A 72,089-nucleotide genomic window follows, 5' to 3' on the forward strand; every position below is an offset into this window, starting at 1 on the left:
AGCTATAGCCACTACTTCAAAGAAGGAAAAGCGCTCTAAAGCCTCTACCCCTTCACCTTATGCAAACTATGCTAAGAATCCTTAAATGAAGTGGACAAAAAGAATCAGCTACTCCCATCCACTGACCCAATCAAATTTCCCAACCTCTACTGTGAGCTTCGCTTCCTTAAATTCCGGAAGACGAACCTGAACATTGAAAAGAAGCTGGTCCTTCCCAATGATGTGAGACGCACCATAAACATCCGCATTCTGGAGTTGGAATTGGACTTTGTTGATAGAGATTTGGGGAGGATAAACACTTCATGGGTGAGGGAGTTCTACTGCAACTTCTTTCGTGCCACTTTTGATTCAGTCCAAGTGCGGGGTAGAGAGATTCTGATCACCGAGGCTGCTATTGGGGAGGCATTGCTTTGCCGACCTCGTACTGGTGACTCATGCGCCTGTCAGTAGGCAGAGTTAGCTATCCACTGCATAACTTTTGATTATGAGGAGCTTAAGCGCATGATTGCCACACCTGACGCCCCTTGGGTGATGGATTCTGGGAACAAGAAGCCCAAGGGGATACGTTTCACTTATCTGTCGAGAGAGGCTAAGACTTGGCAGCATATTTTCGCCCATTATGTCCTGCACACCACTCACTTCTCAGAGATTCCGATGGATATGCTGGTTCTGATTGGGTGTGTGATGGAGGGGAAGGAGGTAGATCTCCCCCGGCTGATCAGGCAGAGTATGTGGCGCACGCATATCTGTCGTCTTTTGCCATTCCCTACACTGGTCACCAGCATGATTGAGCTGGCTGATGTCCCATGGGAGGATGATGATGTGATACCACCACCCCCAGATGAGGATGAAAAGGAGGTTACTATTCCATGGGTGGGTGGGTGCACGAGAAGCCTCCACCCAGACGCCGTTCTCGAGCCAGAGTAGTGGAGGAGGCAGCTCAGCCCTCATCATCAGCAGCAGCCGCAGCAGGACCCCCCTCTACTTCAGCAGCCGCAACATCCTTACCACCACCACCTGCACCTGAGCCCACTTACCTGTTGGTACAGCGCCTATTTCGCTTTATGGAGCGCAGCGAGCGTCGTATCATGCGACGTCTCGATCACATAGACCAGGTGTTCGTATCATAGGGCATCGAGCTACCTCCACTCCCGGACTCTTCTGCCTATGACGAGCAGGATCAGAAGGAGGAGCATACTGAGGAGCTGATTCAGCAGGAGACACCACCAGAGATATAGGCCACCACTGAAGTCCAGCAACCTCCTGAGGATTCACAGCCTGAGCCAGTACCACGGCCATAGCCTGAGCCAGTACCACAACCACAGCCTGAGCCTGAGCCACAGCCTGGCATGATTGTTAACCCCCATCCCGAGCTTCAGCAATAGCATCGAGGATGATGCTTCATCCTAAAGTGTGGGGAGGTCACCGTTCTTGACCGGTGTATTGCATATTATGTGGTGAACTTTCAGACATCTATTTCTAGTTTCTGCTACTTTATTTTATTTTGCACTTTATCTTTGAGATCATTTTGGGATTATTGTACATATTTGTTATTGTGGATACCCTTATTTTGGTTGTTGCACACTTTTATTATTATATATATATGTTGCATTTTGGCTTTTGATTGTGATTAGAAAAATTTTGGATTGTTAAAACTTAGTTGACCCTTTTTGTATAAGAATTGTGTTTTGATTGAAAAGAGGGTAAACTAGGGAAAATTTTTAAAATTTTCTAAATCACAACATTGCATTAGAATAAGCTTAGTCAATATGATGAAAATTTCCAAGAAATCCATTTCTAAGGCACCACCCCAATTGGTTGAAATTTTTTTTTAGAACTTGCTTGATTAATACACTTTGTGGATCATGTTTTGAGTTTAAGAACACAAGCATGAGGGTTTTGAGCCTAATTGTGTGGTAACATCATATGACCACTTATTTTCTGAATTTTAGCATGAGGACATGCTTAGTTTAGGTGTGGGGAGATTTGATAAACCCCGATTTCATGATTTATCTTGTGCTTATTTTAGGGGATTTTATCACCTTTTTCCCACATTTATTCAATGAAATAGCATGGTTTTGTAATTCTCCCTTGAATTGTGCTTAAGTGTAAAAATATACTTTTTAGGCCCTAAAATTGGTGATTTCGATTCACTTTTATTCCATTCGATGCCTTGATGTGTTTGTTGAGTAATTTCAGGTTCATAAGGCAAGTATTGGATGGAAGAAATGAGGAGAAAAGCATAAAAAGTGGAGAATGCATGAAGAAACAAGAATTAGGAATTCATCGATGGGCACGCACGCGTACAAGGCGGGCACGCATACAAGGCGCGCACGCGCAGAAGTGATTTTACATAAGGACGCGCACGCGTACATGCCGCGTCCGCACAGATGAAGAAACAACCAATCGACGCGCACGCAAATATGGCGCATACGCGCCGATACCCTCACATGACCCACTTAAAAGCAAAATGCTGAGGGCGATTTCTGAGCTACCCAGGCCCAAATCCAACTTTTTCATAGTGTATTTCATGCAGAATTGAAGTCCAAGCAAAGGGAGAGCAATTAGTTAGTCAACATGAGCCTTTAGTTAGTTTTCTAGAGAGAGAAGCTCCCTCTTCTCTCTAAAATTAGGTTAGGATTAGGTTAAATTGTTATAGATCCATGTTTAATTCCTTGCTTTCATCTTGTTTCTTTTATAATTTCTCATGTCTATGTCTTGATCTCCTTAGTTGTAATGTTGGTTTCTCATTTTGTTCTCTTTTGTGATGATAAACTCATGATGGATTTGGTTTACAATTAATGCAATTTAATGTTGATGCTTGATGAGACGCAGAAGTTGGTGAATTAAAAATTATTAAAATGGTTACGTTGCAAGTATAGTTCTTAACTCACCGAAAATCTGCCTATCAATTTAGAAGTATGTCACAGAGAGTTTGAATTAAAAATTACTGGGAGTTTTAAGTCCCAGGTCGTCTCCCAACGAGTTGCAGAAAAGTGTGCTATCTTATTAATCAGATGTTCAAAGAAGTTGAGTTAAGTAAATTGGAATTTAAATTGAGGAAATTTAATTAATATGAGTAAAAGCCTTGACTGGGAGTTGATTGGTTGGAATTTCTACTATTGATGGAGTGATTGTAAGATTAATTTATAATTAATGGTTGTTCTGTTTGGTTATCCTTTACTAGGTAAGGGAAAGTCAAACAAGTTGGAATGCCAGATCTGTTCACAAGTTGCAACCCACTTAGTTCAAAGGGATTAGCGTTGGTGACAGGATAGCAATCCAACATTTAACCCAATTACAAATTTTTCCTTCAATCCTTCCAACTCAAGAGTTCCTTTTAATCAACTCCCCATCAAGTAAAGAAACTACTCATGCATTGTAAATAATAAATCCATAGCACATGAAAGGGAATTAAAAGAAGACATGATTATTGGAATTGAAATTGAATTAAAAAGAAATAATCCTTGCATTAATTAATCATAAAAGTATTCAAATAACAAAATTGAACAAAACAAAGAACATGGAAGAATGAAACCAAGTTAAGAAAACGAACTAGAATGACGAAGTCTTGATGATGAAATAACTCTTCTCAATGTTCCAATGCTAAGATCAATTGAAAATTAAAAATTCTAAAACCTAGAGAGAAAAACCTAAGAGAGTAAAACTAGATCTCAAACTGTCTCCGAATGAATGTGTTGTTTGTTTCTGCATATTCTCTGACTCTAGTCTGCTGTTCCGAGCCGAGAACTGGGTCGAAATAGGGTCCAAAATCGCCCCCAGCGAATTCTGCAGATTATGCAGATCGCACATGTCACGCGATCGCGTCATCTATGCGGACGCGTCACTTGCACTTTTCCTCGCCACGCGTTCGCGTCGTCTACGCTACCGCGTCGCTTGGGCTTTCCAATCCGCGCGGCCGCGTGAGCCATGCGGCCGCGTCGCTGCGATTTGCTCTCCTTCGCGCGGTCGCGTGAGCCATGCGATTGCGTCACTTCTCGCTAGTTATCTCCTCAAATTCTTGTGTTTCTTCCATTTTTTCTAGCTTCCTTCCCAATCTCCAACTCATTCATGCCCTATAAAATCTGAAACACTTAACACACAGATCACGGTATCGAATGGAATAAAGGAGAATTAAAATTAAATAATTAAATCTCTAGGAAGCAGTTTTCAAACATGTAATAAATTTCGGAAAGAAATCTAATATGCATGCTAATTTAATGAATAAGTGGGTAAGGATCATGATAAAACCACATAATTAAACACAATATAAACCATAAAATAGTGGTTTATCAACCTCCCCACACTTAAACATTAGCATGTCCTAATGCTTAATTGAAGGAGATAAGGAAATAAGTATGAACATGTAGAAACTCATGAAATGCAATGCAAACCTATATATATATAAATAAATGCAACTATATGGTTCTTGCCCACTTGATCAAAAGTAAATAAGCTCTTCAAAATAATTACAAATCAAATTCCACTAATTCTATCATTATACAATAAAAGGGATAAAAGTGCAAGAAGATAGCTCATAAAAGCAGGGAACATGAAAATTCAAGTATTGAACCCTCACTGATAATGTATGTACGCTCTAATCTCTAGTGTATAGGGTGATCACTCTATCCTTCTCTAATCATGTTTTCTAACTTTTGTTCTTCTCCTAACCAATCAACAACAGTTAATATACCAATGCAAACATCATGAGGTCTTTTCAAGGTTGTAATGGGGCTGAGGTAAAGGTAAGGATGTATATATATATATATATATATATAAGGCTAAGTGAGCTAACAAAGTGAATCTTTGATTAGTCTAAGATCTCACCTAACATATACATACTTTATACAAGTTTAAAATCATACCTAGCTACCCATAATTCCCACTTTTGTATGATTCCCATACTCATGTACCAAATTTTTCTTTTTAATTTATCACATGTGCATCGATTAACATTAATATTGGGGTAATTTTTGTCCCCTTATTTATTTTATATATATATATATATATATATATATATATAATTTTTTTAATTCATAAAAGCAAACATAACGTATCAATGCATATAGATTCTTCATTATTTTCTAATTTGGTTTTTCTTTTCATGAGTAGGTTCCCAAATTCCCAATATTCAAATAAATTAAATACATTCCCTTATTACCCAATGTTCCCACACTTTAGTTGATACACAATTTCTATCTTAAGCTAACCAAAGATTCACTTGGGATTTTTAATTTGTTTTTCTGCTTAAGGCTAGTAATGTGGTTATAGAACAAGAGAGGATTAAAAGCTCAAGGGGCTAACAAAGGTGATGTAAAAGGTAGGCTTATTTGGGATAAGTGAGTTAATAACAAATAATAGCCTCAATCATGTGCAAGCATGTGAATATAATAAATATTGGACATATAAGATAAAACAAAATATAGATTACAATCATAGAGAAGTAAACACACAAGAATGAAATAATTATGGTTAAATAATGTAACCATACATAAAGGCTCAAATCTTTTACAGGTTGTGTGTTCTTTAATTCAAATATCATGTTCCAAATATAACTCAAGCAAATTTATCATAAAAATTTTTGAAAAATTAGTGAAATTTTGTTCCAAAGATAGATTTTTAAAAGAAACTTATTGTCTTTTCAATCAAGTAGAACATGCATGCAACTATCCTAACCTACGCAATTTATTCTATTCTATAAAGGAAAGAAAATCTAACTAAAATATCCTAATTATTGGTGCTAGCGAAGAGAAATTACCTCCGGAAGTCAGGTACTGACCGACCTCCCCACACTTAAGGCTTTGCACCGTCCTCGGTGCCATCTGTCAGGAACAGGGGTGGGCTGGTAGCAGTATCTCCATCATCGGGACCGTCATGGCTCCCTGTGCTAGTAAAGGAAGTGGAATCCGGGGTATCTGAGTCTCTGAAGTGTCCCTTGAGTAGCTCCTTGAGGTGTTTGAATCGGCGCTCGTTACGGCGCTCTCTCATCTTTGCTTTCTGTTCTTGCCGATCCAACCGTTCGATTATCTGCTGGAGCAAATTCTCAGTTGTAGATGCTTGTGGTGTTGAAGAAGGATTATCTTCAACTGGAGCAGTAGGAAGGCTTGTAGTGGCTGCTGAGAGTCTGAGGTATTTTCCGTTAGGGACATACTGATAATCTCGTGGAAGCACGGCTTTGGTGTCCCCAGCTCTGTAGGAGACTCCGGCTACTGAGACAAGATCTGAGACCAAGGCGGGGAAAGGTAAGTTGCCCGCAATTTGTACGTGTTCCATAGCATTCCGGATATGTCTTGAGAGATTCAGAGGTTGGTCTGTAAGGATGCACCATAGTAGAACAGCCATGTCCGCAGTGAAGGAGGACTCATGAGTGCTCGGAAAGACGTAATGGGACATGATCTGTGCCCATACGCGAGCCTCCAAGGTAAGTGCTGAAGCCAAGATTCCCTTAGGGCGGGTACGGTGGTATCCGTAGATCCAACGGCTGCCAGGTGCTGCGATGATTCCGAGAACGGAGTCCCAGTCAAATTGGTATCTCTGGCGCTGAAGGGCGGCTTCTTGAAAAGTGTCCATTCCTGCTGAAATAGGGGGAAGACTCAGAGCTTGCTGAATGGCCTCTTCTGTGATGGGGACTTGCTTCTGCCAGACATAAATAGACTGCAGGGTCGTTATGTAGAAGTTGAAGTAGAACTCAACTACCCAAGAAAGATTATCATGATTCCATCTGGGTAGCAAGCAATCTGAATTCTCACTAAAGCGGCCAAACAACTTCCTAGACCCATTCAGTTGAGCTTTACACCAACCTTTGCATTTAAACTTAAAGCTTCCAACCATAATGAACCTTGCAGGACAATTCTTACCACTGATCATCTTCCTCTTACTCTTAATGTCACAAAGAGCTCTAAGTTGACTATCCGTCTCCAGTAGCCCATATTCAAGTGGGATTAAAAAGCTATAGGATATGAATTTTACCCACTTGAATGTTGTGAAGGATGATGGAAACTTAGGGGGAGGTATTTTTAATGAAATTGCAAGCTCCACTCCCTTGTGCTCTTCTCTGATAATTACCACCTCTTTGCAAGCTTCTTCAATTTCAACCTCTTCCTCTTGGCAGCTCTCTTCCAATTTAATCTCCTCTTCATTGCTTTCCAAGGGCATGGGAGGTTGTGCTTCTTCTTCTTGAATCTCCATCTCTTGATCAACCTCTTCCAAGTCTTCAACTATGATATACCTTGGAGGTTGTACACCCTCCTTAGCATCAATTTCAAACGTCTTGGAAGGGGGTTCTATGACTGGACTTTCCCATGGAGGTTCTGCATCTCCTAAGTCTTCAACCACTTCTTCTTCTTCTTGAACAATGACAGCGTCTTCTACTTGTTCTAGTACGAATTCATTCTCTGTCTTGTCCACTGGGGTTTCTGGTGTCTCCTTCATGCTACGCTCTTCACTAGACTGTCCACATGGAGCTGTGGCTGATCCTTGTATATTTGAGCGCCTAAAAGTCCATTGAATTAATGCTTGCCCCAGTTGTTGAGTGGTTACCTGAAATCGATCCACTGTTTCCTTGAAACGATCCTTTGTCTCTTGATGCACTCGGTTATCATAGGTAGGATCATAGTTCTTTGGATTGATGGATATGGAGATGGCAGATATTGAGGTGGTGGTGGGATGGGAAGATCATTCTGTGATTGAAAAGGAAGTGCACTAGAGCTTGAGGGTTGATTGTTAAAGGTGTTTGGTGGTCTGATTTGGGCGGCGAGAGCTCGTATAGTAGAGTTTAGATCAGTAAGTGCTCTCTCCATGGAGGTTTGGGGTGGATCTATGTATGGTTCATTTGGTTCATAAGGTGGTTGGTATGGTGGATGTGGGTTAGGGTCATATGGAGGTGAATGGTGGAAAGAGGCTTGTGAGTATGGCGGTCCCAAGTTGTGTTGAGGAGGTTCATAGGCATATGATGGTGGTTGTTGATAGTCCATTGGAGGTGGTTGTTGCCATGAGGGTTGATTAAATCCTTGTGGCTCCTCCCATCTTTGATTGTTCCAACCTTGATGCCTGTTCTCATTGTAATTTCTTCTTCCTGCAACATAATTGTAACCAGACTCATAACCAAAGGGGTGAGAGTTCATAGTAGCAAAATAAAAATTAAAAAATGAAAATAAATTTAAATTAAAAGGTTATCTAAATTTTGAATTTGAAAATTAAATTTTGAAATTTTTAAATTTTTGAAATTTGAATTTTTTGAAATTTGAAATTTGAATTTTGAAATTTGAAAATTTTTAAATTTAAAATATGAAAATTTTTTTCGAGAAAAAAATTAATTAAAAATATTTTTGAATTTAATGAGGAAAAAGAAAAACAATAAAATGACACCAAATTTCAAATTTTTAGATCAAAACGAAGAAAACAACTAAGAACAGCTTGAAGGTCAAGATGAACGCGAAGAACAACTTGAAGATGAAGATGAACACTAAGAACAAATTTTTGAAAATTTTTGTAATAACTAAATAAAAACCAATAACCTCTTAATTTATGAAAAAGAAAAAATAAAAACAAATAAACAAACAAAAAGCAAAAAATATTTACAATAACCAATAATAAGGCACACATTTGCAATTCCCCGACAACGGCGCCATTTTGACGTTAGGATTTTTGCCAGTAAAGAATGTCATAAAAACAGTCGCGTTGTAGATATAGTCTCTAAACCGACAAAAATCCCTTCGTACAAACGTTTTGTTTGTCACAAGTAACAAACCCCTTTAAAAATTGTTAACCGAGTATTCAAACCTCGGGTCGTCTTCTCAAGGAATTGCAGGGAGGTGTGTTCTTATTATTGGTTATGAAGATTGTAACTTGGGGTTTAGGAAGTAAGAAAGCAGTATGTTGAATGATAATAAAAATAAATAAATAACTATAAAATAAACTCTTGGCAAAGTATGAAGAACTGGAAATCCTATCCTAGTTATCCTTATCAATTGTGATGAGAATTGGATTCTTCCCCCACCTTATTAAACTCTAACTATGAAGGTAAATTAAGTGGACAAATTAATTCGAATCCTCAAGTCCTAGTCTTTCCTTGGGAAAGGCTAGAGTTATTGGAACTTGAATTAATGAAATGAAGAAATCTAATTTTCAATAAATAATGAGTTTGATAACTCAATTGTCTCCAATGACTCAACCAAAGTCAAAAGGGAAAAATTCAAATTATTTATATAATAAAAAGGAGCAATCATAAGTCTGAAATACCTCAAAATATATTAAATAGAAAATCAATCTAAACATAGAGAGTCATAAACAAAATTGAGAAAAGAAATAAAAGAACATTGAACCTGGGATTTGAGAGTCACTCTAAAACTAAGAGAAATCCTAAATCCTAATCCTAAGAGAGAGGAGAGAACCTCTCTCTCTAAAAACTACATCTACTCCTAAAATTATGAATTATTGAGAGCCTAGTCATAAATGGATGTATTCCTCCACTTTATAGCCTCTAATCTGTGTTTTATGGGCCGCAAACTGGGTCAAAAATAGTCCAGAATTCGCTGGTTTCGAATTTCGCCACGCTGAATTTCCGTCACAGCGACGCGACCGCATGGATCACGCGATCGCGTCACCTAGCATCAGGAGAACTATAGCATATTATATATCAAATTGAAGCCCCGGACTTTAGCTTTCTAACGCAACTGGAACCGTGTCGTTTGGACCTCTGTAGCTAAAGTTATAGCTGTTTGAGTGCAGAGAGGTCAGGCTGGACAGCTTAGCAATTTCTCCAACTTCTTGCATTCCTTCCACTTTTGCATGCTTTCTTCCCATCCTCCATGCCATTCCTGCCTTATAATATCTGAAATAGGGGGAAGACTCAGAGCTTGCTGAATGGCCTCTTCTGTGATGGGGACTTGCTTCTGCCGGACATAAACAGACTGCAGGGTCGGTATGTAGAAGTTGGAGTAGAACTCAACTACCCAAGAAAGATTATCATGATTCCATCCGGGTAGCAAGCAATCTGAATTCTCACTAAAGCGGCCAAACAACTTCCTAGACCCATTCAGTTGAGCTTTACACCAACCTTTGCGTTTAAACTTAAAGCTTCCAACCATAATGAACCTTGCAGGACAATTCTTACCACTGACCATCTTCCTCTTACTCTTAATGTCACAAAGAGCTCTAAGTTGACCATCCGTCTCCAGTAGCCCATATTCAAGTGGGATTAGAAAGCTATGGGATATGAATTTTACCCACTTGAATGTTGTGAAGGATGATGGCAACTTAGGGGGAGGTATTTTTAATGAAATTGCAAGCTCCACTCCCTTGTGCTCTTCTCTGATAATTACCACCTCTTTGCAAGCTTCTTCAATTTCAACCTCTTCCTCTTGGCAGCTCTCTTCCAATTTAATCTCCTCTTCATTGCTTTCCAAGGGCATGGGAGGTTGTGCTTCTTCTTCTTGAATCTCCATCTCTTGATCAACCTCTTCCAAGTCTTCAACTGTGATATGCCTTGGAGGTTGTACACCCTCCTTAGCATCAATTTCAAACGTCTTGGAAGGGGTTCTTTGACTGGACTTTCCCATGGAGGTTCTGCATCTCCTAAGTCTTCAACCACTTATTCTTCTTCTTGAACAATGACAGCGTCTTCTACTTGTTCTAGTACGAATTCATTCTCTGTCTTGTCCACTGGGGTTTCTGGTGTCTCCTTCATGCTACGCTCTTCACTAGACTGTCCACATGGAGCTGTGGCTGATCCTTGTATCTTTGAGCGCCTAGAAGCCCGTTGAATTAATGCTTGCCCCAGTTGTTGAGTGGTTGCCTAAAATCGATCCACTGTTTCCTTGAAATGATCCTTTGTCTCTTGATGCACTCGGTTATCATAGGTAGGATCATAGTGCTCTTGGATTGATGGATATTGAGATGGCAGATATTGAGGTGGTGGTGGGATGGGAAGATCATTCTGTGATTGAAAAGGAAGTGCACTAGAGCTTGAGGGTTGATTGTTAAAGGTGTTTGGTGGTCTGATTTGGGCGGCGAGAGCTCGTATAGTAGAGTTTAGATCAGTAAGTGCTCTCTCCATGGAGGTTTGGGGTGGATCTATGTATGGTTCATTTGGTTCATAAGGTGGTTGGTATGGTGGATGTGGGTTAGGGTCATATGGAGGTGAATGGTGGAAAGAGGCTTGTGAGTATGGTGGTCCCAAGTTGTGTTGAGGAGGTTCATAGGCATATGATGGTGGTTGTTGATAGTCCATTGGACGTGGTTGTTGCCATAAGGGTTGATTAAATCCTTGTGGCTCCTCCCATCTTTGATTGTTCCAACCTTGATGCCTGTTCTCATTGTAATTTCTTCTTCCTGCAACATAATTGTAACCAGACTCAAAGCCAAAGGGGTGAGAGTTCATAGTAGCAAAATAAAAATAAAAAAATGAAAATAAATTTAAATTAAAAGGTTATCTAAATTTTGAATTTAAAATTAAATTTTGAAATTTGAAATTTGAAAATTTGATATTTGAATTTTGAAATTTTGATTTTTGAAATAAGATAAGATAAGATCAAAAATTTAAAAATAAAAATATGAAATTTTTTTTCGAAAAAAAATTAATTAAAAATATTTTTGAATTTAATGAGGAAAGAGAAAAATAATAAAATGACACCAAATTTCAAATTTTTAGATCAAAACGAAGAAAACAACTAAGAACAACTTGAAGGTCAAGATGAACGCGAAGAACAACTTGAAGATCAAGATGAACACTAAGAACAAATTTTTGAAAATTTTTGTAACAACTAAATAAAAACCAATAACCTCTTAATTTATGAAAAAGCAAAAATAAAAACAAAAATAAAAACAAATAAACAAACAAAAAGCAAAAGATATTTACAATAACCAATAATAAGGCACACTTTTGCAATTCCCCGGCAACGGCGCCATTTTGACGTTAGGATTTTTGCCAGTAAAGAATGTCATAAAAATAGTCGCGTTGTAGATATAGTCTCTAAACCGACAAAAATTCCTTCGTACAAACATTTTGTTTGTCACAAGTAACAAACCCCTTTAAAAATTGTTAACCGAATATTCAAACCTCGGGTCGTCTTCTCAAGGAATTGCAGGGAGGTATGTTCTTATTATTGGTTATGAAGATTGTAACTTGGGGTTTAGGAAGTAAGAAAGCAATATGTTGAATGATAAAAAAAATAAATAAATAACTATAAAATAAACTCTTGGCAAAGTATGAAGAACTGGAAATCCTATCCTAGTTATCCTTATCAATTGTGATGAGAATTGGATTCTTCCCCCACTTTATTAACCTCTAACTATGAAGGTAAGTTAAGTGGACAAATTAATTCGAATCCTCAAGTCCTAGTCTTTCCTTGGGAAAGGCTAGAGTTATTGGAACTTGAATTAATGAAATGAAGAAATCCAATTTTCAATAAACAATGAGTTTGATAACTCAAGTGTCTCGAATGACTCAACCAAAGTCAAAAGGGAAAAATTCAAATTATTTATATAATAAAAAGGAGCAATCATAAGTCTGAAATACCTCAAAATATATTAAATAGAAAATCAATCTAAACATAGAGAGTCATAAACAAAATTGAGAAAAGAAATAAAAGAACATTGAACCTGGGATTTGAGAGTCACTCTAAAACTAAGAGAAATCCTAAATCCTAATCCTAAGAGAGAGGAGAGAACCTCTCTCTCTAAAAACTACATCTACTCCTAAAATTATGAATTATTGAGAGCCTAATCATAAATGGATGTATTCCCCCACTTTATAGCCTCTAATCTGTGTTTTCTGGGCCGCAAACTGGGTCAAAAATAGTCCAGAATTCGCTGGTTTCGAATTTTGCCACGCTGGATTTCTGTCACTGCAACGTGGCCGCATGGATCACGCGATCGCGTCGCCTAGCGTTAGGGGAACTATAGCGTATTATATATCAAATCGAAGCTCCGGACGTTAGCTTTCCAACACAACTAAAACCGCGTCGTTTGAACCTCTGTAGCTAAAGTTATAGCTGTTTGAGTGCAGAGAGGTCAGGCTGGACAGCTTAGCAATTTCTCCAACTTCTTGCATTCCTTCCACTTTTGCATGCTTTCTTCCCATCCTCCAAGTCATTCCTGCCTTATAATAACTGAAAACACTTAACACACATATCAAGGCATCTAATGGTAATAAGAGAGGATTAATAATAAGCAAATATAAGATCAAAGAAGCATGTTTTCAATCAAAGCACATAATTAGGAAGGAAATATAAAACCATGCAAATAGTATGAATAAGTGGGTAAAGAGTTAATAAAAACCACTCAATTGAGTACAAGATAAACCATGAAATAGTGGTTTATCAAATATGCAAGCAATCCCTTAAATAGGAGAAAAAAATAAATGTCAAACAATTTGCAATAATCCATAAGCATATAATGAGGGATGATGACTCCAAAAAGTTTCTAGCACCATGTAAAAAGGAAAAGAAGGAGAAGAAAAATAAAATAAAAAAAATTGAAAAGAAAAAGAAAAGAAAAGGAAATAATAATATATACATAAAATAATAAGAATGATAGAATAGAGAAGAAGGAAGAAGAAGGTAAAACCTTGTTAATGGTGGTGAGAGAGATAGAGAGTGAAAGGTGAGATAGAAAGGGGAAGGGGGAAGGAAGAAATAAGGAGGGAAAAGAAAAATTAGGATTGGGAGGAGGGGAAGATAAGGTATGTGGAGATTTTAGGTTGAGTTGTGCGGCGCATGCGACGCGGCAGCGTGGGGCACGCGTTCGCGTGGATGCGCTTCCAGGTAAGGGGGCGCGATAGCGTCGGTCACGCGGTCGCGTGACCCATGTTACGCTGCTGGCGCGAGTGCAGCCTCGCTCCAGCACAACTCTCTGTTCAATTTATTTTAGTTGCCAAAATTGGGTGACGCGATCGCGTGGGTCACGCGATCGTGTGAGTGTGCATTATAAATGGGTGACGTGATAAACCCCATTTTTAGGGATTATCTTGTATTGAATTTAGAGTATTTTGATGACCTTTTCTCGCATTTAACCTATGAATTAGTATGGTTTTGTTATCTCTCCCGTATTTGTGCTTAAGTGTAAAAACACGCTTTTTAGGCCTTATTTTGATGAATTTTGATTTCTTCTTGATTCCATAAGATGCCTTGATGTGTTTGCTAGTAATTCCAGGATTGAAATAGGTCAGGCATGGATCAAAGGAAGCAAGGAAGGAAGCATGCAAGTGGAGAGAAGCACAAAAGAACCAAAGAATTAATCACGGCCAAGCACGCGCATGCGCACAAGGCGCTCGCGCGCACATTGCGGAATCAGCCAGGGACAACGCGTCGATGTCTGCACATGACTTCATTAAGGCAACACATGCCTGGCGATTTTGAGGGGTTTCTGAACCCATTTTTTTGGCGCCAATTGCTGATAGAAAGGAATAAAAGGATCAAGGATTAAAGGGGAGAGACAATTAGATTAGAAGTTAGTGGTAGCTATAGTTTAGAGTAGTTTTAGAGGGAGAAGCTCTCACTTCTCTCTAGGATTAGGATTAGGTTAGGGTTAATCTCTCTTCTTAGATCTAGGTTTAATTCATGCCTTAATTTAATTCTTCTTTGCCAATTCTTAATCTTCTCCTCTTCCTCTCTCTAGTTATGTACTTTAATTCTTGTGATTCTTCACTTTGTTTTGGATAGATTGTTGTTTCTTTTATTCCCTTTCAATAATGCAATTTGAGGTAATTCATGATAATTGTGATTTCCTTGGTTGTTGTTGTTAATTCTTTGTATTCAATTGTAGTTAGAATTCATTCTTGTTGTGATTTGCTATACTTTTCTTTTGTGCCTTCCGAGTGTTTGATGAAATGCTTGGTTGGATTTTTGTATAGATTTTGTTTCTCTTGGCCTAGGTAGAATGATTAGTGACTCTTGAGTTATCTAATTCTTTTGTTGATTGATAATTAGAGATTGCTAATTGATTTGAATGCCTCTAAAGCTAGTCTTTCCTTTAGGAGTTGATTAGGTCTTGAGGAATCAAATTGATTCATCCACTTGACTTTCCTCCATGGTTAGAGGTTAACTAAGTGGGAGCAATGAACAATTCTCATCACAATTGAGGAGGATAACTAGGATAGGATTTCTAGTTCTCATATCTTGCTAAGAGCTTTGTCAATTGTTAGTTTATTTTCTTTGCCATTTATATTTCTTGCACAAAATCTTAAAACCCCAAAATAACTCACAACCAATAACAAACCACTTCATTGCAATTCCTAGGGAGAACGACCTGAGGTTCGAATACTTCGGTTTATAAATTTAGGGGTTTGTTTTAGTGACAAACAACTTTTTGCATGAAAGGATTCTTGATCGGTTTGGAAACTATACTTTACGACGAGACTTTATTAGCTAAATTCTAAACCATCAAGCATTCGTTCATCAAAATGGCGCCGTTGCCGGGGACTTGCAATGGTGTTGTGTTATTGATTATTGTACAAATGTGAATATTGTGAATAGGTTTATCTTTTGTTTGTTTCTTAATTTTTGTTAGTTTTATTTTGTTCTCTCATTATGAATTCTCACTTTGGCTTTGAGTTTGGTTCTAAGTGTGTTGTAGGAAATGTGGACTTTAATGGCAACATGTACCATGGATGGAACCAACAAAGATGGAAAGAGCCTCAAGGAATTGATCACTCCTATTGGCAACAACCTCCGGATACTTATAGGTATAATTTCCATCCTAATGCATGCCAATTTAACGGCTACGATGATTCTTTTTGTGACACTCAACAACCACCATCATATGCCTATGAATCTCATCCTCAACATGAACCTCAACCATTCTCACAAGCCTTTCATTACCAAACACCACCCTATGATCCATATCCATCATGTAACCAATCATCCATACCATATTTTTATGGCCATTATGAGCAAGAACCTCTAGAATCACCATAACCATATCAAGATTACCCCCAAGAACCACCTCAATACTCACCATCTCCATACCTTTACCAAGAAGAATCACCTCCCTACTATGAACCCTCTCTCCAAAATGGTGAACCTTCCTACTCACCCCAAGCCCCAATAGACGATCCTCTCACTTTGTTACTTCAAGAACAAGAAGTTATGAAGCAGGATACACTTGAGTTTGTGACCAATTTGACCAAGGTGATTCACACTTTATCCCACCAATGTTTGAATACTCGAGGTGCTTCCGTAGCCACATGTGGAACCGCAAAAGAAGAGCAAAGCATGAAGGAGAGATTGGAAACTCCAGTGGGGGATGAGAAATGCCATTTTGTATTGGAGCAACTAGAGGAAGCTACAATCATTGAAGAAAAGGAAGAAGTGGTTGAAGATTTAGGAGATGTTAAAAGTCCAAGGGAATGTAGCACCATGGAGCACTCTTCCAAGGAGCATGATATTGATGTTGAAGAGGGTGCGCAACCTCTAAGGCATACCGTCGTTGGAGACTTGGAAGAGGTTTATCAAGAGATGGATTCAATCATGGATGAATTTCAGTCTACAATGGAATCTTCTCCCATTGGACATGAAGTTGAAATTATAGAAGAGTGTGCACAACCTCCCATACCCTTGGTGAGCAATGAGAAAGAGAGCTACCAAGAGGAAAACGTTGGCACGGTATATATTGAGATTGAAGACTATAAAGAGGTTGATCAAGAGATGGATTTAGTCATCAATGAATTTCTATCCAAAATAGAATCACCTCCCATTGGGCAAGAAACCGAGGTTCTTGAAGACAACACCAAGCCAAGTAAAAGGGAAATGGTTGAAATTAAAGAAATTTGTCAAGAGGTGGAAACACACAAAGAAGAGTACAAGGAAGTAGACCTTGCATTGTCTAAGTGTGGGGAGGTATCCCTTCCCAAGTTACCATCCAATACAACATTTAAGTGGGTAAAATCTCTATCTCTAAGCTTTAATTTCTCACTTGAATATGGTTTGATTGAGAATAATGGACAACTTAGAGCTCTTTGTGGACTTAAAGGAAAAAGAGAATTGTGTAGTGGTCGCAAGTTAGGAATTAGGCTCATTAAGGTCAAAGTTTCAAGGCATAGGAATGATGATTGGAAGAATACCACTTTTCATGGGTCTCAAAGGAAGGCTTGGTATATTAAAGAGAATTCTATATGTCTACCACCCAGAAGGAAAAAGTATGAAGATCAAATTGAAGACGGGTGCGAGGATAAGATATGGGACCCCGGCTTGCTAGGTGAAGACCAACTATGGGGACTCATATCTTGGGTAGAACTTTGCCCAAGCTTGACGAAAATGGTTGGAAATTCTGTCAACCAATTGAGAAGCAAGGATCCTTGGAGATTCAAGGATGAGTACAAACATAAGCCACCATGACAATAAGCTCCTCAAAATGTCCAACTTAAGGACTTAAACTAAAAGTGCTAGGTGGGAGACACCCCACCATGGTGAACTCTTTCCATTCTCTTTTAAATTTGCCTAATAAGTGATTTGAGTTGCCATTGAAGGTAGATGTTTCACATAATTTGGTTGTACAACTTAATTGTTAGCTTAGTCACATGTATGTTGTGTTTAGTAGTAGATGAATAATATCAAATTGCATTTTTGTGAAATATATGATGGTTGATTGAATAAAGAGTTGCAAGCAGTATAGGGAGCACCTGAGCATAATTTTTCTGCATGAAAAAAAAAAGGGGGTGGGGAGGACGCGCGCGCACACCGTACGCGCACGCGTCCCTGAGCAGATGCATCATCACCCATATTCCAGAGAGTTGGGGCTCTCTTAGGCCAGCGTTGTGCCTCAAGCCCAATTCCTTCCACGCTGACGCGCACTACGTGCGTGCGCGTCCATACAGCTATAGGGAAACGCATGCGTACGCGCACCTGCCGCGTACGCGTCGATCCACTGCTACAACTTCTGGGCCAATATCCAGAGAGTTGCGCTGGATCTGGGCCAACTTTAATCCCCCAGCTCAACTCAACTCACGAGAACGCACGCTGTACGCGTCCGCACCCCTCTCTGTTTCGCTGTCCATGCGTTGGCGTGCTTCACGCCTCCGCACCCAACCAATAAGTTCAAGCCATCCACGCGAACGCGCAAAGTGCGTGTGCGCGTCGATGCGTCTTAGCATCCTCTAAGCCAAAGGACCCGAGAGTTGTGCCAACTCTGGGCCCCTTTTATGCCTTCAGCCCAGCACATCCGCGCCGATGCACACCTTACGCGTCCACACCCATCCCGATTCCTTCACATACGCGCATGCGCGCATGGCGCTTCCGCGCCGTTCTTCCATTCCCTCCACCCACGCGAACACGCACAGTGCGCGCGCGCGTGGATTCGAATTTTCACTTACCCCAGAGACGCAAGCCCTATCGCATTCGCGCACTACACTTCTCCCCCTCTAACGTTCCATTTCCTTTCTCCCACCCCTCAACCTTCGAACTTCTCATGACCGGCTGTCCTCCGGCGAGCGCTCCGTTGCCGTCGTCGCCAACGCCGCCATAACCTCGCTCTCTCTTCCCCTCTTCTCTCTCCCTTTCTCTCTTACTCCTCTAACCCTCCTCTCTGCCTCTGTGCCAACCGCCGCGACCACCATCGCCGCCGGTGCAACCCAACAGCCGCGCTGCTCCGGCCGGTTCTTCCTCTCACCGCCTCACTTCACTTTTTTCTTCCTTTTTCTCGGTTCAATCTCTGCACCCAGGTTCCTCCTCTCCTCTGTTTTACTTTGTTTCGCTGCTTTTTGTTAATTATGTTAGTGCAGTTAGAATTAGCCTAGTTAGTTAGTTTAGTTTGATTTAGGTGGTTAGTGAATCTGGGCTGAGTAGTGGATTTAGGCATTGTTTGATTTTCTGTTGCTATATGAAACTGCTCTGTTCTGTTGCATTGCCCTATGTTCATGTATTCTGTTAATGCTGCTCATTTGTGATGAATTGGTGAAGGAATTGTTGATTGCAGCAACTGCTTATACCCTTTATGCTGTTTGAATTGTTTTGTTGTTAAACTATTCACTGTCTGTTGCTTCTATATGAACTCACATATGGTTTTGTGTTCTTCATTGTTGTTGAATTCATATGGAGCCTGCTTCGACTGTTAAGTTTGGGGAAAAAAGCCAATTTGCTGCTGAAATGCTGCCGAATTTTCATTAACCACAGTTTACTTTGTGCTGATCTTGTTTGATGGATGTAACAGCCCCTAGCTGATGAATTCTGTTCAATTAGAGTGCTGTTGCTTAAATGGTTTTTGAAACTCCTTAAGAACAAGTTCTTTGGTCATGCTTTTCGTATTCTTGCTTGCTAGTCATGCCGATTTGCTTCCTTGCATTGCATAGTTGAGTAAGCTTTTCAATTGACCATTGCTTGTTATTCATGCCTCCTTTACATCAACACACAAGTTGAAGATTTTTCCACGTTTCTCTCAACTTGTGACATTGATGTATCATTGGATTTATTGTTGCATGCCTTTTGATTGGTTCACTCCTTGATGAATTGATTCTACCAACATAAATTCATATGATTTTAGTGATCTTCACATTGATTGATAGTTTGTTTCATATTAGTTGCTTTCTAGCAATATCATATTTCATCATCAATAACTTGTTGCAATTCATGATTGTGAACGTGCTTACAGCATTGTTTTGTTCACTCTTTTCAAATTGAGATAGTAATTACCATATCACTAATTTTCAAACTGATTTCTAACTCTAACTCGTTTAACCAACTAACTTCTTTTGGTTTTCAACCTAACTCTTTATGTCATTCTTTTGGATATGGTGCTTTCTGAACTCAATTAATGAATAATGTGCAAGACATGGTTTGCATTCTTAGTTTGAAGTTCGATTTGAATTCTGTATTCTGTTGCTTGCATTCCAAGAAACCTTCTTCCTTTATTCACTTCATGAATATGCTTTGCTTTGAGTGCTTTGTATCTACTTGGCTATAGGCTTATGTTATATTATCTATGTTTTTAGGATGTCGGATAAAGGAAAGGCTATAGCTACTGCTTCCAAAAAGAGGAAGCACTCCAAGACCTCTACACCCTCACCATATGCTAATTATGCTAAGAATCCGCTGAATGATGAGGAGAAAGAAAATCAGTTACTTCCATCCACTGATCCAACCAAGTTTCCAAATCTCTACTGCGAGCTACGCCTTTCCCCTTATGCAAAGAAAAATCTGAATATTGAGAAGAAGCTGAATCTTCCCAATGATGTGAGGCGTGCCATAAACGCCCGTATTTCTGAGCTGGGCTTGGATTTCGTCGATAGGGACTTGGGACGGATTAACATCTCGTGGGTCAAGGAATTTTACTGTAACTTCTTTCGACAAAACTTGGATTCAGTATACTTGAGGGGTAGAGAGATTATGATCACTGAGGATACCTTACAGGATGCACTGCTCTGCAGAGTTGGTACTCCTGAGACTTGTGCCTACCAGCAGGCAGAGGTAGCTCTCCTCTCCATGACTTTTGACTATGAGGCGCTTAGGCGCGTGATCGCTACACCAGATGCTTCCTGGGTGATGGATTCGAGCAACACAAAGCCCAAGGGCATGCTATTTGCATATCTGACTAGGGAGGCTAGGACTTGGCAACAAATATTTGCCCACTATGTCTTCCCTACCACTCACTTTTCAGAGATTCCACAGACCCATGAGGAGCCAGTTCCACAGCCTCAGACAGATTTCGCAGTTACCGTTGTACCTTCCACTGATCCTCCAGTTTAGCATCGAGGACGATGCTTGGTCTTAAGTGTGGGGAGGTCACCGGTAGCATCATTAGAGGACCGGTGAACATTTTGGCCACTTTCTTAGTTACCTTACTTTGCATCTTGAGTTTATTTTGGATACTCTTGCTATTTTGGCTCGTTTTGGGATACCTTTACTGCTTATCTTGGATTTTAGATATTTTGATGCTTTTGGATATCTTTAGATGTTTTAGATGGTAGATTCCATATTTTTAGTTGGATTTTTCTTTATACATTTTTGCTTATCTTCTTTTGTACATCCTTCTTTTTAGTTTTAATCACCCTTTTTGCATAGGAAATTGGTTTTAAGTGAAAAAGAAAAGGGTAAACTAAGGGAAATTTTTGCATTTTTCAATCACAACCATGCTTAGTCAAATATTGAGATTTTCCAAGAATTTTAATTAAAGGACATAGGGCACCAACCCAATTGATTGAAGGAAACTTTTGGTGCAACTTGCTTGAATTTCATACTTTGTGAAGCATGTATTGAATTAAGAACACAAGCTTGTGAGACTTGATCCTATTGATGTGGTTACATTTTATAACCACTTATTTTCCATTCTTGTGTGCAATTGTTCTCTTTCTATGATTGCGATCCTTGATTTGCTTGATTCTATATGTCCATTTATTTCTTATATTCATGCATTTATATGATTGAGGCCACTATTTCATTAGCCCACTTACCCAATTAGCCTACCTTTTTACTCTCCATTGTTAGCCAATTTTGAGCCTATGCTTAACCAACTTATTCTCATTTTAGCACATTACAAGCCCAAGGCGGAAAACCAATGAAAAGTCCTTGTTTGGATCTTTGATTAGCCTAGGCTAGTGAGAGTGTTTATTATTCAAAGTTGGTGAGGCTTGGGAACATTGGATGGGATAAAAAGGGGTAGTACACTTCCATATTTAGGAATTAGAAACATACTCATGTATTGATTGAATGTATAAGACCTTATGCAATTGATGTCCTTGTACAGAAAAAAAAAGGGGAATATAGAAAAAAAAAAGGGAGAAGAAAAAAATAATAAAAAGGGACAAAATGCCCCAAGGTGAAGTTCAACAAAAGGAAACCAATGCATAAGTGTTATGACTCAAGAAATAAGATGCATGAGTATGTAAAAAAAAAGGGTGAAGAATGGGTAGTTAGAGTAGTTTGAATTTGTATAGGTTATTATATAGTTAGGTGGGAAAGTCTATACTAATCAAAGATCTAAACTCTAGCCCACTTAACCATAAATGATCCTACCTTAACCCTAACCCCATTACAACCTAAATGAAAGACCTCATGATGAATTTATGCATACATTGAATAAGTGTTGATTGCTAGAAGAAAATCAAAGTTTGGAAAGCTTGATTAGAAGAGAATTGAGAGAATTAACCCTTAAACACTTGAGTGAATAGAGCGGATACACATCCGGTGAGGATTCAAAAGTTCAAGTACATGTGTTCACCCATATTATTTATATTCTTGCAAGCTTGGACTCTTTTGATTTGTTTTTGATAATTCAACACAATTGTGGTTTGGGCTTAATTCCTATTGCCTAGCTATTGTGCTTATACATGTCTCTTCGGAATTGATTTGTTTGAACTAAGAATTTCCATTTGCTTTAGGTATTCGCATATAGATAGAACTCATATAGTTTAGTTGCATTTAATAAATGTCATACCCCTTAGTTCCTTCTTATTTTAGCATGAGGACATGCTAAGGTTTAAGTGTGGGGAGGTTGATAAACCCCATTTTTAGGGATTATCTTGTATTAAATTTAGAGTATTTTGATGACCTTTTCTCGCATTTAACCTATGAATTAGCATGGTTTTGTTATCTCTCCCGTATTTGTGCTTAAGTGTAAAAACACGCTTTTTAGGCCTTATTTTGATGAATTTTGATTTCTCCTTGATTCCATAAGATGCCTTGATGTGTTTGCTAGTAATTCCAGGATTGAAATAGGCCAGGCATGGATCAAAGGAAGCAAGGAAGGAAGCATGCAAGTGGAGAGAAGCACAAAAAAACCAAAGAATTAATCACGGCCAAGCACGCGCACGCGCACAAGGCGCTCGCGCGCACATTGCGGAATCAGCCAGGGACGCGCACGCGTACTGTGCGCGCACGTGTCGATGTCTACACATGACTTCATTAAGGCAACACGTGCCTGGCGATTTTGAGGGGTTTCTGAACCCATTTTTTTGGCGCCAATTGCTGATAGAAAGGAATAAAAGGATCAAGGATGAAAGGGGAGAGACAATTAGATTAGAAGTTAGTGGTAGCTCTAGTTTAGAGTAGTTTTAGAGGGAGAAGCTCTCACTTCTCTCTAGGATTATGATTAGGTTAGGGTTAATCTCTCTTCTTAGATCTAGGTTTAATTCATGCCTTAATTCAATTCTCCTTTGCCAATTCTTAATCTTCTCCTCTTCCTCTCTCTAGTTATGTACTTTAATTCTTGTGATTCTTCACTTTGTTTTGGATAGATTGTTGTTTCTTTTATTCCCTTTCAATAATGCAATTTGAGGTAATTCATGATAATTGTGATTTCTTTGGTTGTTGTTGTTAATTCTTTGTATTCAATTGTAGTTAGAATTCATTCTTGTTGTGATTTGCTATACTTTTCTTTTGTGCCTTCCGAGTGTTTGATGAAATGCTTGGTTGGATTTTTGTATAGATTTTGTTTCTCTTGGCCTAGGTAGAATGATTAGTGACTCTTGAGTTATCTAATTCTTTTGTTGATTGATAATTAGAGATTGCTAATTGATTTGAATGCCTCTAAAGCTAGTCTTTCCTTTAGGAGTTGATTAGGTCTTGAGGAATCAAATTGATTCATCCACTTGACTTTCCTCCATGGTTAGAGGTTAACTAAGTGGGAGCAATGAACAATTCTCATCACAATTGAGGAGGATAACTAGGATAGGATTTCTAGTTCTCATATCTTGCTAAGAGCTTTGTCAATTGTTAGTTTATTTTCTTTGCCATTTATATTTCTTGCACAAAATCTTAAAACCCCAAAATAACTCACAACCAATAATAACAAACCACTTCATTGTAATTCCTAGGGAGAACGACCTGAGGTTCGAATACTTCGGTTTATAAATTTAGGGGTTTGTTTTAGTGACAAACAACTTTTTGCATGAAAGGATTCTTGATCGGTTTGGAAACTATACTTTACGACGAGACTTCATTAGCTAAATTCTAAACCATCAAGCATTCGTTCATCATGACGCGGCCGCTTCGGCGACGCGGTCGTGTGACAAGAATTTTGCTTCCAGCACCAATCCAGCATCACTCTCGCACAGAATGTTACCGTGCACCCTTTTACGTCGAAAACTCAGGGCACGCGGCCGCGTGGGAGGCCATGATTCCCATGTGACGCGAACGCGTCAGGGACGCGGTCGCGTGGGTCGATTTGTGCCATTGGCACGCCTCCAGCCACGCTCCAGCGTAACTCTCTGTTCATTTATTTTTTTTCTCCACCGCCCGTGCGACGCGGACGCGTCGCTGATGCGATCGCGTCGCGTGGCGAAAAACCGTTTTTTTTTTGGAAATATAAAGACATGTAAATGAAAGAGCACGAAAGCACTAATAAAGAGAAGAGTTATTAAAGAAGAAAAACTAAAAGTGAAGAAAAGAACGATCATACCGCGGTGGGTTGTCTCCCACCAAGCACTTTGCTTTAACGTCCGTAAGTTGGACGCTCCACTAGCTAAATCTGCTGCGATGTGGGGACCTTCCAAGCGGAAGATCTCAAGCTCCTTATTTTTCTGCACCTTCTCACCATGGTATAGCTTCAAGCGTTGTCCATTACCCTTAATAAGTTCAGAGTTTGAAGGATGGCTTAGGTGATAAACTCCGTATGGTTCAGCCTTCTCTACTCTGTATGGACCTTCCCATTTTGATCTCAACTTACCGGGCATGAGCCTTAGTCGAGATTTATAAAGGAGGACAAAATCTCCAGGTTGGAACTCTTTCTTCTTGATGTTTTGATCATGCACAGCTTTCATCTTTTCCTTGTAAATTCTGGAATTCTCATAAGCTTCTAGGCAAAGGTTCTCCAGTTCCTGCAGTTGCAACTTTCTTTCAACTCCAGCATTCTCAATTCCCATGTTGCACTCCTTAACTGCCTAGAAGGCTCTGTGTTCTATTTCAACTGGGAGATGACAAGCTTTTTCCGTAAACCAAGCGGAAGGGGCTCATCCCAATGGATGTCTTGTATGCTGTTCTGTATGCCCACAGTGCATCTTGTAGCCTGGTGCTCTAGTCTTTTCTATGAGGCTTGACTATCTTTTACAAGATACGCTTAATTTCTCTGTTTGACACCTCGACTTGCCCATTAGTTTGGGGATGGTAAGCTGTTGCAACTTTATGGATTATCCCATGCTTTTTCATCAATCCTGTTAGTCTTCTGTTACAAAAGTGGGTGCCTTGATCGCTCACGATCGCTCGTGGTGATCCAAAGCGACATATAATATGGTTTCTCACAAAGAAAACAACAGTGTTAGCATCATCAGTGCGGGTAGGAATTGCTTCCACCCATTTGGAAACATAATCCACAGCTAACAATATATAAAAATATCCATTAGAATTTGGAAATGGACCCATGAAGTCAATGCCCCAAACATCAAAAATTTCACAGAAGAGCATATATTGTTGAGGCATCTCATCCCTCCTGGATATATTACCAAATTTCTGGCATTGGGGGCAAGATTTACAAAACTCAGCAGCGTCTCTAAAAAGAGTAGGCCACCAGAATCCGCAGTCTAAGATCTTTCTAGCTGTTCTTTGAGGGCCAAAATGTCCTCCACTCTCAGATGAGTGACAGGCCTCTAAAATGGACTGGAATTCTGATTAAGACACACAACGTCTAATTATCTGGTCAGCACCACATCTCCATAAATATGGGTCATCCCATATATAATATTTAGACACGCTTTTCAACTTGTCTCTTTGATGTTTAGAAAAATGTGGAGGAAATGTGCGGCTAACTAAATAATTAGCGACAGGTGCATACCAAGGGACTACCTCGGATACTGCTTGCAGGTTGTCAAAAGAAAAATTATCATCTATAGGAGTAGAATCATCCTTAATATGTTCAAGGCAACTCAAGTGGTCTGCTACTAAATTCTGATTACCACTCCTATCCTTTATTTCTAAATCAAATTCTTGTAACAGTAGTATCCAACGTATAAGTCTTGGTTTGTTTTCCTTTTTAGCTAATAGATACTTTAGAGCTGCATGGTCCAAATACACTACTACTCTAGTACCAAGTAAATAAGCTCGGAATTTATCCAGAGCAAAAATAATAGCAAGAAGCTCTTTCTCAGTAGTAGTATAATTGGACTGGGCAGTGTCTAAAGTCTTAGACGCATAGGCAATAACAAAAGGATCCTTACCTTCACGCTGAGCCAGTGCTGCTCCTACTGCATGGTTGGAAGCATCGCACCTGATTTCAAACGGCTGGCTCCAGTCTGGTCCTCTCACAATTGGGGCTTGAGTTAGAGCAGTCTTCAGCTTATCAAACGCTTGTTTGCAATCCTCACTGAACTCGAACTCAATATCCTTCTGCAGTAATCTGGATAAGGGAAGTGCCACCTTACTAAAGTCCTTAATAAATCTCCTGTAGAAACCTGCATGGCCAAGGAACGAACGGACTTCCCTCACAGAAGAGGGGTAAGGTAAACTAGAAATAACATTCACCTTTGCTGGGTCTATAGAAATGCCATTATTAGATACCACATGTCCTAATACAATCCCTTGTTTTACCATAAAGTGGCATTTTTCAAAATTCAATACAAGGTTTGTATTAACACATATATCTAATACTCTAGATAATCCCTCTAAGGAAAGGTTAAAAGAATCACCATAAACGCTAAAATTGTCCATAAAAACTTCCATACAGTCCTCAATAAGATCAGAGAAAAGACTCATCATGCACCTTTGGAAGGTAGCTGGTGCATTGCACAAGCCAAAGGGCATTCTCTTATAAGCATAAGTCCCAAAAGGACATGTAAAAGTAGTCTTTTCCTGATCCTCAGGAGCTATATGAATCTGGAAATAACCTGTGTAACCATCTAAAAAGAAATAATGTGATTTACCTGACAGGCGATCCAACATTTGATCAATGAATGGAAATGGGTAGTGATCCTTACGGGTAGCTTGGTTGAGACGCCTGTAATCAATGCAGACTCTCCAAGCATTCTGAACTCTAGTTGCTATGAGCTCTCCATTCTCACTCTTCACTGTAGTGACTCCAGATTTCTTGGGCACCACTTGTACTGGGCTTACCCATTCACTGTCTGAAATGGGATATATGATACCTGCTTCTAATAGTCTGGTCACTTCCTTTTTGACAACTTCCAAGATGGTGGGATTCAATCTTCTTTGTGGTTAACGGACAGGTCTTGCTCCCTCTTCTAAAAATATTCTGTGCTCGCATACTTGAGGGTTGATTCCCACTATGTCTGCCAAACTCCACCCAATTGCCTTCTTATGCTTCCTCAGTACATCAAGTAACTGCTCTTCTTGTTGAGAAGTCAGTTCCCTTGCAATAATAACCGGAAGCTTCTGCTCATCCTCAAGATAAGCATATTTGAGATGTGGAGGGAGAGGTTTCAATTCTAACTTTTGATCATGGGCGGGCTCTGGATTATCTGGGGCTTGTGAAAATGGCGAAGTGCCCCCATTGTCAGTTAAGAGGGTCCCCACACTTGGACCTTGTCCAGTGTGCCTCTCTTCAAACTCTTCCTTTTGAACTTCAGCCACACTTTCGTCTATGACATCACACTGGAAGATAGAACGATCTTCTGGGGGGTTGTCAATGACTCCATTCACATTGAAGATTACTATGCGGCCATCTATTTCAAAGGAGTATGTTCCTGAAAAAGCATCCAATTTGAATTTTGATGTCTTCAGGAATGGTCTTCCAAGTAGGATTGATGATGGCTTATTTGAATCATTGTGGGGCATCTCCAAGATATAAAAATCAGTGGGAAATGTGAGCCCTTTAATGTTCACCAAAACATCTTCTGCAACTCCAGCCACTATAATAATGCTTTTATCTGCTAACACAAAACGAGCTGCCGACCTTTTTAAGGGAGGGAGCCTCAAAACATCATATATAGACAAAGGCATTATACTGACACATGCTCCTAAATCACACATGCAATCATAAATTACTACACCACCAATAGTACAACTAACTATGCAAGGACCTGGATCACTACATTTTTCAGGTAATCCTCCCATTAAAGCAGATATAGAACTACCTAAAGGAATAGTTTCTAATTCATTAATTTTGTCTTTATGGATACATAAGTCTTTTAGAAACTTTGCATATTTAGGTACCTACTGAATAACATCAAAAAGGGGAACAGTTACCTCAACCTTTTTGAATATCTCTACCATTTTAGGATCGGGTTCCAGCTGCTTCTTGGGCTTTCTTGCAAGTTGTGGAAATGGAATAGGAGTAGTGTTTTCTGTGGTGCCTGCACCTTTTGGTACTTCTTCCTGTGGTTGAGCTGTTTCTTCTTCAGCTGTGTTCTGTATATCCTCTTCCTCTTCAACATCTTCGATTTCTACCACCTCTTCAGCTGAGGCGTATTCTGGTGAGCTTGGTTCCTCCTGATTCCTCTCCTGCAGTGTGGTTCCGGACCTCAGGGTGATGCCATTAATGCCTCCCTTTGGATTGGGTAATGGTTGAGAGGGGATTCCAGTAGTGCTTAAAGGTTGGTTACTGGAATTTTGTGCTGATCCAAACTGTGTCATAAAAGCTTGCAGAGTAGAGGTGAGACCATTCAGACTGGCATTAATACTATTCATGATGTTGTTTTCCATGGTCTGTTGTCTTTTCTCAAAAGATTGTAGTAGATCTTCATTAGAAGATAACGAAGAATGAGTAAATTGAGAGGTCTGCTGTTGATTATTCCGTGGTCCTTGGTTCTGCCTCAGGTGAGGTGCTCTGTAAGGTTGATTTTGCTGCCTGTTGTTGTTATTGTTCCACTTCTGATTTTCCTGATTATCTCTGCCTCCTCTGTTATTGTTGTCCCTCCAATTCTAGTTTGAATTGTCCTGCCATCCATGGTTATTATTTCCACTTTGATTGTACCCTTGGTTGGGGCGGTCATAGAAGTTGTGAGTGGATGCCACCATGTTGTCTTCTTGTTGGAGCTGCGGGCATTCATCAGTGTAATGGCTATAATCAGCACAAATTCCGCAAATTCTTTGTGGGACTAGTTGTTGGTTTTGCTGTGGTGGAGGAGGTTGAGCTTGCTGAGCTTGTTGATTCAACTGCATTTGCTTCAGCAAGTTGGTCATTTCACAGATGCTTTGAGTCAGAGCAGCAGTCTCTCTGCTAGAAGATACTTCTGCAACAGCTTTTAAACGGCCTTGCTTCTGTCTGTGGTTCCTAGTGGATTCAGCTAAATCACTGATCAATTGCCAAGCTTCATCAGTGGTCTTGTACTTTTTCATAGACCCATTGCTGGCACTTTTCAGTGTGGTCTTATCTTGGGGCCTCATACCCTGTGTAATATAGCTGAGTAGCACGATCTTGTCAATCATGTGATGGGGGCATGCTTCCAGAAGATTATTGAAGCGCTCCCAGTATTCAAAGAGAGTCTCATTGTCATCCTGAACAATTATGGAGATATCCTTCCTCAGTTTATCAGTAACTTCAGATGGAAAGAATTTCTCCAGAAACTCCTTTCTGAGTGTATCCTAGTTGGATACATTTGCTAGAGGTTGAGTGTAGTACCACTCTCTTGCTTTTTCCTCAAGAGAAAATGGAAAAGCTTTCAGCAGAATTGAAGTTTCATCACTGCCATCACGCCTGACAGTAGAACAGGCTGCCTGAAAATCTCTCAAGTGTTTGATAGGCTCTTGAGCAGGTAGGCCATGAAACTTGGGCATCAAATTTAGCAGTACGGTCTTTATTTTAAAATCTGTAGCTACTACTGGATGATGCGCTTGAAACGGTTGCATTGTAAAATCAGGGGCTCCTTCCTCCTAGATGGTAACTCTCCTAGCTGCCATGTTTTCTGCACGTAAAATAATCGAATCAGTAGAACGGGGGCTGGTTTCTTCCTCAGATTCACTTTTAGATCCGCCCTCAGAGCGGGCTAACCAACGCTGTTCTCGCCTTATTCGTGAAATTGTCCTTTCAATTTCAGGATCGAATATTAGCAAGCATGGATCAGGAAGTGAACACGTCATTTGACGGAAGAAACATGCAGCTCATAGTAGCAAAATAAAATAAAATACAAATAAATAAATTCTAATCAATAAAATTAGCACTCTATTGCAACTCTCCGGCAACAGCGCCAAAAATTGATGAGACACAGAAGCTGGTAAATTAAAAATTATTAAAATGGTTACGTTGCAAGTATAGTTCTTAACTCACCGAAAATCTGCCTATCAATTTAGAAGTATGTCACAGAGAGTTTGAATTAAAAATTACTGGGAGTTTTAAGTCTCAGGTCGTCTCCCAACGAGTTGCAGAAAAGTGTTCTATCTTATTAATCAGATGTTCAAAGAAGTTGAGTTAAGTAAATTGGAATTTAAATTGAGAAAATTTAATTAATATGAGTAAAAGCCTTGACTGGGAGTTGATTGGTTGGAATTTCTACTATTGATGGAGTGATTGTAAGATTAATTTATAATTAATGGTTGTTCTGTTTGGTTATCCTTTACTAGGTAAGGGAAAGTCAAACAAGTTGGAATGCCAGATCTGTTCACAAGTTGCAACCCACTTAGTTCAAAGGGATTGGCGTTGGTGATAGGATAGCAATCCAACATTTAACCCAATTACAAATTTTTCCTTCAATCCTTCCAACTCAAGAGTTCCTTTTAATCAACTCCCCATCAAGTAAAGAAACTACTCACGCATTGTAAATAATAAATTCATAGCACATGAAAGGGAATTAAAAGAAGACATGATTATTGGAATTGAAATTGAATTAAAAAGAAATAATCCTTGCATTAATTAATCATAAAAGTATTCAAATAACAAAATTGAACAAAACAAAGAACATGGAAGAATGAAACCAAGTTAAGAAAATGAACTAGAATGACAAAGTCTTGATGATGAAATAACTCTTCTCAATGTTCCAATGCTAAGATCAATTGAAAATTAAAAATTCTAAAACCTAGAGAGAAAAACCTAAGAGAGTAAAACTAGATCTCAAACTGTCTCCGAATGAATGTGTTGTTTGTTTCTGCATATTCTCTGACTCTAGTCTGCTGTTCCGGACCGAGAACTGGGTCGAAATAGGGTCCAAAATCGCCCCCAGCAAATTCTGCAGATTATGCAGATCGCACATGTCACGCGAACATGTCATCCATGCGGACGCGTCACTTGCGCTTTTCCTCGCCACGCATTCGCCTCGTCCACGCTACCGCGTCGCTTGGGCTTTCCAATCTGCACAGCCGCGTGAGCCATACGGCCGCGTCGCTGCGATTTGCTCTCCTTCGCGCGGTCGCGTGAGCCATGCGACTGCGTCACTTCTCGCTGGTTATCTCCTCAAATTCTTGTGTTTCTTCCATTTTTGCTAGCTTCCTTCCCAATCTCCAACTCATTCATGCCCTATAAAATCTGAAACACTTAACACACAGATCACGGCATCGAATGGAATAAAGGAGAATTAAAATTAAATAATTAAAGTCTCTAGGAAGCAGTTTTCAAACATGTAATAAATTCCGAAAAGAAATCTAATATGCATGCTAATTTAATGAATAAGTGGGTAAGGTTCATGATAAAACCACATAATTAAACACAATATAAACCATAAAATAGTGGTTTATCAATGCTTCTTTCATGTTGATCTTGCTTGCTATTGTTGAGTTCTTGCTTATAATAGTCATGGTTCTCCTTAATTTTAGCATTTTGTGATGTTTGCTTTTATTGCACATTAGGTATTTGATATAATATTTCCTATAGTTTTTGAGTAGTTTTCTTGACCTTTGGCCTAGGCTATGTGTAAGGCCCACATCGGTTGGAGAGGGGAACGAAGCATGCCTTATAAGGGTGTGGATACCTCTCCCTAGCATGACGCGTTTTGACGAGTGAGTGTGGGGGGCTTAGGCTATCATCCCTATCGTTAAAGACAAAACCGTGAGGCCTTGTGTGCCAAAGCGGACAATATCATGCTAGCGGGTGGTCTGGGCTATTACAGATAGTATCAGAGCCAGAACCCGGATCGATGTGCCAGCGAGGGCGCTGGACTCCCTTAGGGGGGTGGATTGTAAGGCCCACATCAGTTGGAGAGGGGAACGAAGCATGCCTTATAAGGGTGTGGATACCTCTCCCTAGTATGACGCGTTTTGACGAGTGAGTGTGGGGGGCTTAGGCTATCATCCCTATCGTTAAAGACAAAACCGTGAGGCCTTGTGTGCCAAAGCGGACAATATCATGCTAGCGGATGGTCTGGGCTGTTACACTAAGGGGATTGAGTGATCTTGAGTCTTTGGGCTTCATTGAATTGGTCATTCTAGAACCCTTGAGGATCAATTTGACAACCATTGACTCTGGCCTACTACTAAGTCAATTAGTAGCTAGGTTGGCACTTATGGATTGATGTTGATCAAGCCATTTGACATACTCCAAGCCTAGGAGTCGACATTACGTACTTAAGGCTTTAGTGAGTAGACCTAATGAGCTTGGTGCCGCATAATTATCAATGTTTGAATTGTGACTAGGATGGTGATCTCAACTGCCTAAGTCTTAGCCAAGAATCCCTTATCTTGCTTCTCTAATTGCTTATTTGATTTACTTTTCTTGCCATTTATTTTATTGCTCCTTTTATCAACCAAACCCCCTTTTACCCCTTGCATTCTCATAGCTAATAATTGACCACTTCATTGTTATCCTCGTGAGACGATCCGGAGTCTAAATACTTCGGTTATAAATTCATTGGGGTTTGTTCTTTGTGACAAAACCATACTCTTAATTTGATATGAGAGTTGTTTATTGGTTTGGAGCTATGCTTACAACGGCATAATTCCCTTTCTTTAAGAAGAAAATCTAGACCGACGATAACTTTAGCATAATCACTTTCCACTGAGAAAGATAAGAGAGGGAAAAACAAATCTTGCCCTTCAGTATCACGACATTGAAATTGCTGCCGGTCCTCATCAAAGGAAGTGGTAAAGCTGATCATGTTACACCAAATCAAAACTGTCCAAATCCATAATTTGATAAAGAACAAATAAATCTCTAAAATAGATCAAAATTTGCACAATTAAAATTAGAGCCAAATAAGGATAACAAATCAGCAATAATCAGAACATGTTTCAATTAAAATCAGAATAAATAAAAAACAAACAAGGAGAATAAAGCAACAACAATCAGAACATATTTTAGTTAAATTCAGAACAAATCAAGTGTTTCTCAAGTTCCACAATTCTCTGGTACATATAAAATGTTATCATTATTTATCAAATTAACCCTTGAAGTCCATTTTATATCTACTGATTAGAAAATAGTATCATGGAAATTAGAACATATAGAAAGTGGTATAAAAGTAGTAAAAGATTATAAAATCACCAAAATACAAAATCAAAACCAAATCCAAATTCAAACATCCAAGCATAGTTATCACGGAATCATTCTACACGTAAACAAGTAGACAAAAAAGATCCAAAGAAGAAAGTATGACTTTACTTACCATATCTTCCACTTCTTGGAAGCAGCTTTCTCCAGTGCAGCTTCATAACTCTTTCTCTTACCATTGAGAGACTTCAAAGCCTCATTCACAGACTTTGCAACCTCGGCGACACAGCGCTCAGACTCTTCCCTATACTTGGCAACATACTTGTGAGCTTCTCCATCGCCAGCACCCTTCTTACCTTTCTTCATCTGCTTCTTTAGGAACAGAAGAAAGCTCATTCCTTGAGCAAAAATAGCACTCACAATGATAAGAAAACATATAACGAATCCAATTAACTACTGAGCTGAGTTAAATACTCAAAACCTAATCCAAAGCATCAAATTTGACATAAATAGTAATCCATCCTGATTCGTGAGAAATTGTAAACGAGAAATTGAATAAAGTAAAGTAACATGTACAAACCTCAAAGAAACCATGGGGGCAATCTATCGATTTCTCCTAGTAGAAAATCGAGCGAAGCAAAAATGGCGAGGCAGGGAATGGCAGAGACAAACACACCAGCAGGGTAAATTGAGCAAAGCAGAAATGGCGAGGCAAACACGAACGAGGGATGTAGCAGATGCGAGGCGGAGGCACGGTGGAGGGGATGACAAAGAAGACGGTGGCCAGCGCAATGGTGAGGGTTAGGGCATGGTGGCCAGAGCAAGAAGGCGATGACAAAAGTAAGGTGAAACCACAACGAAGGATAGCAGAGAAGATGACACTGGCAACGATGCAGAGGAGATCGGCGAGGAGGACAACGCTAGTGACAAGGTAAATGAGGACGATGCTAGTGACGAGGAGGAGACGAGGCGGAGGAGAGGCTAATGGCGGAGGACGACGCTAGTGACGAGGATGACGCTAGTGACGAGGACGACGCTAGTGACGGCAGGGATCTGAGCTCTTCCAGGGTTCCCATGGAGTTGAGAGTTGAGTGACGATGGTAACTTGGTAAGAGCTGAGAGTGAGAGAGTGCTTTATTTTTCAGAGGGTTTTAATTAAGGGTTTGAAAGGGGATCTGAGCTCTTCCCGATCGAGGCTTGCTTTAGGGTTACAATTAAGGGTTTTAGTTTTCAAAAACCTTTTGGCCACGCTTTAAAGCGTGCCAAAAGAGTCCTTGTTTCCTTCTATGGCCACGCTTTTGAAGCGTGGCCAAAAAGAAACATGGTCGTATCTCCAATCAATTCCTACCCTTCCAAAAGCGTGGCCATTAACCCTTTTCGCCATGTTTTTAAAGCGTGGCAAGAAAAAAATGTAGCCAAATCTCTATTCAATCGCCACCATCACAAAGCGTGGTCATTGACCACTTTTGGCCACACTTTTAAAGCGTGGCAAAAAAAGCGTGGCTATATCTCCAATCAACTGCTACCCTTCCAAAAGCGTGGCCGTTGACCCTTTTCGCCACGTTTTTGAAGCGTGGCAAGAAAAAACGTGGCCAAATCTCTATTCAATCGCCACCCTCATAAAAGCGTGGCCATTGACTACTTTTGGCCACGCTTTTAAAGTGTGGCAAAAAAAAGCGTGGCCATAGGCCTTTTTTCATGTAGTGTTTCTTGCACATGTTATTTGCTTAGAAAAATAGTAGCACTTGAATATGGTCATGTCCCAAACTTACTTCAAAATAAATAGTTGTTCTGGAGAGTGGATCTTTAAATATTACTTAATTAAAAATTAGAATTTGAGAACATGTGTGTATGTTTGAATTCTTTAACATGCTTTGCGGAATAAAAGGATATCTATTTAGTATTTTAAGGATTTTAAATTCTTCTATAATAAGCTTTATACTGTATATGTGAATTAAGTAGTTTTGATGATTTTGAAGTTTGATTTTGAAAACTCAAATTAAGGCGCGAGCTTTAGAGTTTTGTATATTAACATAGGCAAATGCAGAATGGGCAAATTCAACGGGGTGATTGTAGGTGACAAATTGAGCTAAGATGAATGGCACACAGTCAGTGTCTCTAGGGAGGCAGAGCTGCAAGGGGAGGTTGAGAGAATGAATATTAAGACAAATATGGAGAAACTTAGGGTTGATTTATTCTCCATTGAATGATGGACCAGGGTTAGTGCATTCATTTACTTTAAAAATGAATTAGTTATACTTTAATGGAACCATTATCTTTCTAATTTACAAAGCTAGAGAGAATCATAATTTTTAGCCTATAGTTGAAACTGTTTCATTATCGGCTTGGCAGGTCTATGTTTTTATTGTAATCCAATTATTGGAATCTTTGTATATTTCATTGTCGTCGTCCCTTTTTATTTCGAAAGCATGCTTCTATTTGTCAAAATATTCAAATAAAATAGAGGTGGTTGACACTTAAGGTCAGTTAGTTGTAGTGTTAATATTATTCAGTGATTGTTTGGGTGGTAATATGCTGAAGTTAATTGGAGTATTACTTTATCATTCCGAGGTACCATTCGTTCTATTTCTTTCTTTTTCATTCCATTAATTGTAACAATTTTGGGGTGGTAACAAATGTGGTTATTTTTATCTTAAATTATAAGCAACTCTGGTACAAATTAAAATAAAATTATTATGGATAAATCATTATAGAAAAGAGAAAAACGCAAACATACACTTAATTATGCTCACAAATTAGTCTAAATATTAATATTTTTTTCCTATTCATAAGTAAAAGTATACAATAAGAACCCTCTTGGCAGATCAAAGATTTTTCTTTTCTATAACACTAATAATTTAATCATGTATGTGAATAGTTTGGTAACAATGACATATCCGAGATTTAATTAAACAAATTATGACATTATTGCTAAAAAGAAAAAAGATAAGGTATTGTATTATTTGGTTTACTCCCAAAACAACATACCAATTTTACTTTATGTATAATGTTGTTAGCCCAATAAAATTTGAGCAATTCTCTTTCATTGTCTATGACATTTTTTAGGTTTTTATTCTTTTGAAGATTGTTTAAGACAAATCTCATGGTATTTAATAGGACAATTTACCCATTTAAATAAACAGGTAACCAATATTACCAGAATACACATTATGCAAACTGGATACCAAAATGCATTTTTTTCCTAAACTATGTAAACCACGAAAGGGGTATCGCGGTTTACAATATGAATGTAATCCGCTATAGGGGTGTTGCGGATTACGTTGGCATTGAATAATCACATAAACCGCTACAGGGGTGTCGCAGTTTATGTGTGTTTGTGATACGTGCATAAACCGCTACAGGGGTGTAGCCGTTTATGCTTTAGTGCGTACTTAGGTCATTTTTCATGGAGAATAAATTTTTGGATGAAAGTTTAACTTCTGTATAGCGCAACATAGGTTGCTGATTTGATTTTATTGAAATTAGCATGTGTACTCATAGAATTATCAAGAAAATCTGAACCAGAGAGAATCATTAGTACATAGAGAATCGATAAACAAATACAACTTCACTTAACAGTAAACACAACTAAAACAAAAGAAGAACACAAACAAGGAGAGAAAAATGCAACTTAATCCTAACGACCTAAAGACAACTATGCCTCGGCACTGGGGGCGGATCCTCGTTGAGGGCAAGTCCTGCGTGTGTGTTCTATCTGTCTGCATAGCCCGCATCGCTTCGGCCGACCAGTATCGGCCTCATCCATGGTGTTATGAATTCTTGTTGACCTTGGTCGCCCTTCTCTGGCACGTCTCATGTTAGGATCAAGGATGATAGTAGGACCGGCGTATGGTGGCCAGAGACCCTCTGGAATAGGTGGCAAAAATCCCATCCGGTATACGTTGAACACATTACTCATGGTATAAACCTCATGGACGTACATAGCCCAGTCTAACCGGGACTGAGCACAGCATGCAATCGCATGGCAGCAAGGGTAATGGAGAGCTTGAAAGTACCCACAGTCACAAGTGTGATCTCTAAGGGAAACTCGATACGTCCCGAGCGAGAAATTCTCGGTAGGAGTCGTCTCAGCCACGGTATGCTCAGACTGATGTCTATCGAACAGAGTAACCGTCAAGCACCTTGCATCTTTCAGGTTGCGCTCTATCACCTTCACCAGGGCCTGGTGATGAGCGGATAATTTATACGCTTTTTGGCATTATTTTTACATAGTTTTCAGTATGATTTGGTTAGTTTTTAGTATATTTTTATTAGTTTTTAATAAAAATTCACATTTCTGGACTTTACTGAGTTTGTGTATTTTTCTGTGATTTCAGGTAATTTCTGGCTGAAATTGAGGGACTTGAACAAAAATCAGATTCAGAGGTTGAAGAAGGACTGCAGATGCTGTTGGATTCTGACCTCCCTGCACTCAAAGTGGATTTTCTGGAGCTACAGAACTCCAAATGGCGCGCTCCCAATTTCGTTGGAAAGTAGACATCCAGGGCTTTCCAGCAATATATAATAGTCCATATTTTGAATAAGGATTGACGACGTGAACTGGCATTCAACGCCATTTCCATGCTGCATTGTGGAGTCAAACGCCAGAAACAGGTTGCAAAGTGGAGTTCAATGCCAGAAACAGGCTACAAACTGGCGTTCAACTCCAAAAGAAGCCTCTACACGTGTAAAGCTCAATGCTCAGCCCAAGCACACACCAAGTGGGTCCCGAAAGTGGATTTTTGCATCATTTACTTATTTCTGTAAACCCTAGTAACTAGTTTAGTATAAATAGGACTTTTTACTATTGTATTTAGAATTTTAGATCTTTTGGACGTTTAGTTCTTAGATTATGGGGGCTAGCCATTCGGCCATGCCTGAACCTTTCACTTATGTATTTTTCAACAGTAGAGTTTCTACACACCATAGATTAAGGTGTGGAGCTCTGCTGTTCCTCAAAGATTAATGCAAAGTACTACTGTTTTTCTATTCAATTCAACTTATTCCGCTTCTAAGATATTCATTCATACTTCAATATGATGGATGTGATGATCGTGACAGTCATCATCATTCTCAACTTATGAACGCGTGCCTGACAACCACTTCCGTTCTACCTTAGATTGAATGGATATCTCTTGGATATCTAATACAGGGGACCGAGTCCGAGTTATTAGGGTCTTCGTGGTATAAGTTAGAACCCATGGATGCCCATTCCTGAGATCCGGAAAGTCTAAACCTTGTCTGTGGTATTCCGAGTAGGATCTGGGAAGGGATGGCTGTGACGAGCTTCAAACTCGCGAGTGTTGGGCGTAGTGACAGACGCAAAAGGATAGTAAATCCTATTCCAGTATGATCGAGAACCGACAGATGATTAGCCATGCAGTGACAGCGCATTGGACCATTTTCACAGGAGGATGGGATGTAGCCATTGACAACGGTGATGCCCTACATAAAGCTTGCCATGGAAAGGACTAGGATTGATTGGATGAAGACAGCAGGAAAGCACAGATCAGAGGAACGAAAGCATCTCTATACGCTTATCTGAAATTCTCATCAATGAATTACATAAGTATCTCTATCCTAGTTATATTCTATTTGTCTTTTATTTATCACTTTATAAAACTATTTGAATCCGCTTGACTGAGATTTACAAGGTGACCATAGCTTGCTTCAAGCCAACAATCTCCGTGGGATCGACCCTTACTCACGTAAGGTTTATTACTTGGATGACCCAGTGCACTTGCTGGTTAGTTGTACGAAGTTGTGAAACAGATATAAGATCATGAACGTGCGTATTGAATTTTTAGCACCATTACCAAGGAATGGAATGATCACGATTTCGCACACCACTTGGCAAAACCGTTGGCCTGATCCCAACTGTGCCTCTGCTGTCTGCCCTCGGACGACAAAAAGCTCTGATAATCTCCCATATGTGGATTTCACAAGTGCAGTTACAGGAAGATTCTGTGTCCCCTTCAGTACAGAGTTAACATACTCGGATATATTCGTCGTCATGTGGCCGAACCGTCTGCCTCCATCCTGGTGTTGGGTCCACTTATCGTACTCCAGCCAGTTGGCCCAATCACACATGGCCAGATTCTCAGTCCTCATAATATCAAACCAGTAGTCAAACTCGGCCTCAGTCTTCGCATACACCACATTCACGAGCATCCGCCTCGCATCTTGACCCTTGAAATTGAGGGCAAAATTGGCTGCAACGTGTCGAATGCAATACGCTCGATATGCATGAGGCGGTTTCCAACCACTGTCCGGTGCCTCCAGTGCAGCCTTAATGCCGTTGTGTCTGTCAGAAATCACCAGAATCCTTTCCTGTGGGGTCACATGTTGACGCAAGTGGGATAAGAAAACAGCCCACGACTCAGCGTTCTCCCCCTCAACAAGTGCAAACGCAACTGGCAATATATTGGAGTTTCCATCTTGCGCAATAGCCAGAAGCAAAGTCCCGCCATACTTCCCATACAGATGCGTTCCGTCAATGTTGATCAGTGGCTTGCAATGTTTAAAAGCCTCAACGCATGGAGGGAACGTCCAGAAAAGTCGATGAAAGTACTCCGTGGACTCATCAACCTCACCACCAACACGAACTGGAGAAGTCTTCAACAAAGCTACGCTGCCGTCCATCGTTGCTTGCATCCCAAGGATCCACCGGGGCAACTCCGCATATGACTCTTTCCAATCCCCGTAAATTTACATAACTACCTTCTGCTTTGCCTTCCACACCTTCCTATAGCTAGGCCTGAATCCATAGGTTAGCTCAGTAGCTTCTTGCAACACCTTTATGATAACCACTGCGTCCGCCCTAACCAAGGGATAGATCCTCGCACAAATTACGTGGTAATCGAGCGTCGGTGGTCGCTCGATATCGATGTCGCTAGGCATGTGTGGGCTCCGTTGTATCTTCTAACCTCCCAGTTACCCTTGCGCTGCCGAAGTGCCATGCGGATGATCCAGTTGCAGCCATTTCCAAACTCCTTGCATCTCTCAACATACTTCAGATGATCAGATTCCATAATCCGATACTAAACTCCACGACGAATGCTATAATCTTTAACACTCATCGCAGCTTCCTCCTTAGTTTGAAAAGATTGACCAATCACAAATTCGGCAGAAGCATTGCCCTCCTGTAATCCTTGGTAGCGGAAGGTGTATCGATCATCTGGTTGTTGGCTCACTACTTCCAGATTGAGCATCAAGAAATGCGGCGGTTGTTGGTGGGACCCAGAATTGGATGGCCCCTGAGGTGCAGGTGGGGGCACTGGAGTCTCGTCCTCACTATCCTCTGATATGTGATCGGGCTCATCGTCCGAATCATAGTCCCGCATTGCGTCCTCATAGTGATCTGGCTCACCACTCCCAACAAGACCAGTAATCAAACCGGGTGACCTCTCTGCCGGTGCTAGAACAGGTGGAGGCGCAGGTAGGAGACACCTGGGTGCAACGACAGGCATCGAAGTAGAAGCACCCCCACCGTTATCGACTGAGGATTTGGCGCTGAAGCCCCAGAACTGTCCACTCGGTCTTCCAACTTGGCAAACAACTCGTGTATTCTCACCTCTGGAAAACTCTGCCGACAATGAAACAACACCCCCATGTCTTCATCTGACCATATAACAAATGTTTCATACTACACACCACTCGACACGACCGCCATCGGAATCTTGTAGAACACATTCTTCACCGACTTGGCCCCAGCTAACCCTGCCTTCTGCAATATGTTCCTCTTCAGATCCGACAAAGTATCAGTCGAATGAATAAAAATGCTCAGCGGTTCTTTATCCGTGAACTTAACACCATGCCTGTTACTTTTTTTAATTTTACCAGAACAGTAGACTAGAACCATCAAGCTTTTCTCTCTATCCATTTGTGAAAGTGTGAAAATGACTCTCTTCAAATAACTCACTCCCTATCTTGCTTGGTATTTATAGGCAAAGTTTACAAAGCATAAACCGCTACACCCCTGTAGCAGTTTATGCCTGTATCACAATCACACAAAAACCGCGACACCCCTGTAGCGGTATATGTGATTATTCAACGCCAACGTAATCCGCGACACCCCTGTAATGGATTACGTTCATATTGTAGACCACGATACCCCTGTCGCGGTTTACATAGTTTAGAAAAAAAATACATTTCGGTATCCAATTTGCATAATGTGTAATCTGGTAATATTGGTTCTGTTTATTTAAATAGGTAAATTGTCCTATTTAATAGTAGAGTTCTATTATGTTACTGTAGGTTGTCAAAAAAAAAGTTTTATGATAGTAATTTTTTTTGGAGAGTAAGTGTTTTTTATTTTAATTTTTAAGTATAAATTAAATTGGAATTTAGTTCTTTAGAAATAATTTTTTTCTTTCCCTGTTGGTATTTGTATTTATTTAATGTATCATGTTCTAAAATAATTTTATACTCTAATTCATCATATGTAAAAGTACTTATAGACAAAGGATGTTAGTATAAATATGACTTTACAAAATTGATTACGATTAAAAATTAGATTGATGTCATATAATTTATGTTGGGATATTTTTTGCACTAAACGTTAAGAGAATGAATACATTTAAATAATGTTAGTTAAAATTATATTAAAGTGTAATTTATTAATATGATATAATTTATATATTTTTTTATATTAATTTTTTAATTTAGTTTTTACAATAACAGTGTCTAATTTATTTAAAAATAATCAATAAAATAGATTTTAGCATACACATTTTTTTGTAAATAGATATTAATATGGGCTAAAAATATAAGATTATTCGACCTCTATAAATATAGGGTGAAACAATCAAATACCTCGGATAATAAATTTTTATTCACAAAAACTTTTTAAAATTAAAAATAATTATTAATATGAGCTAAAAATAATCAATGAAATAGATTTTAGCATATACATTTTTTTGTAAATAGATATTAATATGGGCTAAAAAAATAAGATTATTCGACCTCTATAAATATAGGCTAAAATAATCATATACATCGGATAATAAATTTTTATTCACAAAAACTTTTTAAAATTAAAAATAATTATTAATATTAATAGATATGTACTACTAAATTTTTATAATGAATCAATATTTGAATTCCGGCCCGGGTTTTACACTAGTCACGTATTATGATAATTGATGACGTGTTAGAGGCAATATGGCATGTTAGGAGCACAGCCACTTAGCGTAGAAAATTCAAATTGAAACACCGTCGCAATCTGTTTCTCACCTGCAACGCGTTTGCCCACACGACTTCTCAGAAACTTCAAATCTATACTTCCATCCCATTAAGGAATCTTAGCCACGCTTTGCTCCCCAATCTATAAATATGCATATGATTTGATTCCACTTATTACATTGTCATTTACAAATTACAATCACTTCGCCTTTATTGTTTGTTTGCATTTGAAAGACAGCATCAACTTCGATCAATTCATCATCATCACCACCATGAGTCACTTCAACAATCAGCACGAAGCACCTGGTTAGTTTTTCTTCTTGTCAACAAAAAACTGCCTCAAAAACTCTCGTCTTTAATTTCTATTTTCGTAGTGTAAACCAAATTCTGGAAATCAGACAGTATTTAAAAGTTTAATTAAGATTGTATTGAATATAATAAAATAATTTGAACTAATTTTCTGATTAAAAACCAGACTGGCTCAATTCGTACATCTATTTTATGCTAGTTTGATTGATTTATTTATCAGTATCATATCCGCCAAGAATTAAATAACATAGTTACATAATTGAATTTGGTGCAGCAGTATCATATCCGCCAACAATGAGTGCGTACCCTCCTCCACCAGCAGCATCATATGTTAGTGCTCCACCACCAATGGGTTACCCTTCAAAGGATGGTCCTCCAGCTGCAGGGTACCCCCAACAGAGTGTTCCACAACACACCACAACCAAGGGTGATGGCTTCTGGAAGGGTTGGTAAGTTCAACAAAATCACTTCACCTATTTATTTATTTATATATAAGGAAATCAAATTATTTGGAATGAATTTTCTAATTAATATTTTTTCTTTAATTTTTTTAATCTTTGCATATTACTACTTCATTGGCTAATTATTGACTAAAAAAAACTTGTTTGTTTATGATAAAAATTTAATATATATCAACCTGAATTAATACAAAAATTATTAAGATATATACGTAATCAATTTATAATTACTGATTCTTGACCTTTTATTATTATTATTTTTTTTTTGTTACAGTTGTGCTGCCCTATGTTGCTGTTGTGCCCTGGATATCTGCTTCTGATTGAGTCACTCCATAGATTTGTGCATGCTATCATTGTTTTTCACCTGCTTCCTTCTTCCTTTTGTATAATTCTTTGTAGTTTATAGAACAATAAGGATCTTTATTCACTTGGCTATGTTTTCTTTTTTCTTTTTTCTTTTTTCTTTTTTCTTTCGCTGTTTTCAATGGAAGCCTTGTACTATGAGATTTTTTTTATGATATATTAGTCATTATAAATTATTTGCTTTAATTCCAATTATATATCATATATCTTTCATTGATTAAAAGATATTATTAATTTGAATTTAATATCCATATCCTGATAACATAAAAGAGATTTTTACAGATATATATTTAAAAATAATTAATTTTTAAGTTTACTACATAAAATAGTTGCTTGCATATATAAATTATACTATCAATTAGAATTGAGCTCTATTAATTTTCTTTATTTTTCTTCAAATTTTTATATCTCTATCTTTATAATTATACAATTAAATCATTTAATTTACATAACATATAATTAATTAATTATTGAGTTTGAAAGGTGTTGTACTTCATCATTAAGTTTTTTTTTATAATATTATAAAGGAAAAAAGACAAATTAGTCCTTGAGTTTTTAAATCGTGGACAAATCCATTTCTAAAGATCTAAAAATACTAAAACGCCCTTTACTATTCAAAACGTGTGACGGATTGATCCTTCCGTGCAAAATGCTCTCCTAGACATAATGGAGAGGGGTGATCTGTCGCTTATTTGGCGTGTATTGGGCCTAGACTACCGTAACGGTGCACATGTAAGTAAGGTGGATTGAGGTTAGGGACGAATTGGTCCCTGGATGGAAAGACGACGTCGTTTTTCTGTTTGTCCTATTTGTTCAAATGGAACTCGTTCGCCATTACCGTTGTTCATTTCTGTGAGTGGTTGAGTGTGGGGGTATTGTGCAAGCTTAAATGGCCAGTGACGGAGCCTCATCCAGCTCACGACTCGTTCTTTGGGTGTCCATTCTTTAAGGTATGTTGGTGATTTTATTTGGTCAGTTTGATTATAGGGGAGTTGATTATGTTTTGTTTGTTTTGGAACGATGAACATGCAGCTGAAAAATCCCAGTCACTGCAAGTTCTTCTTATGGCTGGATGACCTTGTTTCAACAATAAGAGTCCTTGAAAAGTTTATTACGGAGAACGAGGTTGATGATCTGAAAGTGTATCTTGGGAAGAAGGTAGTGGAATAGAAGCTAATTGATTTGGAGAAGAAGGTGTTGTATCTTGAGAGGAAGATGAATGTTAATCTGTATTTGGTTATTCTTGTAGTGGTTTCTGTAATTTTTGCTTCTGTCATTGTCAATCTTGGCTGAAAAGTAGGTAAAAAAAATGATGTAATGTAGTATGGGATGAGTTTCCATTTTGTTGTATGCTATTCGAACAAAAATATTGTAAGCTAAATTATGATATATTCAGCAAAGTGATTGCCCTAAGCAAGTGAGTGGCATAATTATTTAGAGATATAATTATATATGTAAAGAATAATTTAATCTCATGAAAGAGTTGTTAATATTGACAAAAGAAGTCAATAACATGTTTACTGCCAAAGTAAGGCATAACTTAAGCCTGCAAGCTATAGATAATCACATTGTTTCCAAAAAGAGTTGCTTTGTAAAATAACAGTGTTTCTCAAAAAGGTGTTGATGTCATGACTAAAGTCTAAACATGTAGCATTAACTACTTGGCTTGTTTAGTCCTGGAGTGGGGATGAACATAAACAGCCGTTGAGTTGCTTTGCCTGCTGCTGCCAAAGTCTGTGGAGATGCTCCTGATGTAGTTGGTTGTTGTGGAGAGGGGAGATGCTGCTCACTCTGGGCAGGTGGCACAGGCTGCGAGGGTTTATTTGTCATAGGCTTCCTCCTAACTGTTTGCTTAGGCCTAAATGTCCCTCATGCAGGATGTGATGTAGACTGGGCTGGGGGCTTGAATGGTGCTTTTGGAGGCATTGATTGTGTCTCAACCACTGCTACTGAGGGTCCAGATTCTTGCTCATTCATCGGTGCAGCGTTTGCATTCGAATTACCCTGCATGAAGGTCGAAACAAGTGTGAAATGCAATGAAACTAGCAAGCAACAACAATGAAATGTCACCAAAATTCTTATCTCATTAGCAACTGACTGATTAGCAGAATTTTATTCAACATGAGGAGGGTTCGTAGCAGCTGGAGGACTCTGTTCCACACTCTGAGATGAGGCATTGTGTAAAATGTATCCAGTTAGTTTAAACAGTCCCAGTGAAGCACATTATATCATAAGACATTTAAAACCATGAAGTATTAAAATATAGACATATAGCACCCTAAATAAAACTAAAATAGACACTTAAATCCCTAAGTTTATTATCGGGGGGACAATTACATCCCTGGGAAAGTAAGGACTACCTCTTCCTCGGGGGCTGACTGTGAGAACCACTAGTGATTGAGAGTCCTTGGCATTTGTTCTTGATTTTTTCGTCTTTTGCTTCCAGTTTGGGTTGGATAGGGCCCCTTTTCACGTCTTGTAGTGCTCACCACATTTGCTACATGTGACATAGAAACTCTTCTTCAACTTGTCACCATCAATAACAGCCTCAGTTGGGTCTTTCTGTCTGTTATGCACCTTGGGATGTCCAATTGGCCTTTTTAACACAGGTGGAGTAGGCTTAGTAAACTCAAACCTTGTCCAATATTCCTCACTCGTTACTGGCTGGATAAAGTGCTCGTATGTCTTTCTAATGGACTCCATACATAGCCATGGATGAACATAATCATCAGAATTATCATGCCGTTTTTTTATTGCTGCTATAGCATGAATGCACGGCATCCCTTCACAGCAGGACAGTAGTTTCACAACAACAGAATGGCATAAACATGATTAAAATATCATGAACTAATATAAATTCACAGCATGGCTAATATGTCCAAATTCACAGCATAGTTAATATCAACAGATTCATAGCATGTTAATTAGATTCACACTAAGCATGTCCAAATTCACAGCATGGTTAACATCATCTATGATTAAAATTGAAATTCACATCAACTATGAATTCACAGCAGGCTTAAATTAAAAAAATACACAGCATGTTAATATTGAAATTCAGGAACCTGACTGACCAGTGAGTTGTCATTTGTTACACGAGCAGCTGTGTTTGATCAAATCCACATCAACTTTGGATCCCTTGTGAGTGACTTCAAACCGTTTGTACTCGTTATCACCAATCCACTCTGCTGTCCATTTGTTTCTTGGTTTGATAAGCCTCTGTAGCCTTTTCTCTTGCACTGGCACCAGTTTTCCTTCATGAGTCCCCAGAAGTTTCTTGTGTTGAACCATTCGCCGCATCACATAGCACTGTAACTCCTCGCACATTGTAAGTATGGGCTTGCTTCTGTACTTCACCACCTTTGCGTTAAACGACTCGCACATGTTGTTTGTTAGGTTGTCGACCTTGGGACCATGGCTAAAGTATGCTCTAACTTAGGTAGTAGGTTCAAATTTCATAAGATAGGCCCATGCATCCTTGTTCACTACTTTCAGTCTTTCTATGGTTGTCTTGAACTCTGAGATGGTGGTTCATCTAGCACAGTCCCACACAATTTTTCTTATATACAGATCCTTGAATCAGTTCATGAAATTCTTCCACATATGCATGACGCAGTTTCTGACATGTGCATGACGCAGTTTCTGACATGTGCACCAGGCATTACCTCTTTCAGTGCAGGTAGCAGTCCCTAACAACAATGAAGGTATGAAGCCATGTTTACAACAATATATAATCCAGTAAATGAATAAGACAACAAACACAAAATGACAAAAAGGGGAACTAACCTTCTGTTAATCCGACATAAAATTCCAATCGAAGTTGCCTACATCACCAATATCCTCCTACAAGCATGTTAGGAACCACTTCCAAGATTCTTTGTTCTCGGATCTTGCAACTGCGTATGCAACCACGTAAAACTGGTTGTTGGCATCCTGTGCAATAGCAAAAAGTAGTTGTCCCCCATGGTATGTTTTAAGAAATGCTCCATCTAGGTGGATCAATGGTCTGCAGCCACTCTTGAATCCCTGCTTGCAGGCCTCAAAACAAACATATAACTTGTCAAACATAGGGGCCGCTTGAGGCTGAGGAATCAGGTCTAGCAATGCAGAAGACCCAAGGTTACATCTATGTATCTCTAATAAGTAATCCCTCAATTTGCCGTACTATTGCCTTTCGTTACCTATCATCCTCTCCCTTGCCTCCTTCACAGCTCTATACACCATATTTGGGTGTGCAGTAAGGTCAAAGTCCTCTCTTAGAAAATCAATAGCTTCATGGGTTGTCATATGCGGGTGCATGGCCATCCTCTTCTCCACCATTTTACTGATCCAGTGTTGATAAGCGGCATTGCTTCCAAGGTCCCTTGCACAAGTGTGCTCGTTTCTATACGTCTTGACTTGGAAGCATTGTAGTTGCCGATTGTAAGACAAGTGAGCAATCCAACCACACTCTTCATCCTTGCACCCAACCCTAACTCTTTTTCTATCATTCTTTATCCACACCAACTACCGGCCTTCAACAATAAAGGTGTCCTTTACCACCTCTTTGAACCTCTCAATTGTTGCAAACCTTGTTCCAAGCTCAAATCATCCCTCTCCGAAACTATATTGGTCATTGAACTCAGACCACTGATGTTTGTTTCCCACATGATCAAAAGAAACAGGTGTATGCAGCTCCTCAGATTCATAATCCCATACAATATCATCACCATCCGTGTCTACATCACTCACGTAGTCTACTAGTGCTGACCTTGGTCCTCTGGCCCTATTAGGCTCCGTTGCAGGCCTAGATATATTGGGCTCCCCTGCAGGCCTACATCCACTGGGCTGTCCACTAGACCCACCTACCTCGGGCTCATGGGCAGGCCCTTTCTTTCTTGCAGCAGACCTTGTTCTTTGAGACACACGTCGCGCTTGCTTCCTGGGTTGCTTACTTGGCTGAGGGGTTCTCTTAGAGGAATGAGGCACTTGTTTCCTCTTCCCTCTGCCAGACACAAACCCACTGACAACATCTTCCCCACTATCACTGTTACTTTTATTACCGGGAGTTGGAGGTGCATACGGCTCATCCTCTGCGCTCTCGTAACTATCGTGCTCCGTCGACGACTCACCCAATTCATCCACCTCGACATGAACAACATCTTTCTCTACCTCAACGTTTTCCTTACCAGCACAATCTACAAGCTCTGGGTCATCAATAGGATGATCAAAAAATATATAGAACTCATCAGTATCTTTGTTTGTCATCTTTGCTTGGCGCATTTGGTTGATGCCTGCATCTCCCCTCAGAATATGTAGCCCTGACTCTATATCCTTGCTCTTTGGATCATACCAGTATGCCTCCTTGTATGATTGATATCCCATTCCTTTGAACAGTGTTATCAAATCACCAAAATTTACAAAATCCAGGTCCATCGAGGGAAACCTCTCAACCTTACCATCGAGATAAACTAACTCACCAGTCGGAGCCCTTTGAAAGTAGCCCCTGTGATGGAAAACAGGAATCACGAAAATATCTACCATCTGCATCATTGTTTGACTCAACGATTACCACTAAGCATTAGCAAATACACAACTACCTAAGCCATAAACCACACACAACTCATCTTCCATGCCCCTCCCAACACTACATTACACCTAAACCCCAACCCATGACATGCACAGCAGATAACGTTCGAAAGTAACGGTCATATTCAGTTTCGCAATAAGGGTACTTACCACTACTGAAGACACCCGCAACTCCACCAACGAAGCTTCACTGGCGCAACGTTACACGAAGACGACGAAGGGAAGATCAATCGTTTTTTTTTAGGGAAAAAGATCAAACATATGTGTTCTAGGGCATCATGTAATTTGTGGGTGATTGATATGGGCTTCTTTGGAATTATGACGAAACTCAAGGACTACAGCCAACGTTCTCAAAATGTTGCCGTTTTAAATCATAAGGACCTATTTGTCCAAGACTTTTTCCAAACGGGCACACCAAGCTTCCTCAACGGTCCCGTCTTGCCACCTAGGCCCAACACACGCCAAATAAGCGATAGATCACTCCTCTCCGTTACGTCTGGGAGAGCATTTTGCACGGAAGAATCGATCCGTCATACGTTTTGAATAGTAAAGGGCGTTTTAGTATTTTTTGATTTTCAAAGATGAATTTGTCCACGATTTAAAAGCTCAGGGACTAATTCGTCCTTTTCCCTATTATAAAAATCAAGTGAAAAAAAAAAAGAGAAATCCAAGGGAACATTAAAGAAAATTATTAAATTGTGATTAATTTTTAATTCGAATAGCTTTTATTTCCTAATTTAATTCCCTATTCCTTACAACCGTGAGAGAAATGTATTGATAATTATGGGCACTTCGGCAGTTATTTCGTACCCAAGTCAATTGAAATTTTGATAACCTATTTAAATTTAAAGGAGAAAGAAAATTATTATGTAATCCATTTATCATTAACGCTGCCCTTTTGATCATTACACCACATATATAATTTTTTTAAATAAAAAGGAACTTGTGAAACTTAAAACAGAGATAGCAAATGTGCCGTTAATATCAAATAACTGAATTGTAATTACTTGCTGTTACGGCCTGGTCTAAGCAATTTACGTGCCGGCCCGACCCAGGCAGCACCCGACCCGAACGGTCGGGAGTGAGACGCTCAGATGCCGACTCGGACACGCGTTCCTGACAGCTTCGCCACAGCTGTGCGAGGGATGCCTCGAAGAAGGTGGGCCTGTCCCTGCAGGGCCCACCTCTGACACGATATATATGGGGAAGGACCTACCCTTCCCCCAAGGTACGTCACATACCACTCAACCCTTACTCGCCTGCACACTTCACTGACTTGAGCGTCGGAGTGTCTTTGCAGGTGACCCCCCTTCACACAAAGTGCTCGGGACATCGTCCACTCATCCTCGCCAGCCCAGAACCAGGCGAACCCCATCCAATCAATTGGAGCATCAACCCGAATTGTCCGGTACGCGACATACCAAACATTGGCGCCGTCTATGGGGATCACCTGAATGGAAGTAATACAAGGCCCTGGAGGAGCAGGGCGAGAAGCTGGGCAGAGAGGGGAACCCATCATGGTGTCCTCCGAGGAGCGCACAAGATCCCCTCCTCGACGAACCACACGATCCCTTGAAAGGCGCCCCTTCGGGGGAACCGGCGACAACAGCACCAGGATAATACAAGAACTGCGTCACAGAATGTAGGATCTAGAGCACCGACTGGCAGCTCGAGAGCATCGCCAGCAAACACCCGAGTCAAGCAATTCCCGTTCTCTGCCGAGAAGCCGCTCCCGATGCGCGGCTAGCCAAAGGTCCGAATTTGAAACCCCCAGGGAGGAAGGACGCATAAGGAGGCGCCACGACCCCCTCATATATGTCAGGAACAGGAGGCGGCATGTCACAGACCAAGCCGCCGTAGATCGTGACCGGGAAGATGGTCGTCGGGAAGACGAAAGGAGAACACGGCGAGCAAGCAGACCGGTCATAGTAGGCGCGACCCCTTTTCATCGTTCCATCCTCGAAGTCCGGCTGCCAAAGCACTTTGACAAGCCTACGGACATGAGGTACGACGGAACGCAAGACCCACAGGAGCACCTCACGACCTTCGAGGCCAGGATGAACTTGGAAGGAGTGGGGGACGAGGTAAGGTGCCGCGCTTTCCCGGTCACCCTCGCTGGACCTGCGATACGGTGGTTTAATAACCTTTCACAGGGCTCGGTGGCCAAGTTCTCGGATATAAGCCACGCCTTCTTAGCCCAATTCACTACCAGGATAGCCAAAGCAAAGCACCCAATCAACCTGCTTGGAGTAACGCAGAGGTCCGGAGAACCGACAAGAAAATATCTGGATCGTTTTAACGACGAGTGCCTAGAGATCGATGGACTAACCGACTCAGTTGCCAGCCTATGCCTGACGAACAGACTCCTAAACGAAGACTTCAGAAAGTACCTCACGATAAAGCCGGTGTGGACGATGCAGGAGATTCAATGCGTAGCCAGAGAATACATCAATGACGAAGAAGTCAGCCAGGTAGTGGCTGCCAATAAACGGCAACCCTCCTACAGTCAAAACCGGCACCACCAAAGCGGAGAAAGGCAGAAGGAACACGCCAGAGACGATGGTCCGAGTAAACATCCCAGGCCGTTCCCTCGCGTCGGGAAGTTCACCAACTACACTCCCCTCACCGCGCCGATTGTGGAAGTTTACCAACAAATAGCCGAGAAGGGGATCCTGTCGAAGCCTCGACCACTGAAGGAGCGAACATAGGGAAACCGAAGCCTCTACTGTGACTATCACAAGGGCTATGGACACAAAACTCAGGACTATTTTGACTTGAAGGACGCGCTGGAGCAGGCAATTAGAGTTGGAAAGCTAGCTGAGTTCACCCACCTCATTAGGGAGCCGAGGAGACGGAACCGCGACCACGAAAGCGAGGACAGAACACGGGCAGCAAAGCGGCGCCAAGAGCCGGAAGAGAATGATCACGGCCTCACCATAGTGAACATGGTAACAGCAAGAAACGTGATGCCCAGGTCGAAGTTGGCACATAAGAAGGACGCCAAGGTCCTCGCGGTCTCCTCATCCTCCGCGCGAAGCACCAAGAAACTCCCATCCATCTCATTCGGCCCGGAGGACCAATGGTTTGACGAGATCGGGAAAAGCCCTCCCATGGTCATAACGGCCAGAGTAGGAACCGGTCTCGTCAAGCGAATCCTTGTAGATACGGGGGCAGACTTGAACATCATGTTCCGCAATGTGTTCGACACTCTAGGCCTAAGGGACGCCGACCTACAGACTCACCACCATGGCATCGTAGGGCTCGGCGACCATTTCATGAAGCCGGATGGCATAATCACCCTGCTGACCTCACTGGGACAAGGCCAAGGGAGAAGAACGATAATGGCCGAGTTCGTGATCCTACGAGACTCCACCGCTTACAACATCATCCTGGGGAGAAAGACCATCAATGACCTAGGAGGAGTCATCAGCACAAGGATGCTGGTGATGAAGTTCATAACTGAAGAAGGGTCAGTAGGGTCTGTGAGGGGAGACCTGGAAACAGTAGTCGCTTGCGACAACGCCAATCTTTTGTTGAGAAGGAAGTCTAAAGAGGCATCGGGAGTATTTCTCACAGACTTGTATGCCAGAATTGACGACAAACCCAGACCCAAACCCGAAGGGGACCTGGAAAAGTTTAGGGTCGGGAAATCGGAGGAAAAGTTCATGTTCGTAAACAGGAACCTCCCCCATGAGTTGAAAGAGCCTTTGATGGAAATGATTAGAGCCAACGGCGATTTGTTCGCCTGGACACCTGCCGATATACCGGGGATAGACTCCGCTCTCATGTTTCACCACCTAGCTATCAAGCCAGAAGCCAAACCAGTGGCTCAAAGGAGGAGGAAAATGTCTCAGGAAAGGGCGGAGGAAGTGGCCAGGCAAACGGCCAGCCTCCTCGAAGCGGGGTTCATCCAGGAGCTGGACTATTCGACCTGGTTGTCAAACATGGTCCTGGTAAAAAAGCACAATGGGAAATGGAGGATGTGTGTGGACTACTCCGATCTCAATAAAGCATGCCCTAAAGATTGCTACCCCCTCCCCAACATTGACGCACTCGTCAACGCGGCTGCGGGATACCGGTATCTGAGTTTCATGGATGCCTACTCCGGCAACAACCAGATACCGATGCACCGGCCAGACGAGGATAAAACGGTGTTCATAACGCCAGGGGAGACCTACTGCTATAGGGTGATGCCGTTTGGCCTAAAGAACGCGGGGGCAACGTACCAGAGACTGATGAACAAAATATTCAGCGACCTCATTGGCAAGACGGTGGAAGTCTACATGGATGACATCCTCACAAAGACCACCCTGCCGGACGATCTCATAAGTGACCTGGAGAACGTGTTCGCATCCTTCCGACGATACGGCATGAGGCTCAACCCGCTAAAGTGCGCCTTTGCCATGGAGGCTGGAAAGTTCCTGGGGTTCATGATAACCTAGAGGGGAGTGGAGGCCAACCCTGAAAAGTGCCAAGCAATACTCCAGACGAGGAGTCCGGGCTACATCAAAGATGTTCAGCGGCTGACGGGAAGGCTCACCGTGTTGTCCCGTTTCCTGGGTGCATCGGCAGCAAAGGCCCTACCCTTCTTCGGTCTAATGAAGAAGGGAATAGCGTTTGAGTGGACCCCTGCATGCGAAGAAGCTTTCAACCACTTCAAAGAGATTCTAGCAGCACCCCCGATGCTCGGGAAGCCCAAGGACGGAGAACCACTCTATCTGTACCTAGCCATAACAGAAGGAGCGCTTGCAGCGGTGTTGGTGCTGGAAGAAGGGAAGGCCCAGCGACCAATCTATTTTGTGAGTAGAGCACTGCAAGGGGCAGAACTTAGATACAGTAAGCTGGAGAAGCTGGCACTGGCACTCCTGGTCTCCTCCCGCCGACTATAACAGTACTTCCAGAGTCACCAGGTGGTCATGAGAACGGACCAGGGGATTCGTCAGGTGCTCCAAAAACCTGATCTGGCGGGAAGGATAATGACCTGGGCCATCGAATTGTCCCAATACGACTTAAGCTACGAACCCCAACATGCGATCAAGGCGCAAGCAATGGCAGACTTCCTGGTGGAAGTAACCGAGAACCCAACCGAAGTCACAGACACACGGTGTAAGCTCCATGTAGACGGAGCCTCCAACCAGACGTCTGGGGGTGTCGGAATCATCCTAGAAAGCCCAGTCGGAGTCATCTACAAACAATCAGTTAAGTTCGAGTTCCCTGTATCGAACAACCAAGCAGAATACGAAGCCCTCCTTGGGGCTTTGTTCTGGCTCGGGAAGTCGGAGCAACGAGGCTGGAAGTGTGCAGCGACTCGCAGGTCGTCACCGTGCAGGTAAATGGAAGCTACCAAGCCAGAGACTCGCTGATGTAGAAATACTTAGAGAGGGTCAAGGAACTGAGCAAACAGTTTGAGGAAGTCACGGTCCAACACGTTCCGAGGGAAAGGAACACACAGGCAGACCTCCTATCCAAGCTGGCAAGAACAAAACCTGGAACCGGCAACCACTCCCTCATTCAAGGCATCACGAAAGAACCGGCAGTTGTCCTCCACCTGACCAAAATAAGCCCTTCCTGGATGGACCCCATCACTGACTTCTTGGAAAACGGCAAACTCCCTCAGGACGAGAAGGAAGCCAAAGCGGTAAGAAGGGAGGCTGCCAAATATACGGTCATACAGGATCAGCTATTCAAAAAAGGACTCATCCAACCTTTGTTGAAGTGCCTGCATCCCGACCAGACGGACTACGTACTCAGAGAAGTCCACAAGGGGTGCTGCGGCCACCATATCGGGGGAAAAGCCCTAGCTAGGAAGCTCATTCGAGCTGGATACTACTGGCCAACAATGATGAATGACTCCAAGGAGTTCGTAAAAAAATGCGTGAAGTGTCAACAAAATGCCAACTTCCACAGAGCGCCAGCTTCCGAGCTGAGCCTACTGACGTCCACTCGACCTTTCGCACAGTGGGAAGTCGACCTCTTGGGACCCTTCCCAGTTGGCCCGGGGGCAGGTCATGTACCTCATAGTTGCCATCGACTACTACACTAAATGGATAGAGGCTGAGCCACTGGCCAGCGTATCCTTATCCAATTGTAGGAAGTTCATGTGGAGGCAGGTGATAACCCGTTTCGGCATCCCGGAGATCGTCATTTCGGATAATGGGATGCAATTCACTGACAGGAAGTTCGCGAAGTTTCTCACTGGCTTGGGGATAAAACAGAAGTTCTCCTCAGTTGAACACCCCCAAACGAACGGACAAGTAGAGTCCACAAATAAGAACAGCTTACTAGGTCTCAAGAAGCGTTTAGATAGCAAAAAAGCGCATGGGCCGACGAGCTCGCCTCGGTTCTCTGGTCCTACCGAACAACCGAGCAAAGCTCCACAGGAAAAACCCCCTTCTGCTTAACGTATAGGGTTGAGGCGGTGATACCCGTAGAGATCAGCGAGCCGAGCCCGCGGTTACTCCTCGCAGGAGTAGAAGAAGCGGTAGACAAAGAGCTAGTAGACGAGGTCAGAGAGATGGCCCACTTGTCAGAGGTAGCACCGAAACAAAGAATAGCCCTACGCTACAACACCAAGGTCCTTAGAAGGGAATTTGAGGAAAGAGACCTCGTCCTGCGACGTAACGACGTCGGGCTACCGACCCCAGGAGAAGGAAAGCTGGCGGCAAACTAGGAAGGCCCCTACAGAATCAAAGAAGTGCTTAGCAAAGGCGCCTACAAGCTGGAAAGACTCGACGGCAAAGAAATCCCGAGAACATGGAATGCAGGTAACCTGAGGAGGTTCTATTCATAGCTTGGGCACACCGGCCAAGCGGCCTGACGAGCTAGATAGATGTTTACTTTTATCAAATGTTAATTTCCAATGGTTTACTTTTATCAAATGCCTACCATGTTCATGAATATTGTTTAGCTAACGACCAATTTTTACTTGTCTGAATTCTTCCATCTACTACTCCCCAATACGTATCCCACACAATCGCATTCGTCAACGGCAACCCAGGACTGATCACCCCGGGAGCCAGTCGGATCATAGCCATAACTAACGGCCGCGATAATATGACCAAGACGGTTTCAACCATGTTACCAACGTAAATGGCAAAACGGACACAAGCAATAAGTCCACACCAGAAAAACGGTAACAAAACATAAATGCTACTAAACAAACAAGATAAAGGTGATAATTAGAAGCCGACCAGGCAACCATTAAAGAGTAACAAAGGTCTTAACAGTTGCAACAAAGTACTTTACAAAGCCATGCAAAAGAACAAGTTACAAGAGTTCACTTTTGGGGCATATCAACAATCTTGCCGTCTTGAATCGTTTTGAAGACCCCAATAGCCGACGTGTCGAAGTCTGGAACCACGATCTTTACCTGAGCCTTGAGAGCCTCCTCAGTCATGAAGATCGTGTTCTTTCCTTGCTCTTTAGTCGCCTTGTACTTCCTCTTGAGATCTTCGACTTCGGCTTGGACAGCTTTGGCCAACGAAATGGCCTGGTCACGCTCCTTCTCCATAGCGACCACCCGACCTTGCGCGGCGCTGAGCTAGCTCTCCAGAGTCATCTTCCATTCGGTCAAACGGGATATGGTGGCGTCGGAGACCTTTATTTTTTCCTCAAAGGACGCGGCCTTCTCCTCGGCATCCTTGCGTCCCTTCTCTGCCGCGGACAGCTGTTCCTGAAGCTTCTCGACTTGGGCCTTGAAATCGTTGTTGGCCTGGGCAACAGTATCGAGCTTTCTTCGCAATGCCTGCATGCCCGACAACTCGAACTCGGCCTTCCGAACTATCACCGCCCCGCGGAGAAGTGTGCGGTACATCCACCTCGCCTGTCCCGTGAGCTCGGTACCAAGAAAGTGATCCTCCGTACCGGGAATCAACTGACTGTCAATAAAGGCCCCAACATCGAAGTTCCTCTCTATCACGGTGAGAGTTTCTTCCGGACTGGAGGATGCCCTCTGCCTCTTGGGAGTAGGGACAAGCTTCAGATCATCCTGCTCCCAATGGGTAGAAGACGACTGCCCGATGACAGCCGTCTTCTCGAGAATAGGAGAAGCCTGCATCCCGGCAGAGTTCTTGTCAAACATCTCGGTGTCCCGAGGCGAAGGCACAGCTTGATCCTCCTTCTCCTCGGTAGCATTCTCCTTGTCAGCCTTCTCCTCGTCGCTATCCTCCAAGAAGGTCTTGACTAAACCTTCAAGCCCGGTTACCGAAGCAGACATCCCCACTACAACAGAGAAACAAATACGTTAGTTGTGAAGACGGCAAGAGTAAATTAAATGATAAATAATCAAAACTACAAGACAAAACAGCTCACAAATATAACTCCTGACGGCCTCCCGTTCACCCATAAGGAGGTGGGGGTTCACATGGTTCTTTCCAGAAACCGCAAATAACACGTCGACAATTCTCTAATTTACAGGGGACATCCCCTTGTAGGTCACCTTAATGAAGGTGTTAGACCCCGCCCCAAAGCTCCAATAGGTCGGGATGAGGCGTTCCCCCTCTAGCGACAACCAAAAGGGATGGCGACCTTTTACGGGACGAATCTTGAAATATTTGTCCTTGAACCCATGATAAGAGTCCTCGAATAGGCCAAATATCCTCCGACCTTGGGTAGATCGGAAAGACAGGAACCCTTTCTTCGCTTTCCCCTGCTTGGAAGGGTTCGTAAGGTTGAAGAAGAAGAGAAAGACATCCACCGACACCGGCAGCTCAAGATATTCACAAACCATCTCGAAACAGCGGATAGAAGCCCAGCTGTTCGGATGAAGCTGCGACGGCGACACGGATATCCGATTAAGAAGCGACATTTGGAAGTCGGAAAATGGTATGCGAATGCCAACCTGGGTGAACATGGCTTTGTAAAACTAAATCCAGTCGGCAACCTGGGGGAGTGAAAATTAATCTCATACAGCCGCTCATGGGGGGCAGGAACGAAGGAGTCATAATTGGCCTCCTCGTCTGTCCCCCCGCACAGATACTCGGCTTGCCGAAACTCCGTCAACTCCTCCAGATCCATCTAATTCGGCGAGTCCTTCACATCGGAGGTCACCCAGGCGTAGGGGTCATAGTTCACGGCGGAAGGAGAAGCCCGGGAAACGACGCGAGGCATACCTATAGTGGGGGTACCACTCCATTAGTCTATGAGGTCGGGAGTCCAGGAAAAACCCAGAAACTATGTCCATCCTATTCAACAGTTAAGATCAAGCATGGCTAAAGCTATATCTATTATGCAAGCCACCTAAAAGCCTACCCTGGAATGGTACCCCTCCCCTAACGCATTTACTTGGCACTAGAAAGCCATCTAGCAACAAAGATCAAACAAAAACAGCAAGACCGTGGAGCAAATGCAAGCAGTAAACGTACGACAATAAAGCAGAAAAGAGAAAAGATCAAAGATTACCCGAATCGGTTACGAAAATTGAAAAGGAAGAAGGAAAGATGCACGGAGATGCTAGAACAAAGCTCTGAGATCTTCTGAGTGAAGAAGAAGGAGATAGTAGGGAGATAGTAGGAGCAAGAGTATAAAGGGAAAGATCAAAGCAAAAAACTGTTTAAAACTGCCACCCAGGAAGCGCAAAAGACCTGGGGGCAAAATAGTCTTTGCATACGGGATTTTCCAGCCCATTATGAGCATTAAATACCCTGCGCGAAGAACGAGGCGACAAACGGTCGTTCCAACAACGAACAGACACGCACGCAAGAGACACGTCGACCCCACGGACGGCCGACCTGACGACAACGCACGAGAGGGGAGATGACGCGCCACCAACGATCCTCACGGTCGTTACTAGCATGTCGGGGGCACTGTTACGGTCTGACCCAAGCAATTTACGGGCCGGCCCGACCCAGGCAGCACCCGACCCGAACGGTCGGGAGTGAGACGCTCAGATGCCGACCCGGACACGCGTTCCTGACACGCGTCCCTGACAGCTTCGCCACAGCTGTACGAGGGAGGCCTCGAAGAAGGTGGGCCTGTCTCTACAGGGCCCACCTCTGACACGATATATATGGGGAAGGACCTACCCTTCCCCCAAGGTACGTCACTTACCACTCAACCCTTACTTGCCTGCACACTTCACTGACTTGAGTGTCGGAGTGTCTTTGCAGGTGACCCCTCCTCACACAAAGTGCTCGGGACATTGTCCACTCATCCTCGGCAGCCCATAACCAGGCGAACCCCATCCAATCAATCGTAGCATCAACCCGAACCGTCCGGTACGCGACATACCGAACACTTGCGTACGCAAACTGACAACTACACGAAATACAATATAATATAAGATACAAGAATACATAAATTTTAAAATTTTATAAAATATGAAGATACGATATATATAAAATATAAAATTAGTTTTAAAAAATTACAATAATATTATGATGTTTTATTAATATTAAAATATAAAATAAATTTTTATTTTTAATATTTTCTAATTATATAAAATATTTAAAATATTTTTTATTTTAATAAATGATAATATATATTATTTTTAAACTTATTTTAAGAATATATGTTAAAAATAAAGCTAGACATGTTGACACATGATGATATTTAGGTGTGTTCAAGTGTATCTGACAAATTTTTTTTATTTTTTTAAATTTTTTTATTTTTTTTTTTGGTTTTCCACGATATACACCAACCCGGCAAGTCAAGGACTAATCCGTCGTGGTACTGAGCTCCATTTAAGGGTTTGCCGCTGGCGAATGGGTTGCTGCATGCACAAGGCGGGATTCGAACCCCCCGACACTTGTTTAAGCGGACTAGTGAGCTAACTACTAGACCAATCCAACTTGGTTAAATTTTTTTTTATTTTTTATTAAGACACTGTTGGACACAGCAGACACACGTGTCAGACGAGTATCAATAAGTGTCATGTTCGAAATGTATCCAACACGCGAATATGACAACTCAGCGAAGTATCCATACTTCTAGCTTCTTTATTTTCTAATTTAACTTTTTTTATTTTTTTAAATCTTTAATATGTCATGAAGTGGAGGAGAAAAAAGAAAACTTTTAAAATATTTTGGATCACTACATATTGTTAGTTAATGTTCCTAGATATATCTGAATTGAGATGAGAAAATGGACTTAGTTTGGGTGGTCTGATACTTTGAACATTTTACCATGCACTCTTAGAAAAGACAATTAGGAGTACATGCAAAGAATTGTGATGTCAAAGTTAATAGGTATTTGAGTAGAGTATAGGTTAAAATTGAATCCAAATTAATGAAATAAAGAAATATTTATAGAGTGAAATATATTAATTCAACCACCAAAATAAAGAATAATTCTACTGTTGATGGTGCACGGTTATTCCTTTTGTATATAGTTGGTTACTGCAGAGTGGATTGGCTGTCCCACTACATGTAAATAACTAAAGTAGTGAGAAGAGCTCTTGGTTGCTTTCCAAGTTGGGTCAAGACTTGGATCATAGTACTTGAGCTTGAACTCATTTGGGTGTATTAGTCTATGGCAAATTCTCTAGTGTAGATTGCTTAAAAACATTCACATGTATATATATAGATTTGAGTTAGTTGAATCCCATGAATGACATTTATCCACTGTAAGGAACAAACATTGTCGCAACACAGTATTAGCAGCGTTATTTTTGCATATGAGACAGTCACTCTATAACCTAATCATTGTCAATGACTGTTATACAAATAACAAATTAATTAACAGGGTGATTAGATTTAATTTTTTTGTTGGGTCTCGTCTCATGACAAAAAAATCTTTAGCCCATTAAACCATCTTGGTCCCAAAAATGGACATCAAAGAAGAACTTCGATAACCAAGTTGGGTTGGTCTAGTAGTTAGCTCACTAGTCCGCTTAAGCAAGTGTCGGGGGTTCGAATCCCGCCTTGTGCATGCAGCAACCCATTGGCCAGCGGCAAACCCTTAAATGGAGCTCAGTACCGCGACGGATTAGTCCTTGACCTGCCGGGTTGGGGGATACCGTGGAAAACCAAAGAAGAACTTCGATGATGTTAGAAGAGCTATAGGCCATCTACATTAGAACAAAATTAGCTACAAAGTTAGGAATCAATAAGCTGTTAGCTGAAACTGATTCTACCTGCGCCTTGAAGAGGGCTGGCGTTTGTTCACGTGTCTAGTTAGTTTTTAAGTTTATTGGACCTTTGGACTTTGGTCCCGTAATGTTTTAAAAAGAGAAAAATATTTATACCTTCTTTATTCGTGTACCATAACAATAGAGTACATCGAGAGACTTTTTACATTCATTAGCATGGTAATTCATTTCTTCCTTCATCCCCCCTTATATTTCTCTTCTTCATTTGAATTTTTGTCGTTCTCAAGTGTCAATAATTGCATTAGTTATTTAATTTTATGGCATTTGAGATAAGACTTAACAGCGAGACTTGCATTTCTGATGAATTTTTCAACAACAAAACAGTGCGACATTTTCTAACCGTTTATTTCATTTTTTCTTTCTTTATGTTTTTTTCTCATTTTTTCTGTAAATTTCAGCCGTTGTCAAGTTTAACTGTTCTATTTTTTGTTTTATTTCATGACTTTTTTTTTCGAGGTAAGGCATGTTTACTAACGCTTTCACTCATTTTTTTATCATTAGGATCTTGAGTTTAATTTTAATGCACTGACAATATAAAGTGTTTTATACAGTCATACAATCATATCCGTTATTTTAGATGACTATTTACGTAATTAATATAAAAGATAGTTATGTTTTTACTGATGTGTAACGTTATGTAATTAAATACACATATAAAACTACTTTATATATATAGTGCATCAAAATTAAATTTTAAGTTTTTTGCTGCATTATTTTTCATATTATAATTTCCATTATGTTAACTCTCATGTTATACATGTAATATATTTATCGTTTATAAAAATTTGGATGTCATCATATCTCTTGTAATTAAATTTGCTTAGTGATATTATTTTATCTTTAACTCAATATAATTTAACATATATAATTTTTTACGTGTTACAGTTAAGACTATCCGAATCAAAAATTAAAATTAAAATTTAGTATATATGATAATCAAAATTTCAATTATCTAAAATGACTAATTTTTTTTTAGCAACGGAATAAGATTGACTATAATCCAATATAATGATTAGTTAGTGTGTTTTTTTAATATGCATATTATTTTATTAATTTTTAATTAACAAATCATCCTCAAATATGAGAGATAATGAAATTTATAAAGAAATTTGATGGTTAGATTTTATGATATACATATTATTGGAGAATTTAATTTTTTTGAAGTAAATATTTTTATTTTATCATAAAATAAATTGGAGGATCAAATTAGCATATTTAAAAAAAATTTAAATACTAAAATAACAAATTTAAAAGATTAAATTTGTATGTTTAAAAATATTTAAAATAAAAAATAAAAAATTAAAGTCAAACTTATGATTTTTATATCATAAAAAAACACATCAAATTTAAACAACTTTGGGAAATATTCTGTAAAGACCATATTAAAATTAGTTAACTAAATTCTCATTTTATCATTAGAATATAAGTAACATATATTTTAACTAATTTAAATTAGTTAAAGAGCCAGTTTATTTATCTTTTTAAATAAGTATTGAATTAGTCTTTAATTTTGTTAAATTAAAAAATACTTTAGGAAAAAAATTAACATATATTGCAAGAATATATATTAAAGTTATTAATTAATTTTTTGGGTAAAATACAGAAATAAACCAAATACAATCTTAAATAGGGACGAACCCAGTAATAACAATAAGGGGCACTAGCCCTCATTGTGTTTTTTATTTTTTTTAAAAAAATAATTATATATAATATATCTCCACTTAAAATTTTAAACAATTCTACTACAAATAAACTATACTTAATCGGCTAAAGTCCCAAATTTTTATTTTTTTATTTCTCTATTATTCTGACTATTATTTAACCTAATCAAATTTAATGTTTGTGCCGTCTTTTTTTATTTCTTGTCTAGTGGTCATCTTTTTTTCATCAATAGGTAAATTTTAAATTCTCTGTATTTTTTTATATAGCTCTCCATGACTCTATGTATCTATCAATTTCATTGTTTCTCATTTTGATATTTTCAATCACAAATTTTAATTCAAACAATTATAGTTTAGGTATTAATCTAATGTTTTATTCTCTTCATGACTTTATATATTATTTTATTCTCAATATATCTTTATTAATTATTTTTTTATTTTTTGTTCTATTATATGTATCTATGTTACATATAAAATTTTACAATAACATGATTAATTTACTAATTTAGAATATATTTTTTATTTTTGAAAATAGTAATGAAAATTACGAATCATATGAACCATCTCCTTAGGTGTCAACTCATGGTTGTGCCCGAGTGTGACCTTTTGAACCTTCCAACTTGACATACTCTTATCAAAGTATATAGAGAGCAGGGCCTGACAGTTTGCACGCGTCTCAGGCTTATGCGATCTCTTCCTGTCTAACCTGTTGAAGTGGTTTTCATCCCTCAAACCGGCTCTATTGTAGAAGAACCTTCTCCTAATTATATTCCCAGCGTCATCTTTCGGGTAGTCTCCTTTACGTATGCCGAATCCATGGTATTTTCCTAAACTCATGTAGAACTCATACGTGTCCTCCTTACTTCGAAATACCTTCTTCACTATATCAACTGGACTCAAGCTTGCGACATCTTTATACAATAAATCCTCATCAGAGTTAGTGTCAATATTTTCCGCAAGATGCCCATCGATCGAGTCATTTTTGGACGAAATTTGTACCTCCGCATCACTTTCCTCCAACGGCAGAAATTTGTTTTTTTTTCCAATCATCATTGAATGTCATCTGTAAATAAAAACACTGATCTTAAGTATCATATAATTACTCAATGCCCTCACAGGAATTACTACTATAAGAGTACCAAAAAATTCTGTGAAAAAACTTACATGAAAACAAAGAAAAAAAATAATCCAACACAGTTTACCATACATCTGATTCAAATTGATTCATTGGTATGTAACACCCTAATTACCCTAAGCCTTGCCTCGCACCATAAAGCAAAGGTTAATCAGAGATTACGACAGTTCTAAACTCATACATATAGTATATAGAAAAAATAATATAATCTAGAAGCCCGATGAAGGATATAGCTCAAAAAAAGAATTTGAAAAACGCAAAACGTACTAACGAAGCTTCTAACTTAAAGCAAAGAAACAGATGTGATAGAACAAAAGATAAGTATATAATAGTATAAGAACCTAGCCACGGCTCGCAGAGTTTAAGCCGGCTAGCCATATATACAGACAAAACAGAAACCAGACAGTAAAATCAGCTTATACAGTTTTTCTCTCTCAATACAAGCCTCTAGGCAAAAACAAAATACAAAAGTGATAGATGTATAACAAAATAAATCAAAAACACTCCAAGAGTAACAGGATCCTCCACTTCCGTCACCATCCAAACAACTCACCGAGGTGGGTTGCGACCTGCATCTGAAAAACACAACAGAAATATGGTATGAGAACCGGAAGTTCTCAGTATGATAACAGTACCCAGTGATGTAGGATATAAGACCCCGGGACGCCAAAGGCAATCCTAGACTTCATATCCATCACAAGATTTCAATCTTAAGGCATACTAAAACAGATAAGCATAATTTTATAAATCTTAACATAAATCAACAGGGTACTCTATCTTAGATGATTTCTATTCTAACCAACATTGCTATTCCACAGCCTTCACCAACCTATCCTCCATGCGATCCCATCGCCACCACCTTCCGAACCTCCTCAATCCCAGTAGAAAATCACAATTAATTACAATGTAAGTAAAACACAAGTAGAAGCATATAAGGCAAGTAGTTCAAGTACGCAAATAGGCATGTTATACAAATAGGCAAACCATTACAAGTAGTCAAAGCATACAAACAGATAGAAGATACACATGATGAATGCCTGCCCTATTGGCTGTGATATCACATTGTCGGTTCAACTGCCAACCCGACACATCTCCATGGAGATGTCGCCCTTCGGAATTGTCATTGGGAACCCCCGAGATATAGTGCTCGAATCACTGTCCAGGGTTTTGTGACTGCGCACTTTATTGATCCGAAGGGATGCGAGCGGGATACTCTTGCCACAGTCCTCACATCTCAACGTAAGCGGGATTTAACCACCGTCATTACGCCGCCGCTGCTACCTCGATAGGCGGGATCCAACCGCCGTCCCTGCCGGGAGCATAACGTCTCATCATTTCTCAGTATAAAATAGTAGTTCAGTGATTTTTCAGAAAATATTTTCAATACATCAATGATTCATCATTGCACACTTGAGTCCTTGACTCATCTCAACCACTGTAAATCAATATTTCCATTCCGAGTCCTCGACTCATCTCAACTACTATCAATCCACATTTCAGTTCCAAACTCAACAGTTCATCAGTTCTCATTTCACATACCAATCATTTTTTTCACACGCCATCAAACCCATCCTCAGTACACCAGAAACCTAAGCCTCCATTTTCTAAATTTTTTCGAAACAATAACAAATTAAACCTTTTAAATTCTTTCCCATGCTTTAAATGCCCAAAACTAGGCCCAAGAGTCTTAAAATAGTGTCACAGAAGCTTACAATCTTGTTGGGGTGGAATAGTTGAAAACAAAGTTAAATTTGAGAAACAGGACGTGTATGTACGCACAGGAGTGTGTGCACGCACACCCTAGAGAAGTTTTAAAACGTGTGTGTACGCATAGAGATGTGCGTACGCACAGGTACCAAAATTCACAATGTCTGTTCGCTTGCACAACCTGTGCTAGCGCCCTCAATAGACTGACCTTCCCAACGTGTGCTTGCACAAAACCTGTGCTAGCGCTGTAAACAGAAAGCCTTTCCCTGCCTGTGCATACACACATGTCTATGCGTGCTTACAGGTTAAATTTTTTGCAGGGTTGTGCGTGCGCACAAGGCTGTGCGTGCGCACATACCAGAAATCATAAAATTCTGTAACTTTGCAGAATTTTAGATTTTGACACCAATCTTTGAATGATAATAACTTCTACAAAAATCCAAATTTTGAAAACTTTATATCGATTTGAAGAGTTTTCAATAAGCTTTAATTTTTAAACAAATTTCAACCAAATTTGAAAACTGAGGCATAAGTTATGATCAATCAAAGTTCACCAAAAACCAATTTTCACCAAAAGTTCATAATTTCCTCAATTTCTTATCACACATAATCAAAACCATACCAAAGCATTCCAAACTCCATTTTTCATCAAAATCAAACCTTTGTGTCATATTACATCAATCTTACCACATTTTTCTTCACATTTCACTATTCTTAACCTCAACATCAACTATATAACACTTATAATCAATCCACATTCAAATTTACCATCCACATTACCATTTCATCAACCTCAACATCACATCTATCATAATAAACCACTTTTCCAATTCAGACAATCATTCAACATCATCATATCATTATCAATCATCATAATTGAACTCAAAATTCATCAACTCATCATAAATCATCATACATCAACATTCAATGACTCATTAACCATTTTAATTCAATCCTATTCTATACGTCACTAGCCTAAGTGTCCATGAATATTATATACTACATAGAGGAAACCGAAATCATACCTTGGCCAATTCTCTATATGCACCAAAACCCAAATTGAGCACAAGTGAGCTTTCAACCACAATCTAAGACACCAACAATCACCAACAAGCTCCAACAATTTCCAATAATCACAACTTCAAGCTATAACACACATAATTCACAATAATTCAACCTAGGGCTCATCAAAATTGAAATTTCACAAGAGTTCAATGTCTCTTACCTTGTTCAATAGTTTTGGTATCCAAAATCCAATGCTAAGCAAGGATTAGAGTGAACCTAAACACCCAAAAATCACAAACCTCACTTAATCAAAAGCCCTAAAGTCAAAATTTTGGAGAAAAGAACTGAAAAGATTTCATGGTTACCTCTCCAGTTTCTTGTACGGATCTTGTAGAGCTCTTTACAAGGAATGTGTAGCCACAAACGGTGCGACGATCGGAGCTCTATAGCTCAAGATATGAGCTTGTGAAGTTGAGAGTGAATAATGTTCATGGGGGGTTTCTTCTTCTTCTCTTCTCAGCTGTGTGGGTGTGTTTGTAAGTGTGTTATGCTGAAATGGGTTCACTTATGAACCTATTTATATGTTGGGCTTGGGCCCAACTTGGGCTCAGTCCAACCCGTTAGCATTTTTAGCCCGATTGGCCCAACTTCGGGCTAAACTTTTAAAATTAACGTCCGATTTTTTACTTCTATTATTTTTCTAAGGTTTTTGACTGTTTTCACTTTTTCTCGCGCAGCACCAGGAAGACATGAACCGGCTTAACCGGTTCAATTGCCGGTCCACGGGTTTTCATGATTTTTCGCAAAAAACACATTTTCTAACTCAGAAAAACCTACTGAGTCCAAAAATCGCATTTAAATCCTCAAATTCTCATTCTAAATTTTCGGACTCTATTTTGGGACAAATTTTAATTACTTAATTAGGCGGTTAATTAGTCGCGATTCTTACATGGTATATTTCACCTAATTAGTACCAGTAATTAGTAATTTAATTTTAGCAAACGAACACGAACCGTCATCACCATATAAGTATGACAGACAAATATTAAAAAAATATTTTATTTTAACTACTCCCAATCTGAAATTGGGCAACAACAAAATTAGTTGTCACAATACACCTCTGATTAGCACAAAATCCGTTACACACCATAATAAAATTGGGCACCCAAGTAATTATCTAGGTACAATAAAATATCAAATTCAACTTCTTGGTTATCGAATGATTCAACTCAAATCATCGTATCATCAGTCACACAAACAATAATCCATAGCTAAATACATCATACCAAACCCAGCCATTCAAGGAGATACGTCACACCAACATATACACCCGTACCATCAAAAAAATAAACTAAATATTATAATAAAAATCACCAGAAATTTTTATCAGCGTCTCAGTAGTTGCAGTGTTTGAAGGAAATTTTGGGAGGGGCAAACAAAATTTAAAGTTAAAATTATATAATAGTATTTATAATAAAATAAAATTTATAAAAATAATTATTTTTGAAGTTTGTTACTAATATGATAATGAATCAATCATTATACGAATAATAATATTAAAATCATTTTTAATGGTACTTTGTAAATTTTAAGTGACTTAAAATTTTCAACAATTAAATCAGAGTTGAATTCTTCAACAATTTTTTTTAATGTAAATAATCAAATTATCTGTAAAAAAATATCTCCCATAAAAAAATTAAATAATAATACTAAATTAAATAAATAAAAAAGCCCTAACATTACTTTAGCTAATTCCACTATTAAAATTAAAAAACTACGTCAAAAAAAAACCTGTGCATTTAGTTACTACGTGAATAACATTTTCTATTCGTGAGAGGCAGTTTCCTATTCAGTCCAAAGGGAGCAAAGTAAGTCTTTTTAAACTTTTCTTAAAAACTAGTAACGAGAATTGGGAAGGAGAATTTACTTTTTTCGGTATTATAGACAATGCAAAAGTGAAAATTGAACATGTAACACCCTACCACACAGAATCTTATGCGTAAGTCACAAAACTGAGGTGATGAGATATTACAACCTCTAATATATATATATATAGTTGAAAAACTTTTATATCTAAGAGCCTTTGAAGGAAAGTTTAAAACAAAAGTCGTAACAGTCATGAAGCGGCAACGTAACGAAGAAAAGCTTAAGCGCAAATTGATACATATATATATACACATAAGAATAGAGGATTAAGGGTACAAAGTAGTCAAGCTCCAAGCTCAGCCTACAAAGCTAAGGCTAACCGGAGAATATTTACATATATACATACTTATAGTTCCATATCTAAAGTTCTCAAAATAAACCATAGTTCTCCAACAAAAGCCTCTATGAGGCACCAAGTTAAAATACATAAAAGGAGAAGACTAAGCATATATATATATATATATATATATATATATATATATATACATAGCATAATATAAAAGCCCAAACTCCCATCTTCGCTGCAATAGAACTTGAGACGCCTAGCGAGGCGCATCTCGACCAGCATCTGAAAAATAACAATATCGTATGGGATGAGAACCGGGGGTTCTCAGTATGGTTAAGGTGCCCACATATATAATAAACAAGGTCCAGAGAAAGCCAAAGGCAATCCTAGAATGCCGACAATCAGATTATAAATCTTAAGAAACTAAAGCTGAAACCATAAACCAGGGTAGGTCTCTAAGGTTCTAAACTTGATCGACATCTAATCAAAAACCTTAATCTCTTCACCTTTCCTCCGTTCCTCCAACTCCGATTAAATTGCATAGACAGACAAAACAGAGAAGTCAAACACATACAAAAAGCATATATAACAAGTAGGCAATTAGCAATTAACGTGAATAAACAATTAAGCAAGCCAAGACAATGCACACTCAAAAAAAATATACAAATGCACATGATGCATGCCTTTCCTAGCGCAGGTCATGAGCTCATGCGTCGGTTGTCTACCCGCAACCCGACGTTACTCGGGACGAACCCCGAATATGGTTTCTTTACCGTGTCAGTCAGGCTCAATTATCATCATGGGTTGCCATGTTAGTTAGGATATCTTGGCATCACGATAGAAACAGGCTATCATTCAGGCGAACATTCCCACATTAGCAATCTCAAGCTATCAGTTAGGCGGGCCCTTTCACATTAGCAATTTGGTACAAGTCCCATTCACATTCTATATGCTATCAGTTAGGCGGACATTCCCGCATTAGCAACCTTAGGCTATCAGTTAGGCAGGCACTTCCGCATTAGCAGTTTGGCACGAAGCCCATTCGTCATACACTCTTCATGATTCATTATCCATTTCAATTATCTTTTCCATTCATGGTTTCTCTTTTTCGTTTTTTTCATCATACCTCCACATCACTAGTTACATACACAACCCTCCACATCACCACATTACTAAACATACCTCCACATCACCCCTTAACTACACATACCTCCGCATCACCAATTAACTTTAAACCTTCTTGGGGACAATTTACACATTTTTATTTAACTAAGTCCCTGAACGTTTACAGAAATTCAGACATAATCTCTCCTAAAATAGCACTAAAATCACCCTTACGGGTTCCCTCAGTCTTAACAATGTTCAAACTTTCCTTAACAAGTTACCAGGTAGACACTTTTAATTGGTCATTATACTCTCTTTAATCCCCTTAGTTATTGTAAAATCACGGGTTTAGAAAATAAAACTTGGTTTTGGGATATTCCGACCATAATTGAAACTTGTACAAATCTTTCAAAATTCTGCTATCATTGCAGAAAAACAGCAGCGAACAGTAAATTTGTTAAATTCACTAAAATACAATTCTCACCCGTTTCCTTTAAAAATTCATGTCCTTAAACAAGACTCTTCCAGCTTTCCAGAAAACTAAATTTCATATTATTACCATGTCACATGAAAAAGGTATGAGCTTAGGAACACAGCCCTACCGTTTAGAATTCTATTTTCAAAATTCAGCGAGCTACCCTCACTCTTTGCAACATAACTAATTAGTTAAAAAGAGTTTTAACACAAAATTTAAACTAAAGATTTTGGACACACAAAGCTTGAAATTTCCGTTGATTTCAACTCAAAATCGCATCAAAATTGCAAATTAAGTGGGTTGGAAGTTGGTGCTTCTGCAGTAGAGAAACAGAATTTCCTGCAGAATTCATCAATCTTTAAAAATTCGTTTCTTCCAAACCACTCGTCAATAAATTCTGATTTTTTATGAGAGGCTCATAACACATTAAAGTTTCATAGAAAAATAGTTTCATTCAAAAATAGAGCCTAGTCTACTCCCAGAAATTAGTTTATTCCACTGTCAATTATGCAAAAAATTTTGCCTTGGACCTTTTCAACAACCTTACATACCATAACTCATATTTGAACTTATATCCCTTCCAAAATCACATTTCCAACCTTTCTTCAGTTATCTAGGGTTGCTTTCTGATGACAAGTCATCTTAGCCTAGTTTCACTAGCCTTTTTCTTTTGTTTTCAATTGAATTATGCACTTTCTTTAGCCAAAAGCAAGCCAATTGGGTAGATTTTCATGTTTCCTTTGATTTAATCAACCATGTATGAATTCATGCTATTTCATGAGGTTTTATGCTATAATTGTCATATATTATGAAAGAATGAATATCTCATGATTTTGAGCATAGCTTTGATGTGTTTGGTTGATTAATGATAGGTGAAGAAAGCTTGGAGAAAGGTTGATGCAAGAAGGAATGGCTAGGAGGAATGACTTGAGTCTTGGATTAATTATGAACTAGGAAGCAAAAGCTGGACCAAAAGTTAGCCCCTAACTTTTTGGCTAACTTTTGGGCAAAAGCTGGACCAAAAGTTAGCCCCTAACTTTTTGGCTAACTTTTGGCATGAAAAACACTCCCTGGATGCACCAAAAGTTTGCGCCATCGTTAGCCCCTAACTTTTTGGCTAACATTGGCGCCTGAAAAACTCCCTGGGCTAGCAAAAGTTTGCGCCAACGTTAGCCCCTAACTTTCTGGCTAACATTGGCGCCATGAATAACTAAGGGGAGGCCAACGTTGGAGCAAAAGTTAGACCCCTAACTTTTGCCCCAACGTTGGTATCAGCAAAACAAGGGTGCTGATGTGAAAAGTTGGAGCAAAAGTTAGACCCTAACTTTTACTCCAACTTTTACTCAAGCTTTCATGATTCCAACCCGGTTCAATTCGGTTCTTCTCCAAACTCCAAGAGCAATCAACCAAGGCCTCTCTCAACCCAATTCCACCAAGAGCAAAGGCCCAATTGAAGGCTTGAAGACCATTTGAAGAAAGTGTATAAATAGCATAGGATTTAAGTTTTCAGGGAGCTTCTCTTTTAGTTTTTCAGAAGAGCTAGCTTTTCAGTTTTGCTTAAAGCTCACCTTTATTTTTCTTAGCATTGTTGTTTAATTCAAGAGAATTTGGGGGGAGAATTGATCTCTCTTCTTCCTTGTTCTTGCCCAGCACTCTTTA

The 72,089-nt window shown here is 39.9% G+C and overlaps 3 protein-coding genes and 1 non-coding gene across 5 annotated transcripts; 3 read left to right on the forward strand and 1 right to left on the reverse strand.

Annotated features, from left to right (window-relative positions):
- Positions 1-29,234: 29,234 nt before the first annotated feature.
- Positions 29,235-29,342, forward strand: LOC112773881 (small nucleolar RNA R71). The gene has a single exon (XR_003188405.1). It is a non-coding gene; the product is annotated as a small nucleolar RNA R71 (small nucleolar RNA).
- Positions 29,343-36,820: 7,478 nt separating this feature from the next.
- On the reverse strand, positions 36,821-39,807 carry LOC112770059 (uncharacterized). Its single transcript, XM_025814483.1, has 2 exons — positions 39,013-39,807; positions 36,821-37,348 (listed from the first exon to the last, which is right to left on the reverse strand). The coding sequence occupies exons 1-2, from the start codon at positions 39,805-39,807 to the stop codon at positions 36,821-36,823; spliced, it is 1,323 nt and encodes a 440-aa protein (XP_025670268.1).
- A 2,357-nt stretch (positions 39,808-42,164) lies between these two features.
- LOC112772236 (protein CYSTEINE-RICH TRANSMEMBRANE MODULE 1) lies at positions 42,165-43,664 on the forward strand. Of its 2 annotated transcripts, none has more exons than XM_025817137.3 (3): positions 42,165-42,654; positions 42,932-43,106; positions 43,390-43,664. In XM_025817137.3, the coding sequence occupies exons 1-3, from the start codon at positions 42,621-42,623 to the stop codon at positions 43,433-43,435; spliced, it is 255 nt and encodes an 84-aa protein (XP_025672922.1). In that variant the 5' UTR covers positions 42,165-42,620; the 3' UTR covers positions 43,436-43,664. The 2 variants fall into 2 exon arrangements, with proteins under 2 accessions (XP_025672922.1, XP_025672923.1); XM_025817138.3 differs by having other exon boundaries at positions 42,935-43,106.
- An 11,390-nt stretch (positions 43,665-55,054) lies between these two features.
- Positions 55,055-55,716, forward strand: LOC140181381 (uncharacterized). Its single transcript, XM_072224932.1, has 2 exons — positions 55,055-55,386; positions 55,455-55,716. Exons 1-2 carry the CDS (start codon positions 55,055-55,057, stop codon positions 55,714-55,716), a joined length of 594 nt encoding a protein of 197 aa, XP_072081033.1.
- Positions 55,717-72,089: the final 16,373 nt, after the last annotated feature.

The sequence above is a fragment of the Arachis hypogaea genome, chromosome 18, assembly GCF_003086295.3.
Source record: "Arachis hypogaea cultivar Tifrunner chromosome 18, arahy.Tifrunner.gnm2.J5K5, whole genome shotgun sequence".
NCBI lineage: Eukaryota > Viridiplantae > Streptophyta > Magnoliopsida > Fabales > Fabaceae > Arachis > Arachis hypogaea.

What these genes read in the sequence shown, in the direction of transcription:
- LOC112772236 (XM_025817137.3), top strand. Translation starts at nt 42,621, where the DNA reads ATGAGTCACTTCAACAATCAGCACGAAGCACCTG. An exon ending in CAATCAGCACGAAGCACCTG is followed by an intron (nt 42,655 to 42,931) that starts GTTAGTTTTTCT and finishes AATTTGGTGCAG; the next exon opens with CAGTATCATATCCGCCAACA. An exon ending in GATGGCTTCTGGAAGGGTTG is followed by an intron (nt 43,107 to 43,389) that starts GTAAGTTCAACA and finishes TTTTTGTTACAG; the next exon opens with TTGTGCTGCCCTATGTTGCT.
- LOC112770059 (XM_025814483.1), bottom strand. Translation starts at nt 39,807, where the DNA reads ATGGACGGCAGCGTAGCTTTGTTGAAGACTTCTCCAGTTCGTGTTGGT. An exon ending in GCCAACGGTTTTGCCAAGTG is followed by an intron (nt 37,349 to 39,012) that starts GTGTGCGAAATC and finishes GCTCATCACCAG; the next exon opens with GCCCTGGTGAAGGTGATAGA.
- LOC140181381 (XM_072224932.1), top strand. Translation starts at nt 55,055, where the DNA reads ATGTACCTCATAGTTGCCATCGACTACTACACTAAATGGATAGAGGCT. An exon ending in GGGCCGACGAGCTCGCCTCG is followed by an intron (nt 55,387 to 55,454) that starts GTTCTCTGGTCC and finishes CTTAACGTATAG; the next exon opens with GGTTGAGGCGGTGATACCCG.